Source organism: Bubalus bubalis, chromosome 5 (genome assembly GCF_019923935.1).
Source record: "Bubalus bubalis isolate 160015118507 breed Murrah chromosome 5, NDDB_SH_1, whole genome shotgun sequence".
Classification (NCBI taxonomy): domain Eukaryota; kingdom Metazoa; phylum Chordata; class Mammalia; order Artiodactyla; family Bovidae; genus Bubalus; species Bubalus bubalis.
This window is the reverse complement of record NC_059161.1, coordinates 130,837,756-130,904,642: the sequence shown is the minus strand read 5'-3', so window position 1 is coordinate 130,904,642 and position 66,887 is coordinate 130,837,756. Positions and strand designations below refer to the sequence as shown.

The window sequence follows — 66,887 nt, the reverse complement described above, 5'->3', positions numbered from 1 at the left end:
TCGGGACAATGGACTGTTATTATTCAGTGATATGGAGAAATGAGCTATCAGGCCACGAAAGACATGGAGGAAATGGGAATGTGCACGACTGCGGGGAAGAAGCTGGTCTGAGAAGGCTACGCGCCGTCAGCCCGACCGCGTGACATTCTGGAAAAGGCGGGACAAGGGAGACAGTGAAAGGCTCAGCGGCTGCGGGGGTTTAGGGCGGGTGGGGGATGGGCAGGCAGAGCTGGAGGATTTTCAGGGGAGTGAGACTGTTTCTCGGGACCCCATGATGCTGTCACCGTGAGTACCCATATATGTCTATCCAAGCCCAAGAATGCTCAACTCCAAGTGCAGCCCTGGTGGGAAGTGTGAACGTCATTACCTATAATAATGTCTCAATATGAGTTCCCTGATGTTGACCAGTTCTCCCCCGAGAGCAAGGTGTGAATGGTGGGGGCGTGTTGTGTGTGGTGGGCAGGGGGGTAGAGGGGACTTTGAGCACTCTGTGAAGTTTTCTCATAATCTTGTCTGAGGGCTGTCAGGGGCTGATCTTTGGTGCTGCTGCCCATGGAGCACAAACCGTCTACACAGCCCACCTGTGTGGGTCCCTCGCGCCTCTGCTCTCTGTCTTAACGCGCAGAAAAAATGAGACACAGCGGATGTGAACGCGGAGCTGCTCCCCAGCCCTGCCCTGTGACCTCCATTTCCCATTATTCTTGCCTCAGTACCCCTTGACATTCTTGAACATTATAGAGGATCCCAAAGACTGTTAGTTGATAGAGAGTGGCATCTCCTGAGATTTTCCGGATTAGACGTTAACACTAAAGCATGGAAATGTTCTCAAATAGTTGAATTTTTAAAAATTAAAAAACAAAATATTCTAAGCATTTCTCTGGTGGTCCAGTGGCTAAGACTTCACCTTCCAATGCAAGTGATGTGGGTTCGATTCCTGGTCGGGGAACTAAGATCCTGCATGCCTTGCAGCCAAAAACAAAAAAAAGAAAGAATGAAACAGAAGCAGCATTGTAGCAAATTCAATAAAGACTTAAAAGAATGGTCCACATCAAAAATATCTTCAAAAATACTCTAAGTGAATTAAAAGTCACAAGATACTCCATATTAACATAAGGTATCTTTTTAAACAAAAAAGTCAGTAAGCTTTTCTGCACAAAGCATGTTTAGTGGGAAGAGTGGCATGGCTTCAGGCTTGGGAAAGCTCTGTGGCTGGGGAAGGTAAGAGCTATCACTCAGCATCGTCCCATTGCCCGTGGAGACGCGGTCTCTGGGGAGAGGGAGGGTCACTCGGCGGACTTCTCGGGTGTGCTTGGGCTTCCTTTCTGATGCCACGCCCAGACTCGACAAGGGGTGGGTTCTCAAAAATGAGCTGCACTGTGGGGTCTGAAGCCCCATCAGCAGCCTCTCCGGGCACTGTTTTTTTGAAAACCCCTCCACCCGGGAGATGAAAGAAATGATGAACAAGCAGAAGGGGGACGGAGCAGAAACCTCGGTGACACCCGGTGACGCCAGGAGCTGGGTTGGGACCTTCGCCGCCCTTCATTCCACATAAACGTGGGTGGATTCGGGAAACTCTCCACCACACATGCAGTTTCGTCTGTAAATCTAAAATTGCTCCAAAGCAAAGTTGATTGGGGGGAGAACGCCACCGGGCTGTCTGGCTCTCAGAGGACACTTCCCTGTGCGTGGCCACTGGGACGTGCCGGTCCCCAGGTTAGGCGGGAGCAGCCAAGGTCATGCTCTCCAGGGTTGAGAGCGGAAACTCAGGCCCGGGAATGCCGCCGCCTGGCTCTTCGGGCTCTTTCGGGACTGGAACGCCGTGCACGTGCCCCAGATTCTGCTTGGAAGTTCAAAGGGGATGGCCGGCAGCGGACCCCACAGGCTGTTTCCCTCGAGGCGACAGGACGGTCCTTCTCCTTGGAGACTGCAGCCAGCACATGCGGGCTGGTGGCCCCTGAGCCTGGAACTCAGGCCGCCCAGCAAGGGCGTCTCCGGGGGGTGCCGGCTGCTGCCTCGAGCCCCGCCGCTGTGTTCGCAGAGTATCAAGACACACTCCAGAGTCCAGCTTCGTGGGATTAATAAAGTTTACTACTTTGTCAAGTGCGTTCTCAAGTGCAGCTGGCCGCCGGCCTAGGCGCCTGCTCTGCGGCTGCCTCTTAGAGCAGAGGCCAGCAGGCTGGGAGACCCTCGCTCCAGTCTCCCCCCTGAACCGCCGCCCCTCGGCCCCTGTCCCAGGCAAACTCCCCTCCTATAAAGATATCTGGCGGGAGAGCATCTGCAGCCCCCTCCCTCTTCTCTCTGCACCCACCCCACCGTCCCCGCCTGTCCGCCCTCCTGATTCAATTCTCCTCGGCCTTCAAGGCCTTCTATGAGCCTCTCCTCTTCCAGGGAGCCCTCCTTGACCAGCTTCACCTGGAGGAGTGCAATTCCTGGAGCTCCCATGGCCCATCCTTCTCCTCTGTGTGTTTCTGGCTACCCCCAAGTCAGGTGTGAACTTCTCAGGACAGAGTCCCCCGCACCCCTCATACCTCCCCTTTGTCCACCCTGAGCTCCTCCACGGCTATTGCTTCCGCATCAGCCTTGCCTGCCAGCCTGGCAGCGGCTGCAGTCCTTTGGTTCTGGGAATTCTTCTGACTCCCTGGTGAAGCGCTGGGAGGAGAGCCGGCCTCTGTGCCAATTGCAAGCGGAGCATGCAGGGAGACTGCGGCCCGTGGTGGACGGCTGGCCCCACCTCCCTCGTCTGGGACACCCTCAGGAATGACCTTCCCTGAGTGTCACAGGGAATCAGGCCTGAAATCCCGGGGTGCTGGGAGAGGCTTCCACAAAGCTCATGGTGGGCGGGAATGATCAGGATTAGGGGGCCTGAGGCCCCTCAGGCTTCCTTTCCCGGGAGCCCCAGGCCAGACTGGGCCGGGAGGTGCATGCTCCAGAGGCTCCAGACCCAAAGCAGCCGCTTTTCTTCAGTTGCCCCCCAAAGTGGTTCTCACCGGCAAGGTCCCCATCGCCCACAGGATGGGGTGCCTAGCCCTTTTCACTGCGCTCAAGGCATCTCTCAGACATCCTTGGCCTGAGAGACCCCACCTGCACGGGAGGGCCTGGTCCAGTTGAGAGAACAGACTTGGCCCCGACTTGGCCCACACCTGCCACAGGTGCGGGCATCCCTGCTTTTCCTTGTCACGCCTCCTTCCAGGCCTGGGAAGGACACCACGTGTCCCGTGACCCAAGGAAGGGACGCACGCCTCCTCCCCTCTTCCCTGCACCGCTGCCAACTCCCGGGCCCTGCACGTGGGAGATGCCTGGAGGGGCACCGAGCACAGAGGGGCTGCCCGAGGCCAGCTTGAGTGACCTCAGCCTCTCTCAGCGTCTCATCCTCTCACCTGGCCTCCGCTTTTCTCTTGAGAAGTCTGCCACCTTTAGCACACTGTTCCTGGTAATGTGATGCATCCTCCCTTCAAACCTCTCTTTTTGAATTTTCATTTTCAGCAGTTTCACTTTGATGAACACAGGCGCAGTTTGCTTCAAATTGATCCTCTCTGGGTTTTGCCGGACTTCTTGGCAGATTTTGGCCATTGTTTCTCCGATATTTTTCTCCCTCGTTCTCTTGCTCCTCCCCTGCTGCTGCTGCTAAGTCGCTTCAGTCGTGTCCGACTCTGTGCGACCCCATAGACGGCAGCCCACCAGGCTCCCCCGTCCCTGGGATTCTCCAGGCAAGAGCACTGGAGTGGGTTGCCATTTCCTTCTCCAACGCGTGAAAGAGGAAAGTGAAAGTGAAGTCGCTCAGTCGTGTCCAACTCTTAGCGACCCCTTGGACTGCAGCCCACCGGGCTCCTCCGTCCATGGGATTTTCCAGGCAAGAGCACTGGAGTGGGGTGCCATCACCTTCTCCGTTTCTGCCCTCCATTGCCTCCCCTACTAGGACTTTAATCACCTGTGTGTTAGGCTTTTTAATGCCATTAATTTGATCTTGAGTTTCTGTTCTTTAAAAAACAAATTTTCTTTTTTTGCTTCTGCTTCACCTTGGATAACGTCTCCCGGCCTGTCTTCAAGTTCACAGACTCTCTCGTCATCTCCATTCTGCCACTAATATCTTCCAGTGATTTTTTTTTTTATCTCAGATACTGTATTTTTCTGCCCTCCCGGTCCACTTAGATGTTTCTAGCATTTTCTATGTGCTGAAATTTCCCATCTTTTCATTCATGCCCCTGTGTTTTCCTTTATCTCCACAGGCATCGTTATCCTAGCTCTTTTAAAGTCTGTATCTGATCAGTCCAGTGTCTGAGTGACCTCAGAGCTGGCCTCGGTTAATGTCTTTCCCCTTGAGAGGAAACACCTGTTCCTCAGCCCCCAGGCCTGTCATGTCATCTTGACTTGTGTCTCACACTTGGTGATTGTGGTGTTGCAGAGACGCCTTGGGCCAGGAACGTGAGCAGAGTTTATACATAAAGTCTGTAACGTCCACTTCTGTGGCTCTTTCTGAGATTCCTGCCTCGCTTTCAGCAACCTTGATGGCCCAAGACCCCTTCTCATGGTTCCTCAAGCCAGAAAGATTGGGGTTCAGGATGCCTGAGCTATGACTGCCCTTCCAAAACGACCTGCTTTTTGCTAACTCTCTGGAGCCCCTGGGTAGTTTTCCACTTGTTTGATTGCTTGTTGTCCAAGGTTTCTGACTGTTATCTGCAAGGGGCTGGTTTGTTAGAGACTGACTGCTTCACACAAGAAGTGTAACCGAGAGGGGTTTCAGGACAGGGCGGGGAGAGTAGAGGGCAGTGGCAGCGAAAGCGCCCGACAGGCCACATCTTATTAAAAACATTGAATGTGGCTGCGTGGATGGTGGTGGTGCTGATTTCAGAGGGTGATGGGCTAGCAGGGTGGGAAGAGGCAGCAGGCGGAGGACACGAGCTTCTTCTCTGGTGTTAAGGAAATTCCTGTCTATGCCTTCCCTAGTAAACAGGTTTCATAATGGGGAGTGCATTTTAAATGTTATGGAACATGTTTGGGCGCTTATCTATTAATATATTACTGTATGGCTTTCCCTCTCTTTTCCATCATATGGCCTATTAACACAATGATATTAATGGATTTCCTAATGTTGAGTCATCCTTGCATTCCTGGAAGTAAACTCTACTTGGCCAGGGTGTATTATTACTCTAATTCAATACACTGCTGGATTTAATTTGCTCACTCCTTTATTTACAATTTTTGTGTCTATCTTCACATGTGAACTCGGTCTGTGGTTTTTCCTTTTTCTGTGTGCTCTCCTGATTGAGTATCAGGGTTATGTGAACACAGAAAATGAATCCCAATGGTGTTCATCTTCCGTGCTTGAAACGTCTTATACAGTAGAGGGCTGATCTTGAACACTGAAGAAAAAAAAACTTGCCCATAAAACTCTCTGGGCCCTGTGCCTTTTCCTAGGATAGGATTTTATAGCTTTTAGTTGGCCGCCTGTTTACTGATGAGTTCAGATTTCCTAGGTCCTTACGACAATTTCCAGATGCGTGCTCCCTGGTTGTGCGTTGGTTGCTCTGCCGTGTCTGACTCTTCTGCGATCCCTTGGACTGTAGCTGCCTGAGCTCCTCTGCCCATGGACTTCTCTAGGCAAGAATACTGGAGTGGGTTTGCCATTCCCTTCTCCAGGGGCTCTTCCTGACCCAGGGATCAAACCCGGGCCTCCTGCATCGCAGGCAGATTCTTTACCGTCTGAGCCCCCAGGGAGGCCCCTGTTCACTTAAACAAGATCTTCAGATTCCATGTAATCAACAAATATCTTTCAGTCCCTACCGTGTTCCCGACTCGAAAAGCAGATGAATTTATCTGTGAATCAGCATGTAGCGTGTCCACAGGGACAGACGTCCAGTGAATTTCGGGCTCTGCTTTGCTCCCTCGTCCCCCTCGGGTGCTGCCGCAAGGGTATCACTGCAGACAGCTGTCGGCATGAAGCCCCTTTGTTGCCATTCGGTTTGTTTGGTTGCTCAGTTGTATCTGACCCTGTGACCCCACAGATTGTAGCCCACCAGGCTCCTCTGTCCATGGGACTTCCCAGGCAAGAACACTGAAGTTGCCATTTCCTTCTCCAGGGGATCTTCCTAACCCAGGGACTGAGCCCACGTCTCCTGCATATATCCATCCCTATATATATCTGCTCATCCATCTGTCTATACACCCACCCCCCCGCCTACCCACAAAGACGTGCATTCATACGCACATACGTACACACACACAGACACCTACCCACACACCCACTCACCCATCTGTTCATTCAGGGCGCCCACACTGAGTCTCTACTCTGCACCAGATACTGGGCGAGGTATTGGGGTCCACGGAGATATAAGCTAAGTGCTTAAGGACTGGAAGACCAGAGAAAGGGTCAAGATGGCCCCAGGAGGCCACCATAAGAACAGAGCGGAACAAGATAAGATGCTGTCCCGGGACCCAAGGGGCAAGTGGCAGTCTGAGTGACGACTTTTGGGGTCGTCAAGCTCCAAGCAGGGCTGGAGCTCAGATCCACCACCTGAGCAGGGGTGGGTGCTCAGTGGCTGTTGGGAGGAGGCAGCCTGGAGGAGAGGGCCAGGGTCCCGGGTGCGAAGCGTCCCCGGGGTAACTCCCCTGGCCCAGGTCCCGCTGCAGGCCTGCTCTCCCTGTTACCCGTGAGCTGATGAACCAGCTTCCTCATTCACTACGATCGTCTCGAGGGCGGGAATGGAGCCTCATCTATCTCCATGGCTCCAGGGCCCGGCTCAGAACATGGCACCAACGTCAATGGATAAAAGATGAGAGAGGGGAGGACCAGCTGCTGGGAGGCGGCGTGCTCACAGGGGTGCTGTAGGCGTCTCAGCGGGGAGCACACCCCTCGCCCTATGTGGGCTCCTTCCCCTCCCATTGAAGCTCTGCACCCAGGCCCCTGGGGGCGGACACCCCTGCAGCCTTAGCGCCCACCTGCTGGCACAGCCCGGCGCCACAAGAGGACTGGAAAGGCTTTCTTCCTCAGAGCGGCCTGGCTGGGCGAGACCCTGGCCGGTGGGCATCCCAGGCCCCGGGGCTCAAGGAGGGTGGGGGCGGGAGCCGCTTGTTCTCACTCCTCCCCCTCCCAGGCTCCGCTGAGAACCAAATCGCCTTATCAGAAACTCCCTGGAGTGACTGGTTAACCAAATAGCTAGAATTCCTGCTCAGCGGCACATCTGGTCCTGATCGGGGGAGGCCAGGGATGACAGGGAGGGAGGGGGTAGCAGAGGTGCAGGGCCAGGCCTTCCCCAAATGATGCTGGGCTGGACGAGGGGCGCGGGCTGCCGGCATGGCAGCAGCAGACCTGGCTGTCCCCAGGGCTGAGGGCCGGTGGCCCTCCCCCCTCCACCACCTGCCAGGAGTTGGGGGCCCGGACCCGCCTGGCGCAGGGGCACGGGGCCGCCACTGCCAGCTCTTCCCCGTGCCATGCCTCCCTGGAGCTCTGTCTCCTCCATCCCCGTCCCCACCCCCACCCTCAAGCTCCTCCTGGTCTCCAGAACTGCACCTTAGCAGCTCTGCCCCTGAGACCTCAGGTCGCTCCAAAGCCACCCAGGCTGTTCCCTCTGCCTGAATGCCCTTCCAGCCTCAGCATCAGCAGCAAAGCCCCCCTCTCTGGGTGGGCCTCCTCAGGCACAGGGGCTTCCAGGGGCCGTTGCCTCAGCCCCGCTGGTGCTTGTGGATCTGCCCGCAGGACACCCGAGCCCTCAGCCCAGGAATTCCTTCTTCTCAGGCTCTGGCTCCCCGGCCCCAGCACAGGGCGAGGGGTAACCGAAGGATGGGAGATGCCATGCGGGCCAAGGAGGGGCCAAGGGAGAGGCTGCATGCAGGGACGGGTCCCCCGGGGGGAGCGGAGCATAGTGGTCAGAGTAGAGAGGGGTCCACTTCCTCCCCCTGGCCAGTGCGCCCTGCGTCCTGCCTGGCCCCCACGTGCCTGGCCCTGCTGGGTCTTGGGAGGAGCCCTGACTCGCTGTTCCCTGGTCTGGGCTGGGAACCCCAAGGTCTACACCTGCAGCTCCGTGGACAGGGGCCTCTCCGCCGGGTGCCCACCCCCAGGACAGAGGACGTGCCCCTCACCGTGGGCTCCACGCCGAGCTGGACGAGGGGACACACCCCCGGGGGGTTAGGACAAGGAGCAGCGGGGAGAAGGGGGTGCCATGAGGGGCGGGCAGGCGGGTCATGGGCTGAACCCGGTCACCCCGTGGGTCTGTGAGAAGGGCTGGGGCCTGGGGCTGATGGCAGATTCAGCTGGGGGCTTCCGGGGACCCCGTCAGCCCGCCCGGTCCTCTGTGCGGGCCCTGTGGGATCCCTCTTCAACTAGACGGAGGTGCGCCCTCAGCCCCCAGCATGCCCCCAGCCACCAGCACCCCAGCCTGGAGGCGCCCCCCTTGGCCAGGCTCCGCACCCCTTCTGCAAGGCCGCCCAGCGTGGAGGGCCCGGCCCGGGGCGAGGGCCAGTGTAAACAGATCGTTTCTGTCTGCCTGGGGGGTGGGGGTGGGGGGAGTTGTCTTGAGCTTTGTTATGTTCTGAAAAAAAAAAAAAAAAAAAGGCAAAAAATGTGGGTCACAAACCACAAGCTGTTTCGCTTTCGGCATAACTGGCACAAACAGGCATTTTCTCTGCGGTTTCTGGCCGCGGAGGCCGGGGCTGGCTGGGCTGGGGAGGGAGAGGCTGGAGCTGCCCTAATGAGGCCAGAGGGGGCTGGGCAGGTAGGGCCAGGCCTCCTGGGGTGGCCACACCTGCACAGGAGTGCCCACTGGGCACCAGACCCCGGCCACGGGAGATGCGAGGACCCCAGAAGCCAGGACCTGCCAGGCAGGTGGACTCCGGTTACTAGGGATAAGGTCACGTGGGAAGGCAGGGCTCTTCCCCTGAAGGAGGGGAGCAGACGGGCTGGGAGGCAAGGGGTTCCCCAAGGGTTGGTGTGATGGGGTCCCTGCCCCCAGCCTCCAGGGCCTTCTTCCTGGCTGGCTCTGCCCTGGGGGCTCCCCCGAGAGCTCTGGAGAGCTCGGGAGGACCTGATGGTGAGTGGGACGACGCACCTGTGGAGTGGCAGGCCTGGGGACAGAGGGAGGGGGCTGAACACCAGGCCCCTGTCTACACGGAGGGGCGGCTCCGGGCCCCAGAGACCCAAGGGTGGGGGGAGTGGTAAGCCAGCACAGAACACTGGAAAGGGTGCATGGTGTTAGAGGGCCCAGGAGGCAGAGCGGCCAGGCTGTGTGAAGCTGGAGGGGTGAGGGGCAGAGCGGGGGCAGGTAGAGGAGGAGCCCCGGGAGCAGGACAGGGAGGCGTGGGGACCAAGATGTGACCCCCAAGGAGCCAGAGTGCGCTGGGTGCTTAAGACCCCAGGAAGGCCTGGCCTGAGGCTTACACTCCACTTTGCCCAGTGGCCCATGGGAGCCGTGGAGGATGCTATGGGGAGAGCAGGCCAGGGGCCTCTAGGTGCACATGGAGAGCGGCTGGAGCAGAGACCAAGGCTGGAAGCAGCTGTGTCCAGTGGCTGGTGTAGCCGAGCGCCTAGGGGGAAGGGCAAGGACCCTGGAGCAGGTGAGGGTGGCAGCCGTGAGCATGCTGGGCCGGAGGTTTGCAGTGTACTGAGGTGGCTGCATAGGCCCCGGCAGGTGCCACTTTGCAGCTCAGGAGAAGATGCCAGTGGAGACACAGTGGGGTGAGCAGCCAGGAAGCTCTCCCAGGGCCTCCAACTTAGCAAATGCAGTCCCGCCCGGGGCTCACGCTCAAGCCCAGGGCCCTCCCCGTGTCCTCTTCACTCAGCAGGTGGTCAGGGAACAGGCGCACAGGGCGCGCTCCTGAGATGGTGCTTGGGGAGCCGGACGCCCGCAGGGACAGCAGTCCCAATCTGGGCAGAGGCAGCTGGTGCCCAGGCCCTCAGGCAGGGACACCACGGGTGATCAGCCAGCCCCGGCCCAAGCCATCACGAGGAATCCGCTTGTCTGCAGGGAAGCCAAGACCAGGGGCGGGACGTGGTCTATGTTTCAGAAGACCACCTGGCCTGCGAGTGGTGGGCAGGAGTGGAGACGCGCAGGGCCCCACTGGCGGGAGATGTGGGACCCCCCCCCACTCTGTCTCTGCAGAGCCCTCAGTCTCTGGAAGTGTGCCCACACGTAACTCGTTTCCTCGATGATACTAACTGGATGGCCTAAAGCTACAGAAATGCATTCTCGTCCAGTCCCGGAGGCCAGAGGCCTGCAGTCAGTTTCACTGGGCTAAAATCAAGGTGTCCAGGGCCAGGCTCCTTACAGAGGCTCCAGGCGAGGGTCCTTCCTGCTTCCTGCCTCGTCCAGCTTCTGGGGCTCCTGGCTTGTGGCCGCGACCCCCCAGTCTCTGTCCCGTCCTCACACGGCCCCTCCTCTGCATCCTTCCCCCATCCTGTCCCTGGGTCTGGGCCCTCCCTAAATCCAGGATAGTCTCCTCTCCAGACCCTTCACTTCATCACATCGAGGACCCTTTGCCCAAACCAGGGCGCACTGGTGCTTAGAAATGGACATGTCTTTCTGGGAAGGACACTATTCAACCCACCAGCCCACCCCGACAGAAGTCCCTAAATATTCCTTGAGTGAACGATGGTGGTCTCTGATCTCATTCCCCACGTGGGCCCCCTCCCCTTGCGGCAGCCCCACTCCCAGCCCAAGATGCCCCAGTTCTTCACCCTTCCCCCGGGGGACCCCACCCTCGCCTCCTCCAGGCCCACACCTCCTGAGTCACTCTCGCCTCCTGAAAATCACCCCAGCTTCTCCTTCCATGACACTGAGCCTGGGGCACTGCGCATGGGCATGAATGGATGAATGGAGCCCTAAGGGTGCCCTGAGAGTTTGCAGAGAAGGCAGAGGGGCAGGAAGGGGAGACTGGGTACACCAGGGCACCTGGGACCTGGCTGGACCCAGCCAAGCGGGGTGGGGGTGGCGAGGGCAGTGGGCTGAGGCTGGGGCTACTCAGGAGGGCCGCCGGAGCAGGGCTGGCTGTGCCCAGGACTGCCCACCGGAGGGAGGCCACAGGGGTCTTGGGGGAAGCGGGGTGTGGGCAGAGGCGGGGGTGACTCGACTGCAATGGGTGAGCAGGCTGGGCTGCCCGGAGCTGGGGGGAAGGGAGCCCCTGGACTCAGCAACCCGAGGGTGCCGGGAGGGGCACCGCGCTGGGCTGCACGCACAGGGCTGGTGGGAGACAAACTCTGAGCTTGTCTCGGGGGCAGGCAGCGCTGGGGAGAGGGTCCTGAGCTGGGTCCACACCCCAACCCCAGTTCACAATGCTCCCCCATCCAGCACAGTGTCTCCCATCATTCTTGATCCCATCTCCTCTAGGCAGCTCCCCCCGACCACACTGCCTCAGTGGGCATGGGCAGCGTGGCCACCCCTGGGGACACCCCTTGAGACCCCCCGAAGCCAGAGCTCAGCACCAGGCCAAGCGTAAGTATCAGAGAAGGAGCGAGTGGGTTCACGCGCAAGGCCTCCCCAACCCAGATGGGGCGGAGAGCCCTGGTTGCCCACCGGAGGCTGCCCGGAATCAGGCACAGCCACTGCCCTCTGCCCACCGGCAGACCTGCTGACCAAGGGCCCTGGGGTACATAAGCGGGGGAGGGTGGCCAGCTGTCAAGCATTTCTAGGCCAGCCTCACTATCTTCCAAGGAGCGTGGGTACTTAGAAGTCACAGGGGTCTGGGCGCTGGTGCAGGGCTAAGCGGGGGAAGGCTTCTCAGTCTTGGGGGCAGGGGCTCCTGTCTGCTCGTGCAGGTGGGCACGCAGGTGGTGAGAGTCCCCAGGTGTAAGTAGCCCTGAGTCTCCGTCTCTGGCAACGGCAACAGTGTCCAGAAGCTTTCAGAGCCTGGCCGACCCCCCAAGCCCTGTGCCCCAAGGTTGGGAGAGTTCCCTGGGGTTGGCCAACAGCGAAGCCTCTTTGCTCCTTGTCAGTGGGCTCCTGCAAAAGCCCCCAGGACCTTGCCCACCTCTGAACTCTGAGGAGCTGGGCCTTGAGATGGCCCCGTACACCCCCCCCCGCTGCTGAGGGCAGCAAGCCGTCCGGCGGTTCTCCCCACACCCCGTCACCGTGAGGGCCCAGAGGAGGTGCCCCCCAGGGTCTCCCTGCCCCCTCTTCCCACCTACTCCACCCCCTCCCCAGGACTCAGACTCCTCCCCCTCCCCCAACCAGCAAAAGAGCAGAGGACTCAGAAAAAATAATTTTAAATGCTTTATTGGGATTGCGAGCGATAAAGGTTAAAGACAAAACCCAGGCTGTGGATTCTGCCAGAAACAGCACGTTACGGGCAAGAGGAGGAGAACACAGCCGCGCGGTGGATGGGGCGGCGGACACGATGACTCTTGGTGTTCTGCGCGTGGGGGTCCTCGCGTGATGACTCAGAGACCCGAGAGGGGGTCCCGCTGAAGACAGCTGGGGGGACTCGGGGAAGAGACAGGATGGAGGGCCACGAGCTGGGCGCGGAGGTCGGAAGGGGCCCCGGGTCGGGATGGAGCTGACCCACGGAGAGCTGCCCGCTGTGTCTGGGGTGGACTGGCACAACCGCCCCCTGGGTTGTGTTAGCCCCGTCACCGGGGACCCGAGGTGTCAGGCCTCTAGCTCACTAGTCGGGCTGCCGTGCAGGGGGACTGCGCTGGGGGCAGAGGCGGGGGTGAGGTAAGCCCCCAGCCGCCCGGGTCCCTGCCACAGCCCGAGGTGCCGAGAGTGGTGGCCGCGTCGTGTCACCAGACCCGAGGGCCTCGGGGCCCAAGCGACCCAGCGGTCAGAAAATTACGCAGCTCTTCTGCTCTGCAGGGCCCGGTTCTCCCGGCCTCTCCTACCACCCGACCTCACCCCGCCTGGATGCCAGGAAGCCCCGCGGAGCTCTGAGCTTCCTGGGGGCAAGACGGGGCGCTGAGGAGGCGGGCAAGCTGTTCCCGAGGGGTACGGGGGGAGCCTCCCCAAGTGTGCAGAAGGCGGCCACCTGCTCCCGCCCGCTGGAGCCCTTCGCTCACACATCTGTAGCCCCTTCCCCCCTGGCCAGCCTGGCTGGCCAGGGGCCCCACCTTGGTGGCCACCGAGCACCTTCTTGACACCTGGAGAGACGCCTCCCCGCCCCCTCCTCCGCCCCTCAGGACCCCCCGGGGACCAGCCACCGTCCCCCGGGGGCCAGGCCGGGCAGCGGCCGTCTCCATTCCCCTGACTTCTCTGGGGGGCACAGTGGCCGACACCCCCACAGAGGCTCCACTCTCCACTCAACCCAAGCGACAGGGACAGATAAAAAAAAAAAAATTAAAAACAGGGCGATAAATGGCGGAGGGCAGGATGGCGGCGGGGCCGCGGGTGACGGTGGTGAGTCTGTGTCCCTCGTCCTTGGTCACTGCCCCCCTGTTACGTGGGGTAGGGAGCAAACTGATAAAAGAGCGCGTAAAAAGCTAAGGAGGGATAAAAAAAAAAAAGGAAAGATGCCCCAGGAGTAATTAAAGAGGGGAGATAGATCAATTGGCGTCAATTTGGGTTCTGATTTCCGTCTGTAATTCTGCAAGTGCCTCGCTGTTCCTTCCCCCCGAACGTTTCTCTCCGAAATCTTGCTGGACCACTTCCTGCCTCGGAATGTCCCCCCACCCAGCCCCCACTGCCCCCCACCCACCCCGCCATCCTCCAAACTTCCCACACTCCCCGTCACCTTTGCCAGCCTCCAGGGGGGCCCTCATTTCTGAGAGGCTTCCCCAGGAGGCTGGCAAAGATGATCCCTAGGTGTGCTCGGGGGAGAGGGCTCCCCAGATCTTGAAGGAGCACACCCAGGGGGTCAGGCTACGTGGTTGGGCTCGTCTCGCTTGGCTGCAGCCATCTCCCGCCTGGCCAAACCGTTCCTCGCTCTGCACGATGGTCGGTGCGTGGATGCCCCTGGGGTCTGGGGGCACCCAGGACTTACATTCTGTGGGCTGTGGGGTCAGGACAGGTGCCGAGAAGAGGTGGGGATCATCCTCTTCTCGGAAAGATGGAACCACCTGCCTGAGCCCGAGACACACCTTCCCACCATGGTGTATCCCAGGGGACCAGAGGGGAGCACGGAGCAGGAAAACCGCATCGCGGGGCAGCTTAGAGAATAATTTGGGATGGAATTCGGTCTCAGCTGCACAAGGCTGGGCACGGGTGTCCCTAGAGAGAGAGTGTGTGTGTGTGTGTGTGTGTGTGCGTGCGTGCGTGCATGGATGTGTGTGTGTGTGTGTGTGCGTGCATGGATGCATGTGAGGCTGTGTGTGTGTGCGTGCATGGATGTGGGTGTGTGTGTGCATGGATGTGTGTGTGTGTGCGTGTGCGTGCATGGATGTGTGTGTGTGTGTGTGCGTGCAGGGTTGCATGTGCTTTCCAAGGTAAGGATTGTGATGTCAGATTTTGGAGTGTGGGGGTGTTTTGCCAATTCAACTTTATCTGGGCGATTCGGGGTTTCTGCTCCGTGCTCCCCTCCTCTGGTCTCACAGCGTCCCCTCACTGCTCTGGGGTCCCAGTGATGGAAACTTGGAGGAGGAGCAGGTTTGGGTCTTTGCTGTCACACTGCCAGTGCCCGGGGAGGGCCTGGCGACAGTGGCGGGGAGATGGCTGGCCGGCAGGGACAAGCCTACCTGCAAATTTGGCCCCTTCCTTTCTCTTAGATGATTAGATCAAAGCCAATTTAAGTCCAGATCCAAAAGGAACGAGAAGGAAGGGGGGGGGGCCGAATTCTTTTATTTTGCCAATTGTTTTTAAGCCAATTTATTTTTAGTATTTTTTTCAGCCAATTGATTTTTTTTTTTTTTTAAGAAGTTTTTGGAAAGCTAGTTTGCTTTTCTGGTGTTGCTAAAAAGCCAATTCGTTTCAAGGGGGCTGATTGAGGGGTTCATGATTGCAATTTTGGTTGTATAATTTGGGGGTAATTTGGGGGGTGATAATTTGGGGGGATATTTAAAGCCAATTGGTTTTGTACATTTTTAGAGATGTTGTTCTGATCCCCTCGGCCAGATGGAGGGGGCCGAGGGGGATTCGCCTGACGTGGGGAGGTTGGGGCACAGAGGCCGGGGCAGGGGAGCCCGCAGACAGGACGGTACAGGGATTTCAGAGAGAGACCTAGTGGGGCGGTCCCGGTCAGGAGGACGGCGCGAGGTAGATGGTGCCACTTGGCAGAATTACGACACTTTGGCTCACTTCTAATCGCTGGATGCCTCGGAAGAGGCGCCCCCGTGGGTGGCAGGGTCCTGGGTGGGCAGGGCGATCAGCGGACGGTGACTCTTGGCCTCTCTGAGCGCCTCCAGCTCCTTGGCGAGCGTGCGACCCCGGCGTGCTCGCAGGAAGGCGGGCAGGCCCCTGCGCAGGCGCTGGGTGGACTGCTTCCAGATGTCATATTGGAAGAACTTGCCCACGGGGTATGCGGTGACGTCGTCCTGGGAGAGGAAGAGCGAGTCAGGGGCTGCCCAGGGCCCGGGGGACACGGGGGGCAACGCCTAAGCTGCCCCAGGTGCCCAGGGTGCGACGGCAGGTGTGATAGGCCAGTGCCCACCCGCGCTGCTGGCCAGCGCCCCAGTGGGGAGGGCAGGTGTAAAGAACTCCCCGGCTGCCCTCTCAGCTAAGCAGCTGGCTGTGCCCTGGCCCCGTGGCTCTGAGGTGACAGCCCTGCGGGGCTGCAGGGGGAGAGAGGGGAGGGTTCCCCTCGCAGGGGCTGGGCCGGAGCTGGGGGGCCATCTTACCGGAAGCACGGTCGTAGAGGCAGACACATCCCTCTCGGACTTGGCGGGGGTGGCACAGTAAGTCTCCAGCAGGGCCAGGTCGCAGCTTCGGAAGCAACACTCTTCCACGATGCCACGGCTGCGTCGGTTTATGCGGCTGGATGGTCGGCCTGGAGGTCCCCCAGGGAGGAAGGGCAGGACAGGTCAGTGCCCGCACCTGGCAGAGGCAGGGGTCCTCTGGCCAGCCCCCGCCCCCACCCTCAGGACGGGACACCTGGTGGCCCTGCAAGGACAGCCAGCCGCAGCCTGGAGTGGAGGAAGGAAGCGAGAGGTGGGCCCAGAAAGGACAGAAGGGACAGTGAGCGTGAGTGACCAGAGCCAGCCCCTGGCGCCCTGTGCCTCCTCCTCGAATGTCAGGTGGGCCCCGGCCCCGCCTCCCAGGACCCCGGGGTCCCGGCCCAAAGGCCGGCTGGGATCCAGGTGCCCCCCCTGCACCAACCAGGAGCCCAGGTGCCTGTGGCCCTAGAGACGCCACCGCTGAGACCGGCAGGAATGGGAGGAAGAAGGAGAAGACGGGAGGAGAGGAGTGAGGAGCTGCACAGACCACGCCCTCCTTTCTTCCCGCCCTCCCCTCCCCCCACCGCAGGCTCCAGACTCGGCCACGTGAAGTCCCCGCCTTCCTTCCGCCGTCCGTGGAGGGGGGGGCGGGAAGGGAGCCCCCAGTAAGGGGTCCGGCTGCAGGGTCAAAAGGGCTGGGGGCTCAGCCCAGCCCGCCCATCAGGGAGGCAAGCCTGGTGCCAGGGCCAGCCAGCACTAGGCGCTGCGGTGCCACTTCCTGCCCCCAAGGGTGGCAGAGAGCGAGGCCACGGGAGAAGCCAGGGCAGGCAGGGGCTTCAGAAGCCGGAGAAGCGGGTGTGCTTTTCAGAGCGAAGCGCTGGCATGCCAAGACGGGCGTTTCCGGCCCATTTCAGAGGGTGGGTAAGTAAAGGCTGTGGAGGAAGATGCCTCGTGGGGGTGGTGGGCCGGGTGCGAGCCTCACAGCCCTCGTCCGGCTGCCCCAGCAATGTCCCCTCAACCCCGTGGCCCAGAGAGGCGTCTGGCTGAGCCCAGGGAGCGCACACGCCCCACCCTGAGGGCCAGGCTGCCCCTGCTCCCCCATTTCTCCTGGTAACCAGGTGGACACTCTCCCAACTCTCCTGACAGTAAAGAACCGGAGGCCCAGACTATGGGGGATGAGGGCAAGAGCCCACGCTGAAGGAGAGGACACGCCCTGCTGCACGGGGCAGCAGGGCAGAGGGGGGCAGAGGGGTCCAAGTGCCCAGCCAGGCGTCCCCGGTCCAAAACCATGAGAACCAGCCAAAACGCTCAGGCCAGCAGGCAGGCGCCTGCACCATGAGCCGCCCTCAAGTGTGGGTCCCGCCCAAGACCTGAGCCCCCTGCCTCCCATCAGGGCAGCGGGCCCCCTCGTGGATGGAGCCAGGCGTCCCCCAGCACGCACACACACCCCCAGTGACTTTTATTCTTAATGGCATTCAACTCATTTGATTCCATCTCAAATCTAACAGTCCACAGATACGTGCCCATTGCCAAGACGTGGACAAAAGGTGCAGGAAGCCGGTGCCCACAGCTCTGCCCGTGGGCAGGTCAGGGAGAAGCAGGAGGGGAAGGGCTGTCTGCGCCCCCGCACCGTGGTGGGCCTTCAGCCCCCTCCGCACCCCATTCGCGCTTGCGGCTTCAGGCCTGGCCCCTTGTGGACACACCTGTCCATTCTCCCTTGACTGCGAGTCATGTGGCTGGAAGCCTGGGCCCAGCCCCCTGAGCCAGGGAGGCCGCAGAGGCGACTGAGGACCGTGAAAAGGACCCCAGCATCTACGAAGGACCTGCTGTGTGTACCCCTCCCCTGGCCCCAGGGAGCTACTCACTGAAGTAGAAGCCGCGGTCCCCACAGACAAACTGGAGGGTGTCCACCAGCTCCCCGCCGCACAGAGTCTCGCTGGGGCGGTAAGCAGCATAGCAGCACGAGGCGAAGGCCAAGAAGGCAAGAAGCACCAGCACCAACTTTCCTGCTGTGATCCCCATTGATGTCTGCGGGAGAGAGAGGCGTGAGCCCACCACCCCGCCCAGGGCCGGCCCGCCCTCCGGCAGGTCCCCGCGTGGCTCAGCCAGGACATGCCAGCCTGCTCCCTTTGGGACCCTAAGCCCAGCCACCTCCTAAGTCCAAGTCCAGTTGCAGATTTAAAGCCTGGCTTTCTCCTTAATCTTAATTGCTTTAATTACAGGAACAACAAGAGCTTTCTCTGTTGAGGCTGGTGGGATGCAGAATCACCCCACGAGGAGGGAAGGGCCGGGGGCGGAGCCTCTCTGATGGGCCCCGAGCGCTGGTCAGTAACTTCACGTGGGGATCACCGTCCCCCTCGTATTATTGCCGAGGCTTGGCCACACCCGGCGGCAGGGGCCAGTGCTGGACACTGGACCTGGCCTCCATCCTATGAAGTCATGGGGGTGGGGCCAGCACAAGGCTGTGGCCACTTCTTGGGCCTCCCTGCACCAGCCAAGATGGCAGAGGGCCCCACCCCGGCACAGAGCATGTGCATCCCAGAGGTCCAGCCGGGCAAGGGCGCCAGGAGGACCAGCCTCCCTCCCAACGCAATGGCGGGGCTTCCCGGCCCCATGCCTCTCCCTCCCAGACGGCCTTTCCCAACCTCTCGGCCTGTGGGTGAGCAAAGGTCAAAGGTCTGGTGGTTGGCACAGGGTGCCAGCCATGCTCCCGGGAGCCTCGTTCTCCGGCATCACTTAGTCCCTGGACCCCAGTCTTCCCTGGGGTCCCCAAAACACACATGAAAACCAAAAGCCTCCTTTCCAGGCCTCGCATCGCACTCCCAATGGCCAGGGGCCTCAAAGTCCTTCCAGGAACACCGGAGCCACTCCCCTCTTGGGATGCCAAACCCCAATCGGAGAGCTGAAGAGAGCAGGTCAGCCCCCCCCACCCCCGGGGGACCAGACACCAGGTTCCCTCAGGGCCGATCTGACGGAAAAGATACACCTCAGGACACACCCCCTCACAAGGCTGCGAGGCTGCAGACTGGGGTAAATAGGCCCCGTAAACGGGAAGGATCTTGGCTTCCCTTTAGACATAGCAGTCACTTCCGCCTCTCCAAAAGGTGGAAGCCCCCCAGGCAGGCAGTCCCAGCCTGTCCTCGGCAGGCACAGCTCCAAGCCCCTTCTGGGAGGACAGTCACGGCCCGGTGCCCCTGAGCCGGTGGCACCCTAAGGCTTCTCAAGCAAGGACCCGGGTGGGCTGCCCACATGTGTCCGTCCCAGACACTGCACCCACTGAGCACAGGGGCATTGAGCCGCACACGACTTCCCAGCCTGGAGCAAGGTTGTTGCATGTTGGAATTTTGATGCAATAAATCGTGTAGGAAATTAGAGGACTGAGGAGGAAACTCAGTCGCGCTTAAGCTCCTGACGAGCAGGGGCCAGCCCCATGGAAGATCTAAACGGCCACCTCGCCCACCGCCCCTCGCTGGACGAAACCCCGGCCTGCTTCCCTGCTGCCCCACGGCTGCCCCCTCCAAATTCTGAAAACAAATTTGGCCAGCTAGGAATTCCTGCTGTCCGAGCGGCAACTCCATCTTTCTGCAAGCCCAGCCACTTGGTGTGGGGTCCAGTCCAGGACACCAGCGGAGAGCCGAGACTGGACAGGAGTCAGGCAGCCACGCAGGCCAGGTGAGCCAGTGGGCAGAGGAGGGGTGGGGGGCAGAGGCAGAGAGGAGGGGTGGGGGGCTGAGTGAGGGGCGGCGGGCAGGAGCCAAGGGGCTGCGGCGGGCGGGAGCCGCAGCGCAGCGGGGTCCTGGCTCCAGAGCCGCTTTACCTGCAGCTGGACAGGAGGCTCGCTGGGGCTGGAGGAGGATGAGGAGGAGGAGGAGGAGGAGGAGTCTGGAAGGCTGCCTCCGAGGAGAAGCTAATGTCCAGTTTGCAGGCTGGTCAGTGCCTCAGCTTTTATGTCTGGGCCGGCTCCTCCCAGCCCCGGCTCCACCCTGCCCCCACCCCGCTCCCAGCTGACCACTCCCCCCGCCCCCTTCGCTCCCGCCCCCTCCGTCCTCCCAGCCAGTCCCTCCTCTCCTGCACCCCCAACCGCTAGCCCCACCGTCTCTTAGCAAAGTACCAGGGCGGGGGAGGGGGGCTCCTCCTGCACCCCCAGCCCATCTCGGCACAAGGAAATGGGGGGGGGGGCGGTTCCGGAGGGGGCTGCTTTCCACCTCCTTGTATGGAAACTTCCATCTGCCCACGGGGGCAGGGGCAGTTACCCTCTCTGGACGGTCCATTCCGGGCCCCTCTGAGCTCTGGACCAGCCCCCCTCCACCCAGATTCCTGGTTGGAAATGTCGGGGACCGGGAGAGGGAGGCGGTGGGGGGGGGCGCGGAGGGAATGTGGCGTCTGGCAGGACTCTCTTGCCAACTCGGCCCCCCTCGCTCCATCCTGGCCCCGCCCACCCAGTTTTCCTCTCTCGGTCTTGCTGGCAACGAGTCAACATACCAGGGTGGGTTTCTGAGATTTGCGCCCCTTCTCATTACACGGCCGCCGCCCCACCCCCCGCCCACGCCCGCCCTTGCCCCCGCACGGCACAAATCACAAACTTTAAGTAACAGCCCCCTGCACCCGCAAGGAGACCAGGAAGTCGGCGTGCACAGAGCTCACACCTCCCCCGGCGCTCCCCAAGTCCCTCCCCCGCCCCCCACCCCTCGCCCCTTCCTCCGCGGCGCAAGGGAGAGCGCGGGGTTCGCCCCAGGGGACGGGACCGCCAGCCCCCCAGCCCCGTCTGCCCGGGCCCCGCCGCCCCGCCGGGCCCGGCCCGCACGCAGCTTACCTGGAAGCCGGCACCGGGGCCGCCCACCTTCCTGCTGCGTATTGCAAACCGAACAGCGGGCGAAGGCCCTCCTGCCGGGCACTCCTCTGCCAGCGCCGCTCTGGCCGAGTCGCGGGGGCCGAATGTGCGACGGGGCAGAACGGGGGGATGGCTTTTTTTGGGGGGGGGGGAAATTTCTGTCTGATTCTTTAGGGAGGACGGGCTGTCTGCGGGCCGGGGCGGGCCAGATGTTGTACTTTTAGGGGGGGAAAGGGTATCGGGAAATGAGGTCAGCTGTTGTATCAAGGACAGAGAGGGGCAGAGATAGTGAGAGAGACAGAGTGAACGTAAAAAGGGGGGGTCGAAGAGAGGGCGAGAGGGAGAGAGGACAGCGAGAGGCGGGCAGGCTCACAGCGGGAGAGAGCAGCGGAGAGAGAAACAGAAAGCGTATAATTAATCCACTTTGGGACGGCGAAGGCGAGAGGGCGGGCGTGGAAGGGGAGGGAGTTGGAGGCAAGGAGCTGGGGGGGACGGGAGGGAGCGAAGGGAAGGCTGCGGAAGAAGACAGGGGGCCGGGACCAGAGGCCGGAGAGGGGCCGGGGAGCGCAGAGAAGCCAAGGAAAGGGCGCAACGTCGGGGGCCGGGGAAGGTGCTGAGGGGGGCGGAGCGGAGGCGTCACCCGGGCCGCGGGCGCCCAGCTCGGCTTGGGCCGACGGAGCCCTCGGCCGTCGCGAGCCCGGGCCTCGGGGGGGTGGCGGTGGCGGCGCCGGGGCCGCTCGGGACGCAGCGAGGAGGGGGAGCGGCCGGGCTGCGCGCCGGGGAGGGCCGGGGGGGAGCGCGGGGGATGACAACGCCGGCGGCCTGCGAGCCGGACTGCCTGCGGGGGGAACCGCCTCCTCGGGCGAAGCGGGACGGGCGTTGAGGTAGACGAAGAGGAGGCGGCGGGGAATCCGCAGGCCGGCGGAGCGCGGCCCCGCCGACGGCGCCCGAGATGGGGGTCAGCAGCGTAGCGGACGGCGTCGACGCGGGGCCGCCAGCCGGGTGGAGGCGCTGGCGGGCGAGGGCCAGGAGGCGAGGGCGGCCGGAAGGGGGGGGCCGGGGGCCTGCCTGGCCTCACGCAGCTCCGCCGGAGAGCAGGCGAACTCTGGGCGCCAACGCCCGGCTCTTATAGTCGAGCCACCCGCGGCTCGGCGCCCGCTCGGGCCCCGCTGGCCGAGTGCCCGCGCCAATGGGCGCTCGAGGGGTCCTCGCCCCGCCCCCGAACCGCCTCTGCAACTCGAGCCAAGGGGGGGCCAGGCTTGGGGTCCCGGGGGGCAGCGGTGAGGGGGGGGCTGTGGGGTGCGCGGGGACGAGATTGGAGTGGGGGCAGGGATCCTCAGAGTTCGAAAGAAATCTAGAATCTCTATTCCAAAGTGTTTGGGGGCCCTGTCTGAAGTTCCGGGGTGCCAGAGCCCCTACACAGTACACGGGGGACCCGGGACGACCAGGGTGGGAGGTGTCACATGCCCTAGCGACGGCCGGATCCCCGCGCCCCAGCGGGGGGCTAGGCGGCGGGGGTGCCCTGTGTGTGCGGGCACAGGTGGCGGGTCCCCGAGTCCCGCCGGGACCTGCTGGGGAAGCGGGGAGTCTCTGGGCGCGGGCGAAGCGCGCAGCCTCCACCTGCCTGAGCAGGCGCAGCACCTCGAGCTGCAGCCGGAGCCCGAGCGCCCCCCGGTGCCGCACGGGAACCGGGGAGTAGCCTCGGCGGACGCCAGGTGCGGTACGTGGAGAGGACCTGGCCCGGCTGGGGGCCAGGCATGGGGCCGGCCCGGGCTGCGCCTGTGTGCCAGGGGCGAGACGAGCAGGGCGGGAAACGTCGTTCAAATCCTACCTGCAGGACCGAGCTCACCGGGGTGCGTCTAAGCAGCTCGCCTTTGGGGCCCACCCAAAATATCCGGATAATGGTTCCCCCGTCCTCTATGCGTTGGACTTGCGTAGATTCGGGTTCAGCCCCGGGGGCCACCTCGGTCATTTGAGGGTCTGGGGAAACCATCTCCTAGAGGGTTTGGACGATGTAAGAAGTCGGTGTGATTTTTTTTTTTAACCAAGTCAAAACCACGCACGAGTCCCCGCGCCCGGCCCGCCCCAGGAGCCCCGACCACGCGCGCCTCTCCAAGGGGAAGGGGCCGCAGGCGGCGGAAGCCCGAGGCCGGCTCGCCCCCTCGCTCCGCCATCAATCACGTCTCCCGCGCTCGGCGCGCGCCTACCCGAGTCCTCCGCCGGGCGGCTGGAGGCGCCCGGGCGGCTGGAGGCGCCGCGCCGCCTGAGCGGGGGTGCGCCTCTTCTCCGCGTCCCTCCTGCCCTGCGCCCTGCCGGCCCCGCTTGGAGGTCGCCGAGGCGCTTAACCCCCGTTGTGATCTTTGCACAGAGCAAAGGAAAGCGGCACGGGTCTCCGGGGCCCGACCCAGCGCGCGGGGCGGCCGAGGGGCTGGCCCGCCGCACGGCTCCCGCGCCCCGTGCCGGTGTCCCCAGCAGCCGCTCGGGACGGCGGGACGGCGGCGGGTGGGTTTGGGAGCCAGGCCGGGACGCGAAGCGGCGGGGAGCTCACCGCGAGGCTGGAGGCCGAAGGCTGCGTCCGCGGGCGCGGAGGAGTCGAGGCAGCGAGCGAGCGAACTGCGGCGGGCGGTAGGCGCACTGAAGGTGAGCGAGACCCCGGGGCAGTCCCCAGTGTCCGGGGGCAACGCCCAGTCCGTTGGAAGACCCGGGGACAATGCCCAAATTTGGGGGAAACTGGGGGCAATGCCCAGTCGTTCTCCTGGACGCGGGAGAAGCCCTGCCTACGTCCTGGCGGACAAGCTGCCCGACCGAATGTGTGTGTGAGGAGGACGAGAGAAATTTCCCGCATCCGAGGAGCTCCGGGTACTTCGTAGCAGACGCGGAGAGGCCCAGAACCGGTGCCCGCGGGGCGCGGGTCTGCGGAAGCTGCAGAGACCGCTCTGGGGCCGGGAGCAATGCCCAATTGCCGGGAACGCAGTGCGGAGCCGCCTGGTTTGCAAGGAAGAGAACGAAGGTCCTGAAGTGGGGACCCAAGGGAGGGTGCGTCGGGGTGAGAAGCTGTGATTAATGACTAAATTCTAGACTCCAGAAAAAGAACCCGAGTCTGGGGGCCAGGGAGGCTGCTCCGTGCAGCCGGGGGACAGGGGAGCCGAGTCTACCCTGTGAGGACCCGGGCATGTAGGTCAGCAGGCTTGTGGGACAGCCCCATTTGTAGGGCAGTAGGCCTGCGGATGACCATGACCGGAGCAAAATTCTCGGTGTGGAACTTGGGAGGTTCCAAAAGGGCAAAGGGTCTAAAATTCGGGAAAGAAAAACAGTGGGTGGGTCTTGGGGATCCAGGTGCGGTGGAGAGGAGTGGAGAATCATTTCCAAGATTTAGAAATTCAGGTTAGTGGATGCTTGCAGCGCCCGAGGAAAGTAACTTCCATAATTGTGGTTTCTGGAAAAATTCTCAATGTCTTTGAGAGACTCAAGAAACACGATCTAAATTTGGGGCAACCTGGGGTGTGATCAATACATTTGGAGAAGGCAGAAAATCAATGTCTTTTTAATATTTTAATTTTTAAATTGGTTTCGATTAGTTTATTTTTGGTGAACAGGAAAAAAAAATATTTTGCTGGGCACTGTCTGCATTTGGGGACCCCCCTAGGAAGCACTGGCCCAAGTATGGGGCACCCATGGAAATTGTTCAGTAGAGACTGATATCTAAATTTCAGGGAACCTGTTAATAGCAAGGAATGTTTTAGGACGCAGGCCTATGATACCTGAGATTTCCAGGACCTGGGGGTATTTTTCAGTATCTGGGCAATTTCATTTTGGGAGGCCTGTGGAAAATTGCCTAAATTTAGGAGGACTCAGGGTAAGGATCATAAAATCAGGGGACCCATAAATCAATGTTCAGAAAAGTTCAGTTGTTTTGTGGAAAAGGGAAAAAAGTCTCAGTTTATTTTGGAGGGCTAGCAGGCAGCATCGCAATCCGGAGGCCCCAGAAAATAATTTTTGAATCTGGGGATCCAAAGAAGTCTTTCAAAGTCCCCAGGAGAACAGAGGGTCAATATCGAAGTTTTAGGGGGAAAGGATTAAGAATTCCTAAGTGGTGGGGCCTGGTGGTCTACAGAAGATTGGCAGTGTCTGAGACCCAAGAAATGTTGACTGAATTTGGGGTGACTCAGTGAGTGCCTGGAGAAATGCTCTGGACCTGAGAAATCAGTGCCTTTCTGTGACATTGAATGTGTTTGGGGAGCTTAGAGAGGGCGATGCCTAATATTAAGAGCCCAACGTGTCCAAACAGAGGGCACCGGGAAAAGGTCCAGTGTAGGTTTGCCTGGAATTTGGGATCAGTTCTGAATTTTAGGAAACCCGGATTCTTGTCAGTAAGCTCGTGGGGCCCAGGGAATTTTTTAATATTCAGAATGTTATGAGGCGGAGAAAATATTCAGAATATTTGGTTACTGGGTCACTCAAAAGAGCTTGGTAAAACAAGATATAGGCTCTGTGCAAGGGTTTGTTTTGTGCTTGATTTGACCCGGGGGACCTGAGAGATGTGTGATTTGGGGGGACCGGCCTGACCCATGGTCACAGCTGCGCACAGCTTGGATAAGTGCTGTGTGTGTTTGGGGGGCCTGGGTAACAGCGTCTAAATTTCAAGGAACCTGATTAGTGGCAGGAAGCTTGGAGAGCCCCAGAAATGAATGCCCCATGTCTTTATGACCCACCAAAAAAATTGCTCGGTGAGTTTTGGGGACCAGAAACCATCTTCTCAATTTTGTGGAACTCAGGATATCAGAGCACACACTGTTTATGATTCAGAAAGAGGGTCTCTGTGCTTTGGGTTTAATGCGTAAATTTTGGTGAGGCGTAGGCAGCAGCCTTCCAACTCTGAGGGTCCTGGGGAAATTGCTCAGTCTGTTGCGAGGGGGTGGCAGGGGTGGGGGGACCTGGGATTCTTTACCTAAAATTTAGAGAGCCCAGGTTGGGGCCAATAAATTTGTAGAACTCAGCAGATTATGTCCTAAACTCTAATGAAGCGGAGGAACAGGGCTTTGGCAAGGAGGAGCCGGGACAGGGGCAGTAAGCTTGGGAGCCCCTGTCGACCAAAATTACAGGGACACAGGAAAAGAGTCCTCTTCTTTGGGAAAGATGCCTTAATGCCAAAAAAACACCGGGTTCATCCTGGGGAGTCAGCCTGAGCCCAGGACCTGGAGTTAATGTTTAAATTTTTCTGAATAGGGTTTGGCACTGTGTAACTCTGTAGAACCTGGGGATGGGGGTGGAGGAGGGGGTTGGGGAGTACAGTAAAACTGTTAAGAGCCTGGGTGGGAGAAGACACCCAGTAAGTTCGGGGACCCAGGCCTTAGTGTAAACCTGGAAAAGCCAGTAGGGGCTTATGTGTTTTCAGGTCCCCAGAAATTAATGTCAAAAAAAAAAAAAAAAAAAAATCCTGTGACTTGGAGGAATGCTGAATGTATTGGGGGAGATCAGGGAGGAAACCTTAAATTTGAAAAACCACAGAAAAAATAAAATAAAATAACGTCTGCCATCAGGAGGAGCGGGGGGATGTCGCTCGGTGGGCTGGGACCCTGGGGATGGAGAGCTTCGTTTGGGAGGCTGAGCTCCGGCCAGGGAAGCACCGCGCCGCTGCGGATCCGGCGCCCAGGGGACTCCCGCGGAGCGGCGGCGCCCTCCCCGGGGATCGGGGCGCGGGTTGCACGCGGCGGCGGCGGCGGCGGCTCCAGGGCAGCACGCGGGGCTCCCTGGGACGCCCGCCGCCCCGGCGGGGCTGGCACGTCGCTTCTCCCGATTTTGCCTCCTCGCCCCTGACAGCGCTTCGTGCTGCAGCGCGTCGGGTGGAAGCGAGGCACCCCGGGGCGGCGAGGGAGCGACGGGGCGCTGCTCCCTGGCGTGCCGGGGGGCTCTGGGCTCCCTGCTCGGCTGCCTCCGAGGAGGCCCGCGGGCTCCCCGCCGCCGCCGCGCCCCACGCGCTCCGCTCTGCGAGCCTAGGCGAAGCCGCGGCCCGGCGACCGCCGCGGGCAGGCTCGTCCCCGGCTCGGTTTGGGGGGCCCCGGATCACCCCCGGCGGCCGTCCCCGCTCGTCCCCGGCGCTCCGCGAGCGCCGTCCGGGCCTTCTCGGGCCCCTCGACGAAGGCGAACCCAATTTTGTTTTGATAACGCGGGAGAGTTGAAGCACTAGTGAAGAGAAGGCGAATGCGGGGCGGGGGGAGACAGGACTGATGGTGGCGGGGGTCAGGGGTCTCCTTTCGTTTTCTCTAAGAGAATGTTCACGGCAAGCCTCCCTCTCCCGGCTGTGAAAGTCTAGTTCCTTAAGACAAACAAGAGGAATGCTGAACCCTACCCAGCCCCACCACACTGGTGGGAACCGGATCACCCCTTTGGAATTAGGCAATGTTGCGGGTGGGGGGCGGCCACCCCCTGCGCATCTGTGGGTTGAGGGTGTTGCCAGCGACGGGGTGCTGCTGGGGGCAGCAGGGTGATGGGGTCTCAGGGCCAGCACACCAGCCATCACCTGCCCCCACGGTCACCCCACAAAGGGGCCCCAGCTAGAAAGGAGGCGCCTCAAAATCTGACCCTCTGGGGAGGCAGGGGTTAATGCCCTTGGACAGGTGTGGGGACTGGGCAGGGCTGAGGCAGCCCTTTCAGAGGAGTTTGGCAAGATGGGGAGGACCCCCCCACACACCATGAAAAAAGCAGCCCACTTTCCACCCGGAGCCCAAGGCACGTGGGGAATGTTCCCCCTTCAAATTCCAGTCCACATCAATCACCCTGTGTCCATTCCAAGAACATCTGGCCTGTCTCCCCCCACCCATCACTGCCCCGCTCCCTCCCCACCAGCCTTCTGCAGTCCCCAGGCCCTGGCGGTCAGGCCTGTGCCTATAGAAGGGAGGGCGAGGAGGGGGCCTCCCAGGGAAGCCTGGCAGGGTGGCTCCCCTGTCTGTGGCAGCTTGTACATTTGGGGATGAGGAGTGTTTTTAAAGTGTCTGTCTGCAGACCTCAGCTCCCTGGGACCCCAGAGCGGATTTCAAGTCCTGGGTGAGGGTCTCCACTTCCCTTGCCCTGCTCCGGACTCCCCATCTCTCCTGCAGGCCTGCTTCCCAGGCTGGGGGCTGCGGGGACCGGGGTGAGGCATGTGTCAGTCGGGCTTTCTGGGCATCTTCATGCTGGGGAGGGGGCCCTTTGGGGACCCTTCCCTGCCTTCAGTCCTGAACAGGCGCCAGCCCTGGAGAAGCTGCGGCCCGGTGCTTGGAGACATGTGCCTGGATCTTGGAGGTAGGAAGGCTGAGGCCACCCTGGGGTGCTGGGCCGGGCCATGGGCCAGGAGGGGGCACAGAGGCACTTCCTCCGCATGCAGGCCTGCAGGCTGAGCCCTCGCCTTATTTAGTCACAAGTGCGGCTAAAGGGGTAGGGTTGTCGGGGCGGGGGGGTGGGGGGGGTAGATCCGGGTTACTGTGGGGCTCAGAAAGGGCACTGGCCACCCCCAGCCTGGACCAGCCACCCAGGCCGCCCAAACTTCTAGTCCCCCACCACAGTAAGAAGGGCACAGCCCTGGTATGTTGTGGGGCTGGGGTCTCCCCCAGCACAGGGCTTGGCTGGTGAAAACTTCGGCCCCAGGCACCATCACCTGCCCCTCCCTCCAGTTCTGCAGCAGCCCTGGTACGCACCCCCCACCCCGCGATGTGCCAGCCATATTCCAAGAGGACAGTCACCCCCGAAGACTTGGACTCACCCCAGGAAGCCCAGCCCCGCACCCCGACCTGGCTCCAGGCTCCGGCTCTGCATCGGCTCCCTGCTCCCGCTCGCCCTGCAGCCTGCCTTCCCTTTCCCCGCTTCCTTCCCCGGCTCTGGCTCCAAGCTGGCCGCTCCCCACCTCCCTGGGACCAAGCCCAGCATTTTACAAACCCGGCTCATTCTCCAGGAGTCCCCTGAGCGCCCCCTCCCTCAGCCCCCACAGGGCAACCGGCGGCGCAGGGGTGAGGACCCTGCACTGATGCGGGAGGGATGCGCCTGCTCCCAGCAGCAAGGCTTGAAGCCCGGGGACCCAGGCCCCAGCTGGACAGAAGGCCAGGACCCGACGGCGGCACAAGTCACCCAAGGCCCCAGGCACCGCCAGCCCCTGACCAATAGACCAACGTCGGCTGTGTGTAGGAGTGTGGGGTACCCGGCCCCCAAGCTGCAAGGACCCAGGCGTGGCCACTGTCGTACCAGTTCATGTAGCGTCTGAACTAAAGACACCTTTGAAAAACATTCTCGGTTTCTCTCTCTTTTTCTCTCCGGCGGGCAAATCGGCCTGAAAGGGGGCACCTGCTGGGTCCCCCACGGCAGGCCCTGAAGAGTGACCTCTGTGGCTTTGGGGTCAGGACTGGGAACACAGCCCCCTCTCCTCCGCTTCCAGAGACCCTGGAGCGAGCCCTGCTCTGGGGTGGCTCAGCCTGTTGCCCCCACCCCGGCTCCATCCAGCAGTGTCAGAGGAGGCTCTGGCTGCCCCCCCAACCTTTCCAGGGTCCCCCTCAATTCCCCAAGGCACACACAGGAAGCCCCAGCCGGCGGCCTCTGTCGTTACCTCACTCTACTGCACAGTAACCAACCGTCCTGCGACTGTCCCCCTACTTTGACAGATGGGGACACAGAGAGGTCAAACCACCCGTGTGAGGCCCCATAGCAGCGGCCCAGGGCAGGGAGGGCTGGGTCTGGCATGCCCAGCTGAGCCCAGCTTTCCTGGGGCCCCCCAGGCTTCCCCCTCAGCTTGCTGGAGATCTCTGCCTGCAGCTCCTTGCTCTAGTTCTGTGCTCGCCCGTCACCCCTGACTCTCCCCTGGGCTGCCCGCTCCTCCTCCCTCTGTCCTACCAGGAGCACCCCTCCGAGGACCACGCTGCCCCGGCAGCAGGGGGCCTGCTCTGCCTGCAGCTGAGCCCCCAGGAGCCGACCACCTGCTGTGCCACCCTGATACGACCCCAGCCCCCTGGAGGCTCCACTCCTTGGGAAAGGGTGATGGCCACAGGAGCTTCCCGAGGCGGGACTCTGAGCCCCGAGGACAGCAGGCCCCTGTCCAGAGCCTGTGGCACTGACTGGGCACGCAGTCCTGCCTGGGAGCGTCTGGAGCACTCACCTCTGCGGGCTGGGGCCACCGGCCTCAGTTCTGAGCAGGTGGGGATCGAGGGCCACAGGTCACAGCAGCTGACCTCCGGGCTGGGGTTTCTGGCCTGCTGCGGGTTCTGGCCGGGGGGCAGCCTGGGCAAAGGGCTGACCTGGCCTGGGTGTGGGGCCCTGTGGCTGGGACCTGAAGGCCACCTCCTTGTCCTCAAGGTCAACAGTGACTCTTCGTCCCCTGGGGGAGAGGAGAGGGGTATTCTTAAGATGGTGTCTTTTAAAACAAATGCACAAGCGTGCACACATCCAGCCAGGGCCCTGGCCCCTGCCCCTCCATTGGCTGTCAGGTGGAGAGGCCCTCGGGTCACCTTGTCAGGGTTTGGGTGACGGCTACCCTGCCTGTCCCTCCGGCTGCCCAGCTCTGCCTTTTCTGAAGAAGGGAGGGGGAGAAGTGTCCACAGTTCACCAGAGCTGGGCTTCCCCACGGCCAGGCCTGCAGAGGTGCCCACGGAGCAGCTGGAGATCCGTCCATGGGACAGGCCGCCCCTCCCTGCCTTCTGCCTGAGCTTGGGGGCTGGTGTCTGCACACAGACAGCCTGCCTCCTCTGCCCCAGCACATCCCCACCTGAACGGAAGCAAGGAGGGAGCCAGGCACACACACCTCTGCCACGGGGAGGCAGCTGAGGGTGGGGGAGACTGTGCTCCTCTGGGGAAGTGAACCCTTCCCCACACATGCCACACGGGAGTCTGGGTGGAGGGGAGGCACACTCCATGCACAAAACAAGAACGACCCAGGGCAGGGGAGGCTGGGAGGGGCCCAGGGCAACCGGCACACTGTCAGGAGGAGAGGAGCGTTCCTCTTTAGATCCCGCTCTGGGGCCCCAAGCGGCGGCACCCCTTCATCGTCCTTCTCAGCATCCTTTCCAATTACATGGTGGGATTCTCTGGGGAAGGGGTGGTGTAGGGAGTGAGGACAGAGGGAAGCTTTACTTTTTACGTGGTATGAAAAAAATAACTTCCCAAACCCTGGGCCTCAGAGGCCCTGCAGTGTCCTGCTTGTCTCTGGTTGGGACCCGGTAAGGCGGGGTGCAGCCAGAGGGAACTTCTCACACGGGAAAACTATTTTACTTCTCCAACAGCAGCTGTGCCCTCACGCTGAAGACAGTGGCCCTACGCTCCAGCCCACCCCTCCCATTTTGCCGGCTCAGTGAAGGAAAGTGTATTTTCCAGGCAAAAGCCGCTGTGGCTCTGGGCAGCTCCCCTGAGGGGCTCCCTCCCCACCTGTCCTGTCTGCTCCAAAGTGCAAGCTCCCTTGAGTCCTCTGGCAGCACAGGCCCTCCCCTTCCTGTTAACTGCCCCCAGCCCACTCCCCCCTGAGCACTCCAAAGGCAGCTTTCTTACCACCCAGAGGGGAGCGTGTGAGGGAGGGACGCCCAGGCACCTGTGCTCTAATTGCTGTGTTGTCTCTGAAGCTCCCCTGGGCGGTGGGTAAAGAGGACCTGGATGTCACGGGTGCCCCAGGCTCTCGACTGCCAGGTGGATGATCCGCTGGCTGGGCCAATAGTAGCAGTCGCTGCCAAGGCGGGGGTGCTCTGTCTGTGGTGCTCAGACCCCCCAGCAGGCTTGACTGGGAGGCAAAGGAGGGGGATGAGGCTGAGGCTGCAGAGACGTGAAGGGCGTTTTTAGAGCGTGCATTGTAAGGGCCCCCAGAAGAAGAGCCTCTCCACCTCGGAGCACCTGCCCAAATGCCAGCGGAACCGATAGTGCGCCCCCACCTCATCCCCACCCCACGCCGTTCCCCAAGCCCCTCCAAATTTAGATAGAATTGTGCCAACTTGGTGGTGCTGGGCCTACTGGAGCAGGGGCTCAGGCACCTTCCCATGTGAGGGTATGGCACATCAGAGGGTGGAGACTTGGCCCACCCTTAGCCTGGCAGAAAGGCGTTAGTGGGCATGGGCATTAGCCCGAAGTACTCGCCAGCTGCGAGGTGGGGCTCTGCGGAGTGGGGGTTGAGGGTGGGCGGGGCCTCCACTGATTGACACTTGGCAATCACTTGACACATCTGGGCATGCCAGTGGGCGTGGCACGGGTAAAATAGGGGCGGGGCATCTTGGGGAAAAGTCAGGGTTCGAGGACAGTCAGAAAAATCTTCCCTCAGGCGCTCCCAATGCAGCTGCCACACAGTGCGGCCAGGTTTGTCTTCTTCCAGAGACAGGGGGCTCACCTGGGGGCTTCCCTCTCCCCTGGTGGCATCTGACAGCACCCCCCGGCCCCATAGGTGTGGCGCAAGGCACTGAGGCAGCAAGTGGCAGGCAGCAGGCAGCCAGCCGCACAGCCTGCTCACAGGCACCCCTGGGAGGGATGACTGGGGTCTGCGGCCTTCTGAGCTTGACCAGAACTCCAACTGAGCCTGGGACCCAGACGTTTCAACAGCTGAGTGAAGGCCCAGGCAGCTTGGACCAAGTCACACTGGGAACTTAAACCTCCTCCTTGAGCCTTCCCTTAGAGCAGGAGGCAGAACCAAGGTGCACTCGGAGGCAAGGATGTGTGTGGCTCCCTGCAGGTCGCGGTCCCCACCCTGCCTGTGCCCCAGAGCCCCGCCTGCCAGCCTGTGCTGGCGTTCAATTCTCTCCTCTCCCTTCATCTTTCAAGCCCTCATCTGAACTTCCTTCTTAGCTGGAGCGATAGGTCATCTGATGAGAACAGGGCTTTCAGTGGGGAAGAGAGTCAGAATTGGGGGTGGGAGTGTCCTAAACAAGATGCAGAAGTCCCAGAGCCGTACCATCCTCTGGGAGGAGGGCAGGTGGGCGTCTCCCTGGGCTCTTGGGCAGGCGAGGAACGCAAGGGTGCTAGAGGTCCTGAGTCAGGCCCATGGCACACAGAGGGGAGTCAGTGTGTGAAGTACCCCACAATTCTGGGGGGTGCGGCAGTCACTTGCTCATGCTGCTCTGGCCGTGTCTGGGGACTCTGTGGCTTAGTTTTCACAGCCTGCGCCACACCCCCCCCACCCCCTGGTGTCTGCTGCAAGATGCCCAGATGTCACAAGGGAGCTCCTTGCAGATCCATGTGGGAAACCTTAGCTGGGGCTTCCCACGCCTAAGGTGGGGCCAGTGAGGGGAAAAGGCTGACTCCATGCCAGATAATGAGGCTGCATGAGAGGCCCACCAAAGGGGGTATCCTTGAATTGAGAAGGTGGGGGGCTTCCCTGGTGGTCCCGTGGTTAAGGCTTCGCCTCCCAGTGAAGAGCTTGGGGGTTCAGTCCCTGGTCAGGGGAACTAAGATCCCACGTGCCTCAAGGCAAGAGACCAAAAGCATTAAACAGAAGCAATAATGTAACAAATTCAATAAAGACAAAAAAAAAAAAAAGGAATCAAGAAGGTGGGCAGCTAAGGGGCTGAAAGGGGAGAAGCGTCTCAAACCCACAGATCAAACTCCTGGAAATGTGGGAGTCCCCACCCCTAAACCAATGCATTGAATCTGAGCCCTGCCCCTAGTCCAGGTCCCTGTTTCTGGCACAACCCCAGAGGGGATCACACCCATGCAGGGCGATTTTACTCCATCAGAACCTTGAACCCCAGAGTGTTCAAGTAAAGGAAGGGGAGCAGAGAAAGGGGCTCAGGGTGGGGAGGCCCCACGGGGGACTGACCAGAGCTTGGTGCCACTGAGGCAAGACTGGAGGCAAAGCGGCTGTGAGGGTTGTGACCTTGAGCTTGACCTTCTAATTACCATCCATGGTGGGACCACAAGGCCTACGGAGAGGCAGTGAAGTGGGGCGGAAGAGGCAAATTTGGGGTGCAGGGGCACCTCACGACATACACTTTGTTGCCCCACTGCCTCTTAGGCCTGGGAGGGGGTTACCCCGGCCTAGGGTCCTGGTCAGATCCTGTTTATGCAGGAGAGACTTGAGAGACTCTCAGAAATCCCCAGCTGCAAGTTGCCTCCATTTGGCTGCTTAAGTGGCCTCATGCTGACACCTGGTGTCCACTTTTAAAATTACAGCGCACGCCCGAAAGGTCTTGAGGGGTGACTTGGGGCACCCTGGGAAGGGGGCTGGGGGGCAAACCAGTAACATTCTTCCCACAAGACAGAGGCCCCCTGCACTGTTGGGGTTCAGCTGGGCTCTGCACCTTTGCACTCGGATCTGAGGCTTTCATCAGGCCCCTGCCCTGGCTTTACAGAATCGATGGTGGAGGGAGGTCCTGGGGGTTCCCCTTGCCAAACGTGTGGCAAGGTGGGTGACCCAAGCGGCTGAGCCGGGGACGCCTTCCTAAAACATCCACTGTGTTCTGGGAATTAGAGAAAACGGCATTATGTTTATACCTGAATACAATCAGATAGATTACTATCTGTCTGATAGACAGATATCAGATAGATATCTGATACCCAGCCCGCCCCCCGACCCGTCCTCAGGCAGGGTCCCCGAAACCAGCGAGGGGCGGCAGTGGGGGGCTGACTGATGCCTGACTCCTGCTCCCTGCTCGGCTTTCCAAACCTGACCCAAGCCTGACACCTCGCGGCCACATCGAGAAATGCAACCACAGCCTTATTAGCACCTGGCTTTTCTAGAATCCATATTGCCGGGAGGATAACGGAGGAGCCACTTCACCAAACGCAGGAGCAGGGGGTAACAGAGCCCCCATTCTGACATCACTAGGTGTCCCAAGAGCCCCGCACCGTTGGGAACCTGGTGACCCAGCCACCTCCATGCAGGCGGCCAGAGAGGCCAGGGTGAGGCCGCCCTGGGCAAAACAGCAGGAGGACCCAGGGAGGACGGGGCGGGAGGGGACCCAGAGGCTTCAGGGCCGAGCCTATCACCCCCAGGCCTCCGTGTCCCTCTGACCTCACAGGCTGACGTGCTGGTGCCCATAGGTCGGCGCCCAGCCCAGTCCACCTACTGATACCTGTTTATCATTGCTCATCATTACACTGTCTCAATGCGACGGTGCGTTTGCCCCTGACTCCCCTGACCACACGAGCATTCTTTCCTGGACGTTGGTAGCTGAGTCACTGCCAGGCTGGTCCTGGGACACCTGTCATCCCCTCCATCCCCTGCAGGTAAAACCTGCCACCTGAGAGGGCTCTGGAGTTTGGGGGGAGGGAGTCTGGCCCTGGCCCCCGGGCACACAGGAGCCCCCAGGCCCCCTGGGATGCACGCTCCTTCCCCCAACCAGCCCTCCACCTCATTTCAAGACATGTGGGCCCCGCAGGCCCCCGAGCCCTGGGCCTCTTCCCTTGGGGGGCTGGTCCGCCTGGCAGCCGCACCCACGGGGCACCCTGGGGCCCCTGGGGCCTGCTCCTTTGCTGTGGAAAGTGCGTCAGCTGCCTCTTGCCTCCGCTGCCTAGAGGAGCAGCGGGCCTGCGGAGCCCTGAGGCCCTGAGAGGGGGAGAAACCTGCTGGAGATGCAGAGTCCAGAGCCGCAGGACGCGCCCTGCGCAGGCCGCCCACCCTGGGCCTGCCTTGCCCACATGCCTGGCCCACAGGCAGCAACACGGCACGTGCTGGGCTGCGGAGGACGTCTGAGGCCACAGCCTGTCCCACTGGGCAGGAGCCGAGGACACAATTCAGAGGACCCGCTGTCACCAGGGCAACAGGCCTGGGGGCCCCTCACTCACACGTGTCGCCCTGCTGCACCCTCAGCCACCATATGGGAGAATCTCTGTGGGTTCCCTTTTGATGGATGAGGAAACCAAGGCTCAGAAATGATGAGTAACTTTGCCAAAACCACACAGTCAGAGCAAGGACTTAAGCCCAGCCTGCCTTGCCGACCAGCTCTCACCCTTCAGCCCTGCAGTGGCCTGGAGTGGACCCTCCTGCTGGCCCCAGCACAGTGAGGGCTTCTGGGGAGCTGGGGCACCCGCAGGACTTGGCCCACTGTGTCCTCCAGGCCTCTACCTGGCCATCTTTGTGCCCAGACCTGGAGGATGGTATCTCTGCATGAACACAGCTCCCAGTTGGCTCCAGGGAGGGCGGGACCAGCTGTATTTGCCCACAGTGATCCCTAGGTTTGGTCTGCACCCGCGGCAGTGAGAGCCGAGTGTGGACTCCATCTTAAGGTCAAGGCACCTGCCTGGGGACATGGGACACCTCCTTCAGGAAGCCTCCCAGCCTTTCTGTTCTGCCTCCTCTGATCTGTGCTGCTGGAGGGCGGCCCGCTAGACCTTCCTCTCTTCTCTCACTCTACTAGCTCTTCCACCACCTGGAGCCTGGCCTCTCTGCTTCTCTGTCCCCAAAGCAGAACATGGGTCCAGGAAGCACCCCCAACAGGCAGCCAAAAACAGACCCATCATCTAGGCCTCAAGGAGGAAGCCCACCTTCTACCCTCTCCCTCTCCCTGACACTGGAAGCCTTCCTTGGGCAGGCTGAGCTGCGAGATGGCAGGTGGTGCTACAGAGGATGAAAAAGGCCAGGGAGACCACGGAGGGCTGAAGGGGACCAGAGAAGGCTGAGAAGACCATGGAGGGCTGTGGGGACCAGAGAAGGCTGAGGAGACCACAGAGGGCTGTGGGGGACCAGAGAAGGCTGAGGAGACCATGGAGGGCTGTGGGGACCAGAGAAGGCTAAGGAGACCACGGAGGACTATAGAGGACCAGAGAAGGCTGAGGAGACCACAGAGGGCTGTGGGGGACCAGAGAAGGCGGAGGAGACCATGAAGGGCTAAAGGGGACCAGAGAAGGCTGAGGATACCATGGAGGGCTGTGGGGACCAGAGAAGGCCAGGGAGACCACGGAGGGCTGAAGGGGACCAGAGAAGGCCAGGGAGACCACAGAGGGCTGTGGGGAACCGGAGAAGGCTGAGGAGACCACGGAGGGCTGAAGGGGACCAGAGAAGGCCAGGGAGACCATGGAGGGCTGTGGGGACCAGAGAAGGCTGAGGAGACCACGGAGGGCTGAAGGGGACCAGAGAAGGCTGAGGAGACCACAGAGGACCACAGAGGGTGGGGAGGCCAGGGAGGCCTGGGCCATGGATTCAGGGCCTCGGGTTCAGCTGGGCCCCCCATGTTCCCCTCCTCCCTGCCCTATTCTGGCTCCCCACCGAGCCTCCTCTCGAGCCTGACCCCAGCTCAGAACCTGAGACCCAGAATGGGAAGGGGACTTCCAAGGTCCCGGGCAAGTGGGCCTCGGGTGTGGGGGGCGGGCAGGGTGCTCCGGGGGAGGCCGGGCTGGAACGGGGTCAAGCTCTGAAGTGAGGCCGGACTTTGAAGAAAGCCGTGCGCTTTGAGACGTGGTGTGAACAGCCCTGGGTTGCAGGGCCGCCTGGGGGTGCCAGCTCTGTTTTCTAAAAACACAGATGGGCCGGGAAGGGGGTCAGAGTGAGGCGGGCGGAACGCGCCCCTCCCACCACCACGAGGTTCCGATGGCTCAGCAGCCTTGGCCACGTGGGTTGTGAAGGGTGGGCCCGCCCGGGGCTCGTGCGCTCTGGACCCCCAGGCTGGGGTCCTGGAGGCCCATCTTCACCTCTGGCAAAGCACAGATCCGGGCTCCACTAGGAGCAGACAACCCAGGGTCTGAGCATCTCTGGGTGAGGGGGGCCTCGGAGGCCGCACCCACCTCCACCCCACCCTGAGGGCCCAGGGGTGGCCCCAGGATCCCATATCTCAGCCTTGCGCCTTGGAGGGTGGGTACTGTGTGGTGAGAATCCCAGGCCCAGGTTCTGGGGGCCGCATCGGGGGCCCCTCCGTGGGCTGCCAGGGTCAGATACTGGACAGCAGCAGATGGCAGAGAGTGGGACATTTGAGCCTCTGTGGGGAGGGGCCGGGGGACCGCCCGGGGGGAAGTGAGCTGAGGACCTGAGGGGTGGGGGCCAGCGCTTGGCTGGGGAGGGGGCAGTGGGGAGGAGCCTCTGCCTCGCCGCCCTGCTCCGAAGCCAGAAACCAGCACCGAGGGAGGGGCGGGCGGGCGCCCACCCCCCACTGCTTGTTGGCTCCCTCCACAGCTCCCGGACCCCTGGGGCGCCCACCCCCCGCTCCTTGTTGGCTCCCTCCACAGCTCCTGGACCCCTGGCCACCCCCTGCCCCCAACATCCTCTCTGGAACTGGCCTCTCTCTGCTCCCAGCACTGGGCAGAAGATGGACCTGGACACGAGAAAGAACCCTGACCCAAGTGGACCCCCGCCCGCGGCCTCGTGGGCCCCGGTTCCTGTCCTCAAAGCCCCCATCTCGCATGAGCCTCTGGCTCCAGGGGCCGAGGTGACTATGAGCAGAGCAAGGGGTGCTTTGACAGCGACAACCACCCCGTTGCCCCCAGCCTCAATTCCCCCCAGGCCCGGGAGACCCTCAGCAGAGGCTGGGTTTGTTCAGCCATGAAGAAGAGGGCAGAGGGGGAGGGAGTTCACCCCCACGGCCTCCCGGCCCAGGTCTGATTCTGCAGCCAGAGGGTCAGACTATCCTGGAGACGTGGTCCAGAATGGTGGGGACCCGGCATCTTGTCCAGCTGCTCCCCCAGGGAGCCTGGGCTCTAGAAGGGTGGCTTGACTAGGTGGGGTGAGGCTTTGGGCACCATCTCTCCTTCCTAAGCCTTGCGGCCTCCAGAGCCCCCGGGAGCCAGCCTGCTGGCATCCCGCACAGCCCCTGCGTGCCTGCCATTGGTAATGTAGGTAGCGGGGACAACAGACCCCTGCAGAGGGGACGCTGCTGGGACTTGCCACCCAGCACAAAGGAAGTGCAGCAAAAGTGAGCCTTTGGTGCCCTCTGCTGGTTCTACCTGCAAATTACCGCTCTGACGGCCCGCCTGGCGGAGATAAGGGCCCACCCTCCCAGGGTCAAGGGGGCTCCAAGGTGAGGACTCCCAGTCTAGCTGGACACAGACTCTGCTGGGGGCTCAGCCTGGGCTCTGCACGGGGGCCTTCTGGAGGACCTCAAGCCACTGTTTCCTGGTCTTTCTCCCTGTTCCCGGCCTGGCCCCCAGTAGGCACTGGGACCCTCAAGGGCAGGGGCCCACCCCGGCATCCTCGCATCCACTGGAGAGTAGCAAGGACAGTAAATATTTGCTGCCACCCAGAGAAGGCAAACACGGCCGGGCGTAGGTGCCAGCTCACTTGTGCCAGGCGCAGACACAATCTGGGGTCCAGCCTGGAGGCAGCCACACCAGCAAACGTCCTTAGTGGGTGGACACCGGGGGCTTGACCCCAGCCTCGGGGTCCCCACTAGGAGCACAGGAGCAGCAGCCCCACCCCTGCCGCGCGTGGACAGTGCAACGCGGAACAGACACACGGGGGAGTGAACCGGGTGTGTGCGGGGGGCCGCACTCGGCCCTTGGACCCCCACGGCCACACCAGGGTGACATGCAGGGCTGGACACGGCGGGCAGCCACCGTCAGCCCCGCGGGCCAGTGAAGCCCAGGTCCCAAGGGCAGCCCAGGACGGGCCTCCAGTTCCCAGAAGGGGCGGAGCCAGGGCCTGGGTGGGTGGCAGAGCCAAGGTCCGTGGGCCGGGCTGCCGTGGGGGGCGTGCGGGCTCCGGGAAGCAGGGGCATATGGGGTTCAGCGGTCAAGGGGCGCTGTGCAGGAGACCCAGTCTGACCTTGTCCTGGCCCCAGGGGCCCAGGCGGCCATGGCAGCTGCTTTTCCCTCCCTCTGTGACCTCGTCCACACCAGGGGTGCAGAGGGCCTCCAGCCCTCCTGCTCAAAACCATATCACCCAGGCCCAGGGGCTGGTGGAAGAGACTCGGGTGGTGGTCCCTGGTCTCAGGGCTGGAACGGGTCTCAGGAGGCGGCAGGGAGACAGGCCCCTGCGGGGGACCGTGACCCACAGCCTTGCCCCTGTACAGCCTTCCCCCGAGCCCCCCAGCCTGCGTCACCCAGGGCATCCTGCACCAGGGCATACTGGGATGGCCCCACGCACCCCGAGACCCCAAAGGCCTCCTTGCCCTCTCTCTACAGTCTGTTGGCACCTGAGGGGGAGGGGGAGTGTCCAGGTGGTCCCCAGGGTCTCACCAGCTGGCAGGGCCTTGAGGGCAGCCCGGCGATGACTAGCCCACTTCCTAGCCCCAGCTGCCCCCTGCCAGGCCGCTCCAGGCACCCACATACCTCAGCTCCTGCGGGGCACCCCTGCCCAACCTGCACGCACAGGGCCGCCCGTGTGAGCCCACGGGCAGATCACTGATCATCCCAGCCCCCCGCCCCCTCCTCTTCCGGGTCCAGTGTCCGGCCCGCCACCTGCCTGCACAACCCTTGCCTTCCCCAAGGGGCGGGGCCTTCTGGAGGCCCTGGGGGGTGTTGATGCAGCCCCAGGGAGGGGGTGACAGGGTGAGAGCCTTCGGGGTACATGGAGGACTGCCCCGCCAGCCGGGCACCAGACTGGCCTCTGAGTGGTCTGCAGCCACGGGAGCCCAGGTGCCCAGCCCAAGGCCCAGCCACCCCAAGCCCCGGCCCGGGTGGTGCCTTCAGGAGAGGAGGAGATTGGTTTGGCCTGGGTGGCTGGCAGGCTGGCCAGACCTTGGTACAGCCAGGTCACCCGCTGACCTCCGGAGCCGTGGCCGACCCGGGCAGCCCCGGGCTCTTAGGCGTGACTGGTGGTGGCCTGGGCAGGTGCCCCGTGGAGCCCAACTTGCGAGCAGGACCCCTGAAGACGGGAGCGCGCCACCTTGGAGGGCCCCACCTCGTGCACCCAGCACGTGTGGAGACAGCTCAGAAAAGCTGACGCAGTGAGAACAGAAAGGGGTCTCGGGCCGGGGCACCGCCCTCCTCGCGCCCTCCCCACGGGCACCCAGGACCCCAGGCCACACAGACGACGGCAGCAGGCTAGTCGAGGGTTTATTGGCATCAGGGGCAGGCCTAGTTACAGTAGTTCTCCAGCTGGTAGAGAGAGCACACGCTGGCACAGCACTGCTCCACGATGCCGCGCTTCTGCGGGGGCCCCTCCAGGCCGCCCGCGCCCGGGCCTCCGGCCAGCTCCAGCGCCCCCACTGCGGGTAGACGGTCAGGCAGCGGACACCCCCCTGCCCGCCCTGCCCGGCCTTGGAGCGGGACCCTGCCCAGGCGCCCTTTGCCCCCTCCCCCCACCAGCTCCCGCCAGCCCACCCGGGAAGGGACCCTCTCTCCAGGTGACGGGGCGTCTCCCATGGGCATCCCCCCGTCACCACCAAGGGCTGCCCACCAAGACCCTCGGCCCCTGGATTGGCCTTACATCATCCGATACCCCCCAGAGCTGCCCTCATGGGAGGAGGCAAGGGGGCCCGGGTGAGAAGGCAGGGTGGAGGGGGTGAGGCCCCCTTGGGGGTCGTCCTGGCTTAGCCCCCAGGGAGCTGGTCACTTCCAGGATGTGAACAACAGGACATGGTTTTCCTTTTTAAAAATCTCTCCTGATTTTCCGCCAGGCGCCAGCGGGAGGCCAGGGTGGGGGCCAGGGGGACCAGGGGGAGCGGGGGCAGCGGGGGCTCACCCTGGGGGCCCTCCACCTCCCGGCGGGCCTTGGGCGTGTAGAAGAAGCCGCGCTCTCCGCACACCAGATACAGCGCCTCCACCAGGTGGGAGCCACACAGGTGCTGGTTGACGAAGGCACGGGCCGGGGCGGGGGCCCAGAGCGCCAGCAGGGCCAGCAGGGGGACCAGGCGTGTCCACAGGGCCATGGCGGGGCTGCGAGGACCTGGGCGACAGCGGGGGCTGAGCCAGGGAGGGGTGCCCAGGACCCTCAGTCAGGGCCGTCCCCCAGCCCAGCACCCTCAACCAGGGCCCCCAGCCCAGCACCTTCAACCAGGGCCCCCAGTCCAGCACCCTCAACCAGGGCCCCCAACCCAGCCCCTCAACCAGAGCCCCCCAGACCCAGCACCTTCAACCAGGGCCCCCAGCCCAGCGCCCTCAGCCAGGGCCCCCCCACCGGGTGCTCCGAGAGAGCGCACATCCTCCTGCCTCTCAGGGGACCTGGGCCCCGACGCCCTGAGCCCCAGCGGGGCAGCCCCGGACCCAGGCGGATGCAGAGCCCACAGACGGACCTGCTTGCTGGCAGCCTCGAATGCAGCCGGTCCTGAGGGCAGGGGGCTGCCGCGGCCTGCCGGCTTTATAGCCCCTGAGCCTGCCACCTGGCCCGTCATCAGGGCCTCCAGGAGCGCGGCAGATGGCCCGGGGGCTGAGGCTGCAGTTTCCGGATCATTTCCCTGCTGCCGGGGCTGCGGGAACCTCTCCTTGGCCGTCAGCACCTCTCGGGGCCGTGGGGTCATTAGAGTCTTAATGAGGGGCCCGATCCATGCCAAGCTGTCCCCTCGCACCGCTGGGGGTGAAGTCCTCCGCCCGGCCCTGCCTGGGCCCATCGTCCACGTTAGTCCAGGCAGTGGGGCGAAAGGGGGACCCCTGCTGTGTCCCTGGGCTGCCCCCGAGCCCCGGTGATGGTCCAGGCCGTGGGGTGGGCAGCAGGTGTGTGTCTCCTTGGCCGCTGTCCCAGCCCCATGCGCCCACCCCAGCCACAGTGTCCCCGGCTTCCCAGGGGACACTGAGGGACTGAACTCAGGGACCCATGGCCGTGAGGCCCCTCAGGCTGGCCCCGATTCGGCCGCAGGGGCCCCCACCCGCCCGCCCAGCTGCCTTATAGGCCCCGCCCCTCTCCCTGGAGCCCCTGCCCATCTCTTCCCAGCTGGACCCTTTCTTTTTGATACGTATAACTTTATTTACTTATTTAGTGTTTGGCCATCCTGGGTCTTCGCGTCTCCAGTTGGAGAGGCGGGCCTGCTCCCCAGGGCACTGACTCAGTAGCTGTGGTGCATGGGCTTAGCTGCTCCGAGGAGTACAGGATCTTCCCAGGCCGGGGATCGAACTTGTGTCTCCTGCGCTGGCAGTCTTTACCACTGAGCCACCAGGGACGCCCCCAGGGCTGAGCCCGTCTGACAAGCCCACAACCCCATCACGTCCCTTGTCTGTCATTTGGGCTACTCCCCTGCGGTGCCCCCACCCCCCCCCCCGACGGCCCCTGGAGGAGGCCTGGACCCTGTTGGCTCCCCGACTCCAAGGAAGGGGCTGGGCCCTGCCTTCCCAGGACATCACAGTGTCTGGAAGCCCCCCTGCAGCCAGGCGAGATCCCGCGGCCTCTTCGAAAGGGGTGTGCCAGGCAGAGGCTGGATGTGGGAAGACCCAGGGGGAGGGCAAAGCCCAGGGCCCAGCGGGGCAGGAGGGAGGGGAGCCAGCCATCAGCCCTTCCCCCGGGGTCTCAGTGGGGCACGTCACCCCAGGAGTGACCCCACTGGGGGCTGCACAGGCTGTGGGACAGGACTACAGAAGGGCTGGTCACAAACCAGGTACTTGAGGCGCGGCTGGAAGGACAGACTCCCGGGGAGGATGAGAGGGGAGGGCATTGCCTGGAAGGTAACGCGGGAGTTCCTGGGATTAACATCCCCAGAGCTTTGAGCCAGGGTCCTGGCAGTGGGTGGGGGCAATGGCAGGGGGACCAGAGGGAGTAAGAGGCCTTGGAAGACAGGCTGGTGTCTGCCTTGTGCAGGAAAAGTAAGGAGCCAACCGCCTCCCGGGAAGCCCCAGGCTGCTGGCTCCAAGGGCCAGTCCTGGAGGAAAAGCTGGAGGTTCTAGCTGGAGGCCGTGTCCAGGCCCGGCAAGTGAACAGAGCTCAGAATCCAGCACCCGCCCGCCTTTTGCTGGGTGACTAAGGCCCGGAGAGGTCCCCCGGAGCCAGCCCAGTGGAGCTCCCTGCTGGCACGTCCTTTGTGGGGGCCATTCCCAGGTCCCGCTTTGGGGGGGGGTGGGGTACGAGGATTGGAGGGCCCAGCCTGCAGCTCTAGCTTGGAGACCAGAGCTGTGAGCCCTGCCCCTGGAACCCAGACCAGCCCCCACCTCCAGGCTGTCACCCCATGGAGACAGGACAGCTCAGCCCGACTCCCGCAGCCCTCCGCGGGTCCTCTGGATGAGCAGGTGACCCTGGGCTGCCTGGAGGAGGCGGGCAGCGGGGGAGCTTCTGAGTGGGGCTGGGGCAGTGTGTGGGGGGCCCAGGGCTGTGCGCTGAGCCCGTGGCACGGACACAGACCCCAGGCAGGCACTCAGGGATGAGTCTCTCTTTTATTGAGGTTGCAAGCGGGCAGCACAGCACAGGGGGAGCAGGCAGGACAAGGACGCCAACACGCAGCTGGCAAGCGCTGGGCAGGTGCCCTCTGGCAGGGGGTTCTCTGAGGGCTCTTGGGGTGCCCTGTGAACCAGCCCCTCATGTGGGCAGGGCCTGGGCAGGCGGGGGCAGGCCGGGAGCCCCAGGCCGGCCCACTGGGGCCCGCAGGTGGCACTCCGCGTCTAGCTGATGGCGTTCAGAGCGTGGGCCAGGGCCTGCATCTCATCCTGGACGCCGTCCAGGGCACGCCGGATGGCGTGGGGACTGTCCAGCACGTCGATGGCCAGTGTGTACGGGTCAAACTTCACAGAGAAGGGGCGCTGGATGCGGGAGGCGTAGCTCCTGTGGGGCGGAGGGGCAGCCGGCAGGGATCCTCAGTCACCAGTGGGGCGGGGCCGGAGGGCGAGGGCCCGTCTCCTCCATCACAGCAGGTTCAGAGACCCCAGGACTTTTCTGAGCCACTTGGGCCCCCCAAAGCTCGTTCTGTCCTGCCACCCAGACAAGTCTGGGGACCAAGACCTCCTGCGAGGGCTGGGGGCTATTTATGGTGGGGAGAACAGGCCTTTTCCAAGTGAACCTCTACCAGGCACTCCATCCCACCCTGCTCCTTCCCAAGAGAGACACAGCCAGGCCTCCTCCTCCAGGAAGGCTTCCAGACATGCGCTCTGGAGAGTCTATTACGTCCCTGTCCATAAGCGTGTGAGAGCCACACCTCCTTTACTTCAGGCTCAATAGATCCTTGTGACAACGGGAGTCTGGCTGGAGAGAGGCCCCTCCTGAGGGTGACCGGGTGGGGTGTGTCGGGCTTTGCCCCCCTCCCCTGGGGAATGCTGGTCACTGCGCCCCCAGCCCAGGAAACTCCCTGCCCGTCAGGCTCCCCACCTGGGCCTCAGCCATCCCAGCAGCACTTCCCCTCTGTCCCCCCCACCACAGCCCCAGGTGCTCAGGGGGCAGGAGGCCAGGAAGGACCCATCTTACAAAGTCAGACACATCTGTCTTACGGAGTCAAACTTCACCTTCTGAAAGTCTGGCCTTGGCCTGGCCACCAACCCTGCGGGTCTCCCCTCCCCAGACTTATAGGGGGTCTCGCAGCGGGAGGGGTGCTGTAACTGAGATAAGCCCAGTTTTCTCCCCTGTGAAATGGGTCCGCAGGCCCGGCCTGCTGACTGGTTTGCCCAGTTTGGAGGTGCAGTGTTGGGGGGTGGTGTCTCGGCCCGGGAGCCCCGGCCCACCTGAGCTTGTCCTTGGCATCGCTGAAGCTCTCAGACACAAAGTAGACGGGCTGGTAGGTCTGGTCCTGGTAGGGCTGCACGGCCGCTGCATCAGGGTCGAAGGCCCGGATCTCCGGCTCCTCAGAAAGGGAGTGCTGGCGGGAGGCGGGAGGCGGGGGGCCGGGCTCTCAGGACCCGAGGCGACTGGAGCCCCAGGGCCGGACTCACACCCGCCCGCCCCTTGGGGGTCCTCCCGAGGCCTGGGGACGGTGCGCATGGGAAGGGGTAGGGGCTGCTTCTTCCGTCCCCCAGTAGGCCAGCCCCCTGCTCAGCCTCCCGGGTGGCCTGAGTCCAGGAGGATGGCCAAGATGGCCCTGTCTGCCAGGACCTGGCCCAGCCCCTCCCTAGGGGGGGGCTCTCACCAGGAGCTCCCCGTAGGAGGACAGCAGCCCCGCTCCGTAGGCCTTCACTTCTCCATTCTGTTTGCACAGCCCAAACTCCACGGTGAACCAGTACAGCTGATGGGGTCGGCGGGAGACGCTGCGGTCAGCACAGCTGACCTGCTCACCAAGGCCCCAGCACCGCGCCCCCCCCCCCTCCCCGGGCAGAGCTGAGCCAAGCTCCGGGGCGGTGGGGGGGTGGTCATGGCGCGAGAAGCGGAGACCTCAGTCTGCACAAGAGGGCCCGGCCTGAGCGCAGGGCCCTGCAGCGGACCCAACCCACCGTGGACAGCTTCTCAATTTCCTCATCCGACACTCCCAAGGATGCGAGCCCGATGTCCTGTGGAGGGGGAGCGGTGAGGGTGCTGGGGGTGTCTGTGCTCCCCCCCGCCCTGGGTCTCCTGGAAGCTGCTAAGGTGAGAGAGCCTCCTGGGATCCGCGGGGGGCCCGGGGGACCACTCCCTGGCGTTCCTGGGAGATCCAGCAGGTGGCAGCATAAGACCCAGCCTGGGCCCTGGGACTGCGGGCTCCCGGGGAGGGCTCTTCCTGGACACTGTGCTGAGGTGGTCTCCCTGCGCCACCAGCCCTCTATTCCAGGACAACGCACGCCCCCTGAAGTCTCACGGCCCAGGTGGGCACTGTGTAGCCCCGGGAGGGTTGGTGGGGGGTGCCCATTGGTAGCCAGCCCCGCAGGTGACCGGGCTCCCGAGGCCCCAGGACACACCTGGGAAAACTGCGCGAAGGTCCGGTCGGCGAGCATGGGCACGTGCCCCAGCAGCTCGTGGCAGCAGTCCCTGTGTTGGGGGCGGAGAGTGGGTGGGGCTGGGGCCCCCAGGGCGGGCAGCCTGTCCCCCCCAACCCCAGACTCGCCCTCCCGTCCTCCTCCGCAGGCCCGGGGGTGAGGGCTGGTCACTCACGGCTCGGGGGAGTGCATGGGCGAGGAGGCGTGGCGGATGTACTGGGTGCACTGGAACACGCGAAAAGCCAGGCTGGCCAGGAAGTCCCGCGCGGACAGCAGGCCGGCCACCGGCCGCAGCTGGAAGCCGGTCCTCTCTGCTGGGGCGGGGGCGGGCGGTCAGGGCGCGGGGTAGCGGGGAGGGGGCGGCGGGGGGCGAGGCCGGGCGCGGGGCGGGGGTGGGGTGGGGCGGAGGGCGTGGCCAGGCGCGGGCTGCCCGCCCCCGGGGGCCCCCGCGCGGGCACCGCACCCTTCAGGAAGCGGGAGACATCCTCCAGCTGCGGGATTCGGTCTTCGCGGTACCCGCAGAAGCGCTCCAGCAGCTCGAAGGCCTCCAGGTGCTCGCGGCAGGCGTGGGTGGGGTACAGGCCCCGCAGCGTGGAGTAGACCTCCTTCCTGCGGGCCAGGGGCTCAGGCCGGCGCCTGCTCCCGACCCTCCCTGTGTCCAGCAGCGCCCCCACCCCGTGGGCTCTGCTTTGCGCCCTGCAGGCCCCGGCAGCCTCACGCTGCAGGCCTCTCACTGGCCCATGAAGCCGGCCACTTGGTGCGGGTTTGGGGGGTTTGGGGGGAGCTGTGGGGGGTCCCGGGAAGTCCCTCCTCCACTCAGACTTAGTCTGTCCTCCTGGACGCCACTGCCTCCGACGGGGATTCTGTGGGTCTTGCCCTGAACCCTTGTCCCCACCCTGCCCCGCCTCTGCCACGGGGTCTCACCAGGTGGCTGTCTCCTCAGCTGTGTACTCCACGTGGGGAATGGGGTCGCCTCTGGGGAGGGGTCTGCGGTCAGTCCAGGCCCCTTCGGGGAGGACGTGTGGGGAGTGGACAGGAGGGGCCCAGGCTGAGCGCCCCGCCGGCCGTGTGGCTGAGGCACGCTGCTTAATCTCTCTGGGCCGAGGTTCCCCCGCTGCGACCACGGTGGCAGCAGAGGCGACGGTGTTCATGACCAGGACATCCCGCCCCTTCCCGAGGGGGTCTAGTGGGAGGCCCGAGGATGGGGTGTGGGTCCCAGAGGTCACACCCAAGGAGGGTCCTTACTGCTTGTACTGGAAGGCGATCTCGGCGATCAGCTTCCTGCGCTGGCGGTAAGCCTGGTCGGAGAAGCCCTGGCGGCACAGTGGACGCCGTCGGGGGCCGCCCCGCCCCGCCCCGCCCCGCCCAGGCGCAGCTGGTGACCCCCGCAGGCACCGGCTGGGGGGTGGGGGTGGGGGGCTGCACCCAGCCAGGCCTCGCGGGGGCGGGGCGGCCCACAGACACGCCCTCCTCAGCCAGGCCCACGCCCACCGCCCATCCCTGGACGCCGGCTCACCGGGTGATCCAGGTCCAGGTCGGGGTCAAACTTGGTGACGAGGTGGTGGCACGTGTCCAGCTCGGACACTTTCCTCGGGAACCAGAGGACTTCGGGGGTTGCAGGGGGAGGCGGTGGGAGGTGGAAAGACAGGAGTGAGTGCTGGGCACACAGGGAGGGGATCCCTGGCCGCAGCCTCCCGCTCCATCTATGGGGGTGGGGACTGGATGTGACCCAGGCCCAGACAGCTGAGCAGGAGGCCGCCGACCCAGGCCAGCAGGGAGGGACCCCCGGCCATGCCCCGGTCCCTGCGGTTTCCCATCTCTGGGGCACGCGGCCCTACTGGGGGGCCGAGGGCCGCCTCACCCTTGCTCTCCCCGGCGGCGCGCACGTCTTCTGCCACGCGGCGCAGGGCACTCAGCAGGGCGGGCACCACTGGGCCGGGCACCTCACAGCGCACGAAGCACTCCAGGGGCGGGCTCCCCGCCCGCGGCGGCTGGGCTGGTCGGGTCTCCAGGTGGTGGAGGTGGGCTTCGAATGTCTTGGGGGCGAGGGGGTGAGAGAGGGACAGACAGAGACAGATGGACAGATGGAGACGGAGGAGGGGGCGCGTGTTGCAGCCCTGCCCCGCCCGGAACCCCAGCGGCCAGGAACACACAGACTACCTCCCAGACTCGGGCGACGCCCACTGCCCGGGCAGATCTCGCCTGGAAAACCGGGCTAATGCACTTGTCTCAGGGGCCCCCAGACTCAGCGTTCTGGACGGGGCCTCTGTCTGCCGCCAGCCACCCCCAGGCAGCCTGACATCCCTCCCTGCTGGCCTCGTCCAGGCCCTGTCCAGACCCCCGCAGCTGAGGGTGGGCGCTGACCCTGCCGCGGCCTGGTCAGGGGGCTCTGGTGCCCGCCAAGCAGGGTGGGGGGGAGGGATGGTAGGAAGGGTCCCCTCCCCCACAGGTGGGTGGCGCCAGCAACCAGGGAGCCTCGGTCTCCAAGGCCCTCGGGCCACACGGCCACAAGGGAGCTTGAGCAGCTCTGCGGTCCTGTCTTCGGGCACCTGTGGGGGGAGCCAGTCCCTGGCCCCCGCCCGGCCTGCTGTGACTAGAGCAGCTCACGCCGTTGGCTGTGCCTCAGCCCCGCCCCGCCGGGGACAGGCCTCCCGCGGGCGTGGGGACCGGCCCTTCCTTCAGGACCCACGCCGCCCCCCACCCGGAGTGAGGTGGTGGGCGCGGGGTGGGCGGGGGGCCGGGCTCAGAGACCCCCCAGGCCGGGAGGGGCCCCTCTCCTCGAGGTCCCCACGGCCCCCGGCACCCCTCACCTCAAACACCTTGATAGCCCGGGTCAGCGCAGGGGGCTTGGTGGGCCGCAGGGCGAACAGCAGGGTCAGCACCGCCTTCCCGTCCCTCTCCACCAGGCTGCCCGACTCCGCGGACTCCGAGGATGAGGCTGCGGCCTCCGCCTTCTCCCGCTCCTTGCGTGCATCCTGGATGAGGCTCTGCCGCCTCCCGACGAAGCGTGGGGACTGTGGGGAGAGGCGCGCCAGCTGCCCCCGCCCTCGGCCTGCCCACAGCGCCGGGCTGGCTCCAGCACCTCCCCGCCTGGGGCTGGGGGCGAGGGCAGCCTCTGCGCCCACCTGACCGGGTCATGGGACGGGAGGCGGTGGGTCGGGAGCCGTCTGGTGCTGCCCCGGGGCCAGAGGACACAGCGTCCTGGGGTCTGGGATGACCCCTCCTCGTGGCCCCACCTCTAGTCCGGCCTGACAGCACCTTACCCGCCATCCGTCCCTGAGACCACGAGCCCCCGGGGTCGGTGTGTCTGCCTTCATCATTCCCTGAATGCAGAAGCGCCTCTGGGCTCACCACTTGGGGCTGAACTTCCAAGAAGGCCCTGGAGCCCTCGGGTCTCGGAACATGGCCGGGCCTGGGGGAGCCCTCCCCCCAGCCAACCTCGGGCAGGGTGTGGACAGAGTCACGGGCCTCCATGGTGGGGGGCACCTCGCTGAGACCCCGAGAAGAGGGAACAACCCTCTACCCCATAGCAGGTCCCCTGAGACAGTGCCTGCAAATTAAATTTCCAGAACCCCACCCACATTTTCATTAAAGCTCTGTAAACGAGCCGATCATCCCAGCCCATCCCTGAGAGTGAACTGGAGACCCTTCCTCCAGCCCGGGAAGCCCCCAGTCATGCAGTCTCAGAGAGGAGGCTGGCCCAGTGGGTCTTCCCAGCACAGGCTCCCTTGAATTCGGGGCTCCCGTGGGGTGGGCTGTGCCTTGGGGGCCGTTCCTGGTGGTCACGGAGGCTCAGGGTTGCTGGAGACAGGAGGGGGATTTCAAGACTGGAGATTCCACGTGGGACACAGAACGTGTGGCAGATGGATGAGTGAATGATGGGTGGACAGGCGGACGGGCAGGTCATGGGTGGGAATGGCCCCTGAGCTCAGACTCCCTTCATCTCAGCAGAACGGGGGCTATACCCTGTTAGCCCACCGCCCCCACCCATGAGCCTCTGCCAGGCCTGGGACCCTGTCACAAACACACTGGGTCCGGCAGGACCCCCACAGAGATTCAACCACCTGGGTTCAGCACAGGACGCGTTCATAGCCAGGACTGGATGCCAGGCCTTGGCCCGGGGTGTCCGTGTGGACCCTGAGCCTGGGGCCACCCGCAGACTTTGGGGGTCACCCCTGGGCTTCGGGTTCATTCCGGCCCGTGGGCACCAGCCTGCCCTCTTACCATGATGGCCTCAGCCTGCTTGGCGTCCAGCTCGGAGACGGCCCTGCGGAAGCTCTTGGCCTGCGGCGAGGCGGCGTTGGGGGTAGGCATGGTGCCGGCGAGGTCCGGGCTCTGTCTCCACAGCCCTCTGCCCGGCTGCCTTTATAGGCTGGGCTGACGTCAAAGCCCCCCCGGGTCCCCCACCTGCACCTCCTTCACGTCTCCCTCCTGCTGCTGCTGCCTGAGGGAGGCGGGGTGGGCGCGGAGCGCGGAGCCGCCGAGAAAGGGCTCTTTCCCATTAAATCTAATTGCATCCACTCTCACAGGCCCCCGGGCGGGTGGCCTGCCCACCTCTGAATCATCTGGGCTCCAGCAGGCGTGTTCTGCAGGGCGGGGTGCAGCCGGGCCCCTCAGCCTACCCCAAGCGGGTGACAGGCGGCTTCACGGGGAGGTGGTGTTCCGGACACCCCAGGGTGTCCGGCATACAGAACCCTGACCTTTGGTGGTCATCAGTCCAGATACGCAGGCTCAAACCACAGCTGTCTGGAGGCAATTTGCTTTTCTGGAAGATCCTTCACCCCACCACATTTCCCAGCGGGGTCCTGAGGTCTGTTTCTGTTCAGTGCCCTTGGCAGGAGCATTATCTGCCCCCACGCCAGCCCGCTGTGCCCGGACCCCCAGGCACACCCAGCAGGGCCCGGAATGTTCCAGCAGGGCCTGTCCTCCAGTGTGGAGGAGGGTGAGGGAGGCAGGGCCATGCAGTCTCTAATAACTGTCCCACTTGCCCCTTCACGGCCATCTCCCGGCCCCCCAGCCCACCTTTGGCCCCCCAGTGTCTCCCTAAGGCCCTCTGACTGCTTCTCCTGGGGGGCTCCCCACTTCGGGGACACCCCAGCCATGAGCAGCACGCTCTAGCCCCTCTGGCCCTTCTCGGGGGAGTCCCTGCACCACGGGGCTCCCGGGACAGCTGCCGTCCAGCGTCTCCTGAGCTCCAGGCATGAGGCCCCTCTGGAGGGACCACCCCCACCCCCCGCCCCAGAGGCCAGGGGACCAGCTAGGACGCACCTCAGCGCCAGGCAGGCGCGAGAGCTGCGGTGTCTACGCTGCAGCCTAGCCCGTCCCCAGGCGTGTTCAGACTCAGCTTTGGGCAGGCGGGAGGGCCCCCTTGCTGTGAGCACTCCCCAACCACGGGCGGCTCTGGGGCCCCTCGGGAAGGCTGCTTCTCTCTGAAAAGGAACTCCTGGAGGGGGCGTCTCCCCGTGCCCCTGGGCCCTGTGGGTTCGGCAGGGATGGCCTGTGCCAGGGCCTCCAGGAAGCGGCAGTGGGGAGCAAGGGAGGGCCACCTGGGGGAGGCGGGGCCTGCCCGACAGGGCAGCCTCCGGAGGAGGACTTTCTCAAGTCTGGCTTCCCAGGGTAACGTTCTGGACACAGAGGAGCCGGCTGCCCTGGACTCCCCTTCTCCACTCCCGCAGGCCCGCCCCTGGCTGGTGACCAAGTGGTCTCCATCCACCTCCCTGGCACCCCTCGGGCCCCAGGGAAGCACCCACTCTTCATCACAGTGGCCAGCCACACCCCTCGCCTCCTAGAGCTTCCCCAAAGTGGTCTGACCATGACACTGTTGCTCCGCAATCTTCTGTGGCTCCCCATTGCCCTTTGGAAGTGCCCGAGTGACTCTCCTCACCTCCCCGCTATTGGTCCCACTCCCTAAAATCCCCGTTTCCGGCTCCAGAAGAGTTTGGGCTCCATGACGCCCCGTTTGAAATGCTGTTCCTCACCCGTTTCTTCTCCTGGAGAACTCCTATGCATCCCACAAAGCCAGCTCAGCTACGCTTCAGTCTGCAGTTCCCATACTTTCTTGCCCCTCATGAGCACCCGCTCCCCCTTCTCTGCTCTCCTGACTTATTCCTCCGCCTCTGCCACTCCCCAAAGGCAGGAGCCCTGCTTGCTTGGCCCATGAGCGTGTCCCCGTCGCTCACACAGGCCCCGCCTGTCTCACCTCCCAGACCCTGCGCTCCTGGAGAACCTGTCAGAGTGGCCTCAGCCCCCAGGCCCGTCTAGAGGCGGCTCCCCAGGGATGTGTTCCTAGTGCAGCTGAGAGGGTCTGCCCGAGACCCCAGTGGGACGAGGTGGAGGCTGTGGGCGCCCTACTGCCCCAGGCCAGAGCCACCCTGCCTAGGTCCCCGGTGGTCTCTGGGGCGGCCCGGCCTCCACGCCCAGCATCAGGCTACAGCCCTGGACAGGCTCCCTGTTCCCCCAGAAGCCTGCGGACTCTCCTGTGTCCCCCCTTGGTACTTGTGTGCTCACCGGGGGACGCGGGCCGGGAGGTGACATGTCTGCCAGATGCTGCACAGGAGGAGCACGGCCTCGCCTCCGGGTGTGGACGTAACCTTTCGGCAAATGTCTCTGCTGATACAAATACTGTTTCTAATCCCGTTGCCGCCCTGAGCCAGTGTTTGCGTGGAAGATGTGTGGAGCCAGCTTTCCGGGCCCGCCTTGGGGCCAGGCGACCCCCAGTGAGACCCCTGGCAGCAGGCAGGTGGACACACTCCAGAAGCCAGGTGGGGCCCTCTGGCCCCCAGTCCACACCTGACCACGTGTCCATTCGCCCTCCCGTCCTGGGAAGCTGTTCCCATTCACCTGCCCTCCCCCACCCCCAGGCCTGATGCTGGGTCCCCCAGAGCACAGAGGTGCCCCCTGTCCTTTAGCTGTGACCCCCACTGTGTGCGGTACCCTCCCCCACCCCGGATGCTAAGGGGACCCAGGGTCCCTCAGGCCTGCCCCCGCCAACCTCCTCTCCCCGTTTCTGCACCCTGCTCTCCTGCCTGCTCATGGGTCTCCTTGCGGCGTCTGCCTTCAGATGGGCCTTCACAGGCCCATTCTGCAGACAGGAAGACTGAGGTGAGCAATTTCTCTGGGTCACTCAGTGAGTCTTGAGCCTAGGTTTCCCATCTCTTGAGATACGGCTCTTTTAAGGACTCAGTGGTGTCTGTCCCAGGGACTAAGGGGGCTCAGGCCCCATGGGGAGAAATGTAATGGACCCAAGCTGGGCAGGCAGACACCCCAGAGGAGGGTGAGGCTGGACAGGGGTCCCCAGGAGAGGTCAGGCATGAGGGAGCCCTGCGGCCTGGACATGTCTGTGGGGTGAGAGAGGGCCGAGCACCGCAGGCCAGGCTTGGGGGTGAGTTGCGAAGAGAGGCCAGGTGTGGAGGTGAGGGGCGCAGGGATGTGGTACAAGGCCAGGTCTCCACCCTTCTGACAGGGGTGAAGTAAAGGAACAAAGCCAGTAATTAAACAGCTAATCCCGCTAGGGGACAGTAAATAAAGAACAGGCTACGGGACACACCTGTAAGTCAATAGTAACTTAAGAGAGCAGGTGGGCTTAACCGCAAAAGCAAGCAGGCAGGCTGAGCAACAGAACCACGCAGCCCAAGCATGAGGGATGCCCCCAGACAGGAACACGGTGGCATTGGAGACCCGCATCCCACCAGTGGGCTCGGACATCAGTGACCTCCAGAACACGCTTCTCCGCACACATAGGAAACAATAATTTATGGAAAGGTGACATTTCAAAGGAAAGACCCTCAATGCACTGAGACTTGGCACGATACTTTCCCGGAGCTACAATGGTCCCGGCACGGCCATGGAGGGTCAAGCTGAGCAGCTGCCGACCTGGAGGAGCAGCTGAAGACGGAGGCGTGACGTCCATTCCCAACTGAGGAGGGTGGTCTTCTCCCCCACCCCACTTTCCCTTGGGTTAGAAAACCGTCTCCCGCTAACTTCTGGGGTGCGGCACCTCTCGCCTGCCCAGTTGTGAGTCTCACCAGCATCCTTTCCGAATAAGACCCTCCTCATCTCTCCCTTTGCCACTCGCTGCAGGGAGACCTAAAGCACTGCGGCACCAGAGCTCTCCGGAGCCCCCCGAAGCAGCACCGTGGGTCTCCCTCCCGCCCCTCTGGGCCCCGGCCCTCACCGCTACAACACCGCCCCCCCAGCACCCCCACCCCCGCAGTCACGCTGGTCGATCACAGCTGTCTTGCCGGGCAATTAGGAGGCGCTGAGCTGGAGTGTTTTCTCAACAAGCGAGGCACCGGAGGAGGTAATAGCCCGTAATGATAGTGTACCCGCTCCTGGCACCGGGCGGGCACTGGCGGGGGCAGGGCCAGGGCAAGCAGCACCTAGCCCCGCTTCCTGCCGGCTGGCCAGCGCGAGGCCTTGGGCCGACCCCCCAGGCCCAGGCGTCAGCGCCGTGGGACCCCAGCCCCTCCTCTCCTCCCTAAATCCTCTCCAGAGGGCCGCAGCTCTGGGGGTCCCCATCCCGGGGCTCTGCAGGGCCCCCCATAGAAAAGCACAGGAGCCTTCCGGAGAGCTGCCAGGGAGAGTGTCCCCAGTCAACCGGCAGCTAAAGGTCACTTCCAAAGTGTGACCGGGATGGTCTCTGGGCCCCCGCGTCGTGTGCCACCTGGGAAAGGCATACAGCTGTGTGACACACGCGGACACGGCACATGCACGTCCGGGACTCGGGGGCCCTGGGGTGTCACGCTGCCTGGGCCGGTGGTCTGAGGCTGCAGGAACAGAGGCCTGCATCGCACCCTCCCCCCTGGGGTCAGGGGCAGACCCCACCTGAGCCGCCTGCCCGCCTCCAGCCTCTTCCTGCCGGACCCCTCCCGGGGACAGGCCCGGAAAAGCCTCCCACCGCCACCCAGACTGAGAGAAGGTCCGTGATGTCCTGGCACCCGGGCCTGTCAGCGCTGAAATGTCAGCGCAATTAGCTCTGATGAGCGTCACAGGGAGCGAGGGGATGGCAGAGCCGGGCCTGGGGCTGGCCGCCCCGCCGGTCGATGCGAGGCGCCCAGGCATAATTGCGCGTTTGGAAGTCGGGAGAGAGCCGGCAGAGCGGGCCACGTGTCCCCGCCGCTCGGGAGCGCCACCCCCACTGCACCTGGGCCCCCCAGCCCCCATTCCCAGCCAGGGCCTCAGGTTCAGGGGCTGCCCCCAGCCTCCCGGGCACACCCCGTTCTCGTCCCCTTTCTGAGCTCCCTTCCCATCAGCTCTGTCTTCTCGTGGCTGGGACTGGCCTTGGCAAGAGGCCCTTGGTTCAGTGCTGGAGACATCTTTAGGGGGTGGGCGGGGGTCCTGGCTCACCCCCTTGCGCTCCAGACCCCATCTTCCCACCCACACGGGTGGTGGTGTTCTCACGTCTCTCGAGGAGCCCTCTGCACCTCCCCAGGGTCCCCATCCCAGGACCCTCCCAGCAGAGATGAGTCCAGTGCTGGGCATGGGCACCGCGGGGTGGAGCTGGAGGCGGGGAGGCACCAGGAGCCGACACGCTGCTGCCGGTGTGTGTCCCGCAGTTGGGAGCTGCACTCGCAGCTCTCCTGGTCTGTGTGTGCACGCGTGTGCACATGTTTGCTTGTGCAAGTGCCGGCGGGTGAGCATGTGTGCACGCGGCGTGCAGCAGGGCCTTACCAAGCCTGGCCAGCCGCGGTCAGCGGCACACAGGGCTGCCCCTGGCTCCACGGCCCTCTGACCCTCACCGCAGATCACAGCCACGGCCCCGGGTCCTGCCCGGTGCTGTTGGCTCCTGGGGGTCCCTCCTCAGATGCCCCCTGCCTTGTCCCCGTGCCAGTGACTCAGCCGGGGGCCCTCCCCCACGGCCCCCTCCCCTGGTCCTCTCAGCTCTCTGACAAATTAGCCGGAGAAAAGCAATAAGAGCCGCATTCAGCTGGCATTAGTCAGCCCAGGCAGCTGTGCTTTGACAGCAATCAGGTCCAACGGCAAGACCAGAGTCCCTCCCGCCCTGGGGCCCGGGCCTGGGTCCAGTCACCTGGCCCCGCGGCTGCTCGGGTACCCAGAGCCCTCGATGGCGAGGGGCTGCCCCATCCTGTGTCTCCACCCCCCCAGCCTCCCACACATCCTGTGGGGAGAGCCTGGCTCCCAGCACCACCTCATTCACCATGACCCGGGGCTGTATCAGCAGAAGTATCGTGGCCAAGACATGGGAGGAGACAGCCGTGCTGTGGTCAGTGTGGGCCAGGCCACAGCAGCTGACCCTGTCAGCAGGACGTCTGGGCAGCCGGTGTCCCAGGCTCTGCTCCACCCAGCTTTGCCAGGCGTCCAGCCTCTCTGGGCCCCCCTCAGACCTGCCCGCAGGGAGCGCCCAGCAGGGCCGGTCCACCTGTCCCCCCAGGCCCATGGGAGGCCTCCCCGGTGCTTCCTGCAGCTGGGCTGGGGTCCTGGGGCTGCCTGTATCTGACCCCACCCCTCCCCTGCCAGCCTCACTGCCTCTCCTCCCAGGGGAGGGGATGGCGGGGCAGCCCCCTCCTCAGAGGTCCTGCTTCAGGAACGCTCGGGGGGCTGCTCTGAGGTCCCCCCCTCATCCCCAGCCTGGACATCTTCCGGGCTCAACGGCAGAGAGGTTGCCCGCCTCCTGCCCGAACAGGCGGCCTTGGGAAGCCCCTCGGTCCTTCGGGAGACACAGCCCAGCCACAGACTCCCGTCTCCCTTCGTGTGAGATCCTTCTGGCTCTGGGAGCCCAGAACTGGTTGCCAGCGCGTGGCCCTCCAGGTGGGGAAACTGAGGCGGGGGGTGTGGCCTGCTGGCTCTCCAAACACACAGCACCTCCCCCCAGGAGGGTGGGGCCTTTGCGGGGAGCCCAGGACTCCCAAAGAAGCCACGTGCTGACACCTCAGTGAGACAGGCTGGGACAGGGCCCCTGCTGGCCCCTCTGCACCGGCCTCCTCGCTGGCGTCTCGGACGGACAGATCTCTCCCTGGGACTACCCACCGCCCCCGACCCTGAGCTCTCAGTCTGGGCCTGTGTGTGTGTCCCCACTCGGGCCAAGGTCTGTGCCCCCTGCAGCGCACATTCTCTCCGGGGACCAGAGGGGCTGGAAGCAGGGGCCTGGTGGCCGTGACCCTCTGCGCCTCTGCCCGGATTCCGGCCGGGGTCTTGGGTGGGAGGGGGCCCCGCCTCAACCCCCCCCAGTTGTCTCCGGCTAATCCCAGCTCAGAGGAGCCCCCGCTGCCGGCTGACATTTCCAGGCCGCGTGCTGCTGACCTGACTGGCTGTGATATTTAGACAGGGCTTATTTGCTCTTACTTCTCTGTGATGCCTCTGGGGCCCACGGTGAGCTCGGCAGAGACTGAGCTGGCTCACCTGGATCTCAAGCTTGTGTTTTATAAAATAAACGTGTCCAGGCAGCGCCGGCTCCCCCTGCAGCGTGGGTGGACGGGGGCGAAGCCCGTGTGCTCGGGGACGTCACCCTGGGCCTGGGTCTCCGCATGGGGGTGGGTCTCACAGACCCCTCAGAAGCCGAGGGTGCCGCCCCATCCCTGCCTGCCCCTCCACCAGGGGAGGCCAGCGGGGCGAGCAGGCCACACTCTCCTCCATCCAGGCCCTCAGCCCGCCTTTGCACCAGGGCCCTTTCCGTCAGGGATCTCGTGGCTGCTGGGAGAGGCCCGTGGAGGGTTCTGACAAGGCGTGTGCGAAACTTCCGGGGCCTCCAGCCCCCAGGCCGAGTCCTGAGTGGGGAGCAGGGGGCACTTATGGCCCTGGCCCACACCCAGCATGGCCGGGGGAAGTGGACGGAGGGAAACCTCCACGCTCCAGGGAGACAGCGGCCAGGGGTCGCCCCAATGGGGTGGGGTGCTGGAGGATGGGAGAGGGGTGGCATGTCGGGGCCATGTCCCCTCACCCCAATGATTCTGGGAGAGATTTCCAAATTCTTGAGAGTTCCACAGACTTCTGGGCCTCAGAAAGCCCTGGTGAGGGGGTTGGGGTTCCTCTGGGTCCTTCTGGCTGCTCCCCAGGGGCGGGAGGGCCGTGAGGAGCCTCAGGAAACAGGCTGGGAGAGGCCATGCCAAGCTCCCAGGAGACCTGGGTGAGCCCCTTCCCAGCCCAGCCAGGCCGGGAGCGGGGCAGGGCCAGGGATGCAGACCACCATCCCCAGCAGCCCCTGTGGCCACTTGCAGCGGCCCCTGCCCTCCTGCCCCCTCGGCAGCTCCAGGGCTGGGCCCAGCCCCTGGGCACAAACCTCTCCTCGGCTGACCCCAGGGGAGGCCAGACCCCTGCCTTGGACCACCACTAGGGGGCGCTCTGTACAGCGGCCCTTGGGGGGCCCTGGAGAGGGGGCTGGGCTGCAGGGCCAGGATCGGGGAGCTGCCTCCTGGCACAGCCCTGGGACCCCTCCCGCCTCCCGCTTCCCCGAGTGAGGGGATGCTCCTGGACCCCGGCCCACCGCAGCACTTGTGTGGCCGTGACTGTGTCATCTCTTGCTATGACTGATTAGCATAAGTCTGGGTCTTCCCCCTGGAGGGCGGTCCTGGTGTCCCCAGGCCCCTCATCTCCGCAGCACCTGCACCGCTGGGCCCTCGCTTCTGTTAAATGAAGAGACAGAATTGCGGGGGTGGGGGAGGCTCAGTCAGGCCCCAGGTGGCAAGGTAGAGGGGCTGGAGCCCCCCACCAGCCAGGGGCCTGTGGGCCAGCGAACCCCCAGCCTCCCTTCCTGTAGCAGGCTCCTCACCGCTATCTCAACACCTCGAGCCCACCCGCCCCTCCCGCTGCCCCGGGGGTGCGCCCCAGCCCCACCTCCCACACTCCCCCAGCCGCCATCCCAAAGGCCCTTTTTATTACTGTGCTTGTAAAGTAATTATTTATTTATGAAAATTGCGGTGAAATACACATAAAACAAGAATTACCGTCTCAACCGTTTTCAGCGCGCAGCTCAGGGACACCAAGAGCATTCGCTGTGATACACGGTCGCCACAGCCACTTCTGGAAATCATTCCTCCTCCCAATAGCCACTCCATCCGCCCTGAACCCCCACTCGCTGCCCCTGCCCGACCCCGGGTCCCCACACCGAAGTCCTGTCTCCAGGGATGTGATTCCTCCAGGGACCTCTCAGAGGAGGAATCAGGCAGGAGTGGTCCCTCTGTGCCTGGCCTCTTTCACTGAACACAACACCCACAAGGTTCATCCATGTTGCAGCTGGTGTCAATATTCCTCTTTTTTTTAAGGCTGAGCAACGTTCCATGAGGTGGGAGTACCAGACCACCTGACCTGCCTCTTGAGAAACCTGTATGCGGGTCAGGAAGCAACAGTTAGAACAGGACATGGAACAACAGACTGGTTCCAAATAGGAAAAGGAGTACGTCAAGGCTGTATCCTGTCACCCTGCTTATTTAACTTATATGCAGAGCACATCATGAGAGACGCTGGGCTGGAGGAAGCACAAGCTGGAATCAAGATTGCCGGGAGAAATGTCAAAAACCTCAGATATGCAGATGATACCACGCTTATGGCAGAAAGTGAAGAACTAAAGAGCCTCTTGATGAAAGTGAAAGAGGAGAGTGTAAAAGTTGGCTTAAAGCTCAACATTCAGAAAACAAAGATCATGGCATCTGGTCCCATCACTTCATGGCAAATAGATGGGGAAACAGTGGAAAAAGTGGCAGACTTTATTTTTGGGGGCTCCCAAGTCAGTGCAGATGGTGATTGCAGCCATGAAATTAAAAGACGCTTACTCCTTGGAAGGAAAGTTATGACCAACCTAGACAGCATATTAAAAAGCAGAGACATTACTTTGCCAAAAAAGTTCCGTCTAGTCAAGGCTATGGTTTTTCCAGTGGTCATGTATGGATGTGAGAGTTGGACTATAAAGAAAGCTGAGCGCCAAAGAATTGATGCTTTTGAATTGTGGCGTTGGAGAAGACTCTTGAGGATCCCTTGGACTGCAAAGAGATCCAACCAGTCCATCCTAAAGGAAATCAGTCTTGGGTGTTCACTGGAAGGACTGATGTTGAAGCTGAAACTCAAATACTTTGGCCACCTGATGAGAAGAACTGACTCATTTGAAAAGACCCTGATGCTGGGAAAGATTGAGGGCAGGAGGAGAAGGGGACAACAGAGGATGGGATGGTTGGATGGCATCACCGACTCGACATGAGTTTGGGTAAACTCTGGGATTTGGTAATGGACAGGGAAGCCTGGCATGCTTCAGTTCATGGGGTCACAAAGAGTCAGATACGACTGAGAGACTGAACTGAACTGAACTGAATGTTCCATTGGGCTTCCCTGGTGGCTCAGATTGTAGAGAATCTGCCTGTGATGCAAGAGACCCAGGTTCAATCCTTGGGTTGAAAAGGTCCCCTGGAGAAGGGAATGGCAACCCACTCCAGTATTCTTGCCTGGAGAATTTCGTGGACCGAGGAGCCTGGCGTGCTGCAGTCCATGGGGTCGCAGAGAGTCGGGCACGACCGAGCGCCCGACACAGCCACAGTGTCCATCGCGTGGGTGGGCCACACTTGGTGCGCCCGTCTTCCGAGGAGGGCCCCGAGCTGCTTCCACCCTTAGCTGTTGTGAATGAAACCGCTGTGTGCACAGCTGTGCACGTATCTGCTGAGACTCTGTCTGCACTTATTTCAAGAACAGACCCGGGAGTGGCATTGCTGGGCCTCATGGGGATTCTATGTTTAACATTTTGAGGACCCTCCATCCCGCTGTCCATGGCGGCCACATCACTTTACATTCCCACCAGCTGTGCACAAGGCTCCCATTTGCCCACATCTGTGTCGTCATTTTTAATTTGAACTATACAGACAGCAGACTCTCCTTCAAACACAGACAAGTACACATGCCCACACGCACATGTGCTCACAGGCACATAGACACGTGTGTGTGTGCAGTGATTAATGCAAAAAAATAGAGGAAAACAACAGAATGGGGACGACTAGAGATCTCGTCAAGGAAATACCAAAGGAGATACCACAGGGAACATTTCATGCAAAGATGGGCATAATAAAGGACAGAAATGGTATGGACCTAACAGAAGCAGAAGATATTAAGAAGAGGTGGCAAGAATACACAGAACTATACAAAAACCAGATCATCACGATGGTGTGATCACTCACCTAGAGCCAGACATCCCTGGAATTCGAAGTCAAGTGGGCCTTAGAAAGCATTACTATGAACAAAGCTAGTGGAGATATTGGAATTCCAGTTGAGCTATTTCAAATCTTAAAAGATGATCCTGTGAAAGTGCTGCACTCAATATGTCAGCAAATTTGGAAAACCCAGCAATGGCCACAGGACTGGAAAAAGTCAGTTTTCATTCCAATCCCAAAGAAAGGCAATGCCAAAGAATGTTCAAATTACCGCACAATTGCATTCATCTCACAGGCTAGCAAAGTAATGCTCAAAATTCTGCAAATCAGGCTTCAACAGTATGTGAACCGACAACTTCCAGATGTTCAAGCTGTTTTTTAGAAAAGGCAGAGGAACCAGGGATCAAATTGCCAACATCCAATGGATCATCAAAAAAGCAAAAGAGTTCCAGAAAAACACCTACTTCTGCTTTATTGACTACGCCAAAGCCTTTGACTGTGTGGATCACATCAAACTGTAGAAAATTCTGAAACAGATAGGAATACCAGACCATCTGACCTGCCTCCTGAAAAATCTGTATGCAGGTCAAGAAGTGACAGTTAGAACTGGACATGGAACAACACACTGGCTCCAAATAGGGAAAGGAATATGTCAAGGCTGTATATTGTCAGCCTGCTTATTTAACTTATATGCAGAGTACCTCATGTGAAATGCCGGGCTGGATGAAGCACAAGCTGGAATCAAGATTGCCAGGAGAAATATAAATAACCTCAGATATGCAGATGACACCACGCTTATGGCAGAAAGTGAAGAGGAACTAAAGAGCCTCTTGATGAAAGTGAAAGAGGAGAGTATAAAAGTTGGCTTAAAGCTCAACATTCAGAAAACAAAGATCATGGCATCTGGTCCCATCACTTCATGGCAAATAGATGGGGAAACAGTGGAAAGTGACAGACTGTATTTTTTGGGGCTCCAAAATCACTGCAGATGGTGACTGCAGACATGAAATTAAAAGACGCTTGCTCCTTGGAAGAAAAACTATGACCAACCTAGACAGCATATTAAAAAGCAGAGACATTACTTTGCCGACAAAAATCTGTCTAGTCAAAGCTATGGTTTTTCCAGCGGTCATGTACGGATGTGAGAGTTGGACCATAAAGAAACTGAAAGTGAAAGTGAAGTAGCTCAGTCATGTCCCACTCTTTACAGCCCCATGGACTGTAGCCTATGAAGCTCTTCCATCCATGGGAGTTTCCAGGCATGAATACTGGAGTGGGTTGCCATTTCCTTCTCCAGGAGATCTTCCTGACCCAGGGACTGAACCCAGATCTCCCACATTGTAGGCAGACGCTTTACCGTCTGAGCCACCAGGGAAGATAAAGAAACTGAGCACCAAAGACTTGGTACTTTCGAACTGTGGTGTTGGAGAAGACTCTTGAGAGTCCCTTGGACTGCAAGGAGATCCAACCAGTCCATCCTAAAGGAGATCAGCCCTGGGTGTTCATTGGAAGGACTGATGCTGAAGCTGAAGCTGAAGCTCCAATACTTTGGAGCGAAGAACTGACTCATTTGAAAAGACCCTGATGCTGGGAAAGATTGAGGGCAGGAGGAGAAGGGGACAACAGAGGGTGAGATGGTTGGATGGCATCACTGACTCAATGGACATGAGTTTGAGGAAGCTCCACGAGTTGGTGATGGACAGGGAGGCCTGGCGTGCTGCAGTCCATGGGGTCACAAAGAGTCGGACACGACTGAGGGACTGAACTGGACTGAACTGAACTGAACTGGACATCCAAACATGACTACTGGTAAACCCAGAGCTTTGACTCAACAAACCTTTGTCAGCAAAATGTAATGTCTCTGATTTTTAATATGCTGTCTAGTTTGGTCATAGCTTTTCTTCCAAGAAGGAAGCGTTTTATAATTTCATGGCTGCAGTCACCATCTGCAGGGATATTGGAGCCCAAGAAAATAAAATCTGTCACTGTTTCCATTGTTTCTCCATCTATTTGCCATGGAGTGATGGGACCTGTCTGCTTATTACTTGGTTAATGGAGCCTCTTTTCACCAGGAGGGTTTGGCTTTGATGTGAGGGGCCAACCTTTACCTTCATGGTCTTTGCAGTCTGGGTCTTACCCAAGTGGGGCAGAGACCCCTCGAGAGGGAGCCACAGCCCCTCGGGCAGCCACACGGGAGGCCCCCAATTTCACAGACTCGTGCCGCCTTGCATTTGGACAAGAACAAGTCAAGGCTCGGCTGCTTTTCTTTTACAAACCACAGATGGGACCTGCTGGTCTGGGGTTGGGATGGGGGGCACGGGGCCATGACCTCCTGGGAGGACGCTGACATCTTGATCATCAGAAGGGTCAGGGGTCACAAGAGGCAGATACACCAGGCACCCTGAAGAGGGAGGGGCAGGGTCCCACTTTCTGGAGGGGGAGGGAGGCAGCCATCCCCCATCCCTTGGTAATGTGAGAAGCCCTCAGACTAGGGGCTTGTGCGGTAGGCCTGGATTCAGGTCGAATAATTTCTGCTTCCCTGAGGACGTCAGAGCCCATCCAAAACAAGCCGCAGAAACTGGATCCACCGGCCAATTGCCCTGGGAAGCAGGGGATCAGGGACAGAGCTGGGGCGGGGCTGGGGGTGGGCGTGGAGAGAGCAGCAAGGTGGCCTGGGGGGTACAGGACCTCATTTTGGGGTGCTGGTGGGGGCAGCGATGCCGACTGACCCCCTCTGGGAGGAAGTCTTTTCAGTGCAGCTTCAGCTCCGTGGGTGCCTGGCTTCCTGGTCTCCCGAGGTCTGGAGCCCCCAAGCCTGGCCCTGGCCCTCCAGGCCGTGGGCGGTCTGTGTGCTCACACCTGGGCATGCTCTTCCCCTGTGCCCGAAAGGGGACCTACGAGGACAGAACCGTGCCCCCCCACGCGGCCCCCTCTCACCCAGATGAGGTCCCTGTGTTCGGGGCTCCTGCCTCCCACCCAGTCGGCCCAGCCCCTCTCCTGGGGTTCAGTGCACTCGGCTTGGGGGTTGGTCTCCTTCTCCACATGCCCATAGGCTTCTGGGGTCACAAGCGAATGCCGTGGTGTGTGCAGGACAAGGTCCAGATCCGTGAGACCCCCTTGGTGGGTCAGCACCCTCACGGCGAGCCTGAAGGCCTCTCAGCTCCTCCCAGCCACCCCCCTCTGTCTTCTGACTCCGGGGTTTCGGTGGTTTCACCAAAACGCGTCTGGTCACTCTGACTCAAGCACCTCCTGTGGCTCCCAGTGCGTCCACGGCAGCGTGATCTCATTGCCATGGCAACCCCAACCCCAGGCTCGCCCAGCCATGCCCTTTCAGAGTGTCCCCTCTCCTCTGCCGGCATCCTCCCACCATCCTCAGAGCCCAGAGGAGGGGCCTCCCTGGACCCCAGAAGCAAAACGTCCAGACGATTGTGAACATCAGTAAGAGCGTGCGTGCACGCTGACCTGCAGCAGTTGCACTAGGGGTGCTTGTTTCATAAGCTGCCCCGCAAAACGGCCTCCTCAGCCGTCCCTCCCGGGGCTTCCGGGCAGGAGGAGGTGGGCGCCATGCAGACTGGGGCCACTCTGACAATATTTCTCCAAATCATCAGGGACGCAACACCTCCACCCGGCTTGGTCCTCCGGGAAGTCACCAGCTCCAGAGAAGAAAGAAGAGACTCCAGCCGCTCAGGTCCCCGGAGGGGCCGCTGGCACACGGTGGCCTCGGAGCTGCGGAGGAAGGGAGGGTGTGGGCTGGCCTGACAATCGGCCCACAGATCAGTGCTGGGGGGCGCCCGGGGCCGGCTTCGGAGGGCCTGCTCTTTGTGATAAGCTCCTAAGGAGATTAACACCGAGGCACGTGTGCGTGTGTGCGCACACAGGCGTCCAAGTGTCCTTCCGCAACGTCTGCAGTGGACGACCCAACAGGTGTAGTCCCAGGGGAGGGACCTGTCCACCGGAACCCTGCTTTGGATTCTATGAGGTGCCTGGGTGCCCTATTCCAACACACAGAGGGAAAAGAGGGCTTAAGGAGAGGCGCCGGAGCGGGCCCTTTTGCGGGGAGGGGCTGACTTCACGCTCACTTTCTTTGGCCCATTTGGAGGTTCACATCCGGTCAGCAAGCCCAGGGCAATGGCCAGAGGTCAGTGGGAGGGTTGAGCCATCCTTCCCTTGGCCACACTCCCAGGAGCTGAGCAGCTGTGGGACCCTCTCTCCCTCCCAGTGGGGCCAGGTCACCTGGCCAGGGGACCCTTCTCCCTCCCTGGGGGTCCAGTGAGGGGTCAAGGAGGCAGGACCCTGGCAGCCTGGCCTCCCTCTGCTGGAGAAACACCCCATCTGGGTGCACAAGAACCACCCAGAGTGCAGGGCCCCCCAGACGGGCTCCCCTGACAATGGAGTGGGTTTCCAGGGCAGGGGGTTCCCCAGTTACAGAGCCCCAGACGGGCTCCCCAGGGGCCAGGTGACAGAGCCCCTCCCTGCCCTCCTCTCCTCACAGGGGACACTGTCTGGGGTCACAGATGGGGGCAGAGAGGGAAGGATGGGCCCTTCCCCGCATTCAGGGATGCAGGCTGCCAGCCTCCAGGCACCAGGTCTGATTTGATTAGGGCTTCAGCTCCCCGCCAGGGCGGACACAGCCTGGAGCTCGGCGGGCAGGGCGCAGCACGCTGTCGCTCCAGCCTGTCAGGCTCGGCTTATATTTATTGCATTTTCCATTAAAAGTGTCGGGACCGTTTATTGATTTTTTAATACTGACGTGCTGTCTCCTGTTACACAGTAAAGTGAACAAAAGTAGAACAAACAGCGGCCCGGGCTGAGCCCCCATGCAGCTGCCCTGCCCACCTGCGCCCCACGCCAGCTCGAGCATCTTCTCCTCCTGAGAGTCTTCAGCACCATTCCGAGAGCGGGACCCACAGGGCATCGCACCCGCTGCCACCCGCCTGCACGATCGAACTGGCCCAGCATGCCCACAAACCACCCAGAGGACACAGGGGAGCACGGCCCTTGCGGCTGCTGCCTGGAAGGTGGGGGGCTGATTTCCCCCGAACCCTGTTTAAGAAGGCTTGGAAATCGCCCATCTCATGACGCATGTTCACCCAGTATCTACGGAAACAGCTGCGCATTAACGGTCAGGGCAGGCGGCTGTCTTCCCCTTTATCAGTCCAGGATCGGCGCCAGGGCCACGTGGAGCCCAGCCTGCTGAGTCCTTGCACATGCTCCGGGGAATCATCGCAGGAACATGGAAATCCAGCCCCCACCCCAGGCTGGCGGTGCCCCTTGGGTGCTGAGAAAGCCCAGAGCATCCCTCCTGGGCCGCCTGGGTGGGCTGGAGCCGTGGGCACCAGGACCGGTGGGGGAGAGGAGGGCCCTGCCCCGGTCTGCACCGAGCTCCCCAGGGTTCTCAGAGCTGGGCCCTGGGCCCCTCTGCAGGGGCAAAGAGAGGGACCTGATTTCCCCCTTCCCCTCTTTTTTACACGTATGCCTCTTTTCATGTTTCCTGATGACAAACAACCCGTGCTCATTAGAAAAACTGAAAAGGTACAGAAATGCACGAAGGAGAAAATAATAGATGCTTCCAATACAGACAGACAAATGTGTAACAGCCCACGGGGGCCAGGTAGACCGGGGTGCTCCGGGGACGCCCCGTGTGCAGGGCGCGGAAAGGCACCCCCGTTCAGGGTGGTACTATATCCCCCTGTGGGAGGCGGCACGCCGGCCCTCAGCTCTTCCT

General features: G+C 62.4%; 4 protein-coding genes across 10 annotated transcripts; 1 reads left to right on the top strand and 3 right to left on the bottom strand.

Annotated features, from left to right (window-relative positions):
* Positions 1-12,184: 12,184 nt before the first annotated feature.
* Positions 12,185-39,829, bottom strand: IGF2 (insulin like growth factor 2). Of its 7 annotated transcripts, XM_025286933.2 has the most exons (7): positions 39,678-39,783; positions 31,096-31,313; positions 29,674-29,892; positions 22,387-22,551; positions 17,590-17,752; positions 15,689-15,837; positions 12,185-15,385 (listed from the first exon to the last, which is right to left on the bottom strand). In XM_025286933.2, exons 4-7 carry the CDS (start codon positions 22,546-22,548, stop codon positions 15,152-15,154), a joined length of 708 nt encoding a protein of 235 aa, XP_025142718.1. In that variant the 5' UTR covers positions 22,549-22,551; positions 29,674-29,892; positions 31,096-31,313; positions 39,678-39,783; the 3' UTR covers positions 12,185-15,151. The 7 variants fall into 7 exon arrangements, with proteins under 7 accessions (XP_025142718.1, XP_025142717.1, XP_025142719.1 ...); XM_025286932.2 differs by lacking the exon at positions 31,096-31,313 and having other exon boundaries at positions 39,678-39,829; XM_025286934.2 differs by lacking the exons at positions 22,387-22,551; positions 31,096-31,313 and having other exon boundaries at positions 39,678-39,828.
* On the top strand, positions 23,398-28,811 carry LOC123333833 (translation initiation factor IF-2). Its single transcript, XM_044943836.1, has 3 exons — positions 23,398-23,601; positions 27,768-27,836; positions 28,205-28,811. Exons 2-3 carry the CDS (start codon positions 27,818-27,820, stop codon positions 28,786-28,788), a joined length of 603 nt encoding a protein of 200 aa, XP_044799771.1. The 5' UTR covers positions 23,398-23,601; positions 27,768-27,817; the 3' UTR covers positions 28,789-28,811.
* Positions 39,830-40,386: 557 nt separating the features above from the next.
* INS (insulin) lies at positions 40,387-41,227 on the bottom strand. Its single transcript, XM_006051471.3, has 2 exons — positions 41,032-41,227; positions 40,387-40,555 (listed from the first exon to the last, which is right to left on the bottom strand). The coding sequence occupies exons 1-2, from the start codon at positions 41,216-41,218 to the stop codon at positions 40,425-40,427; spliced, it is 318 nt and encodes a 105-aa protein (XP_006051533.1). The 5' UTR covers positions 41,219-41,227; the 3' UTR covers positions 40,387-40,424.
* A 2,397-nt stretch (positions 41,228-43,624) lies between these two features.
* On the bottom strand, positions 43,625-50,641 carry TH (tyrosine hydroxylase). The gene is made up of 13 exons (XM_025286931.2): positions 50,304-50,641; positions 48,890-49,093; positions 47,941-48,115; positions 47,596-47,684; positions 47,325-47,392; positions 47,004-47,054; positions 46,543-46,688; positions 46,255-46,390; positions 46,062-46,131; positions 45,621-45,677; positions 45,320-45,415; positions 44,919-45,052; positions 43,625-44,028 (listed from the first exon to the last, which is right to left on the bottom strand). Exons 1-13 carry the CDS (start codon positions 50,391-50,393, stop codon positions 43,869-43,871), a joined length of 1,476 nt encoding a protein of 491 aa, XP_025142716.1. The 5' UTR covers positions 50,394-50,641; the 3' UTR covers positions 43,625-43,868.
* Between the last annotated feature and the right edge of the window lie 16,246 nt (positions 50,642-66,887).

What these genes read in the sequence shown, in the direction of transcription:
- TH (XM_025286931.2), bottom strand. Translation starts at nt 50,393, where the DNA reads ATGCCTACCCCCAACGCCGCCTCGCCGCAGGCCAAGAGCTTCCGCAGG. An exon ending in CCCATGCACTCCCCCGAGCC is followed by an intron (nt 46,132 to 46,254) that starts GTGAGTGACCAG and finishes CCCCCAACACAG; the next exon opens with GGACTGCTGCCACGAGCTGC. An exon ending in GATGCCAAGGACAAGCTCAG is followed by an intron (nt 44,029 to 44,918) that starts GTGGGCCGGGGC and finishes TCCGCCCCACAG; the next exon opens with GAGCTACGCCTCCCGCATCC.
- IGF2 (XM_025286932.2), bottom strand. Translation starts at nt 22,548, where the DNA reads ATGGTTTCCCCAGACCCTCAAATGACCGAGGTGGCCCCCGGGGCTGAA. An exon ending in CGGTGAGCTCGGTCCTGCAG is followed by an intron (nt 17,753 to 22,386) that starts GTAGGATTTGAA and finishes TCTCTCCCGCAG; the next exon opens with ACATCAATGGGGATCACAGC. An exon ending in GGACCGCGGCTTCTACTTCA is followed by an intron (nt 15,838 to 17,589) that starts GTGAGTAGCTCC and finishes GGGGACCTCCAG; the next exon opens with GCCGACCATCCAGCCGCATA.
- INS (XM_006051471.3), bottom strand. Translation starts at nt 41,218, where the DNA reads ATGGCCCTGTGGACACGCCTGGTCCCCCTGCTGGCCCTGCTGGCGCTC. An exon ending in GGAGGTGGAGGGCCCCCAGG is followed by an intron (nt 40,556 to 41,031) that starts GTGAGCCCCCGC and finishes GTCTACCCGCAG; the next exon opens with TGGGGGCGCTGGAGCTGGCC.